Source organism: Paramisgurnus dabryanus, chromosome 2, assembly GCF_030506205.2.
Source record: "Paramisgurnus dabryanus chromosome 2, PD_genome_1.1, whole genome shotgun sequence".
Taxonomy (NCBI): domain Eukaryota; kingdom Metazoa; phylum Chordata; class Actinopteri; order Cypriniformes; family Cobitidae; genus Paramisgurnus; species Paramisgurnus dabryanus.
In genome coordinates, this window is record NC_133338.1 from 29,826,009 (window position 1) to 29,895,974 (window position 69,966).

A 69,966-nucleotide genomic window follows, 5' to 3' on the forward strand; every position below is an offset into this window, starting at 1 on the left:
TAAGTATATCTAAAAAAAATGGTTTGTGCTTTTAACTGTTGTGCAATTACAGTTTAGAAATGTCAATCGCCCCTATTGAGACTCTGAGGCCTTCAGGATGGATGGGATTGGTGGAGGAAAGGATGAAGTAGGATGATAGGGATTAAAAATCGGGAAGGGAGGAGATGGATTTGTCTGGCGTGAAGAATGATACGTGCTGAGGGGTTTATTTATGATTACTTAACTGCTTACTGTTGATCAGGGCCAGACAGACTGTGAAAAAAATAGTCAGAGAGAGAGAGAGAGAGAGAGAGAGAGAGAGAGAGAGAGAGAGAGAGAGAGAGAGAGAGAGAGAGTGATTATGGGATGAGAAGCTTCATGACCAGACATGCATACAAATCTCACTCTCATCCGTGTAAGTGCATGCGTGCTTTTGTTTTTCTTTTCTGTTTTTTACATTTTCCTGTAAAGATGCAAAGGTGCGGTTGGTTTGACCTATAAATCATCATATTTGTAGAACAATAAGCAACTACCAACACATCAATAATAAAGGAAAGTATGTTGGCTATGCTTAAAATACTTGATGTTAAGTACTAGACTTTGTAAATTGTAGCATTCTTGCCACTGTGTTGAGCCACACTCATGTGGTCACTGGATGTGGGTTTGTGTCTTGTGTGGTTGACTCTCATTATGGGCGGTACACAGCCTGTGATCAGTAACACATGGGAGTACTTTGAACCAATCACAAATTCTGTATGATTTGTAGTTACTTCTGATGGGCAGAGCATGTAGTGGTTTGTGGTTTGGTGTGGTTGATGCCCAGACAGTTTGAGAATGGGGTTGCTTGTATTGGTGTAAGCTCTGCTTTCGGAGGATCTGGGTTTCTGGCAAAGTAATTAGTCATTAGTAATGTAGGGGTTGGATTTGTGGAGTAATTGTGGTTTCTTGTACATACAATTATGAAAGTACGGATCAGGAAAATATGCTGTGCAAAGCTAGGTGATGATGTTTAATGTTCAGACAGAAAAGGGGCTTTAAACGTGGGAGAAGGGGGCTTTTGCACTGTTGTGCCCTAATAACAAATGGTAAGTAAATTATTTACCCGATAAAGTTTACATTCAGTGCACTCTCTGAATAAATACTGTTAACCACTAAGCGTCAGTGTTTCCACCTTTGCTGCACTTAGATTTTTAATGCATCTCCATAGTCTCAGTATGCACGTCTATATTTTGCCAGCAGATGGAGGTAAACGACCGCTTTATAATCTGTCATTGTCTATTGCATGCATATCTTTTTTAATTAACACTGCTAACGTTTGTAGGGCAAGGAAGGACATATCAAAAAAGCTAATATGTAATAAAGCTTTAATGTTATATGGAATAGATTATAATATACAGTATGTCCACAGCTACACATTTAAAGTAAATGTGATCTTTTTGCCACACAACAGTTGCTGGCACAGAAACTTTGCTTGTAACATCACAGTAAGTAGGTACTACAGATCTTTCTCTGTTTTTTCCTGCTGTGAAGCCTCTTTTATATTTATATTCATCAGTCTTTCTATAAATAAAACATATTTCTATTTCTATAGTATTTGTATTCTAAAGAAAAAAAATGCCTATGTGGTGCTTTGCTAAATTGCATGGTGTGCACCCCCCCTTGGGTGCATCCCTCTGTGCCCCCATCCCCCCGACGACAATTCATGATATAAAACAATCGCAAACTTAAAATTTGACTTAAACTAAACACTTTATGAAACAATGTGGTGTTGTTGATTAGCCTTATTTTGCTGATGATTAATTACACTGAATATATGATAAATGAATGAATTTTATACAACTTATAGCCCCCTTGGCACAATCTCTCTCCCACCAAAGGGGCCCAACACCAGAGGCGGACACTACTTGAGTATTTTAAATACATTTTCCAAGCATCTGTGCTTCATCAGAGTGTTTGTCTTGGGAAAAAATTACTTTACTGTACTAAAAAATGTTCACTACATTCTAAAGCATAGAATCATACTGTGTATTCCTTTTTATATTGCATATTAAAATTGATTTAATGCCTAATTACATAAAAATTGTGAACTTTTACTTTGCTTGAGTAAAAGTACAAAAGTACTTTTTACTTAAGTAAAAGTAAAAAAATATTAGATGTTTAATGTACTTAAATATTAAATATAAACCAAAAACTTATGATAATATGCTTTGGATTGTATGTTTTTCAAAGAAAAACACTGATAAAATACAAATACTTAAAAATTTACTTTTACGTAGAAAGTAAAAATACTTAAGTAGTGTCCGCCTCTGCCTAACACCCAGTTTGCAAATCCCTGGGGTAAATGGTCAGTACAGAACTTTGCGGGAGCTAGTCACAACATACAAATGACAATTCATTTATTAAAAAAATGTAAAATGTTGCAAAATGTAGTAATTAATAAGGGCTTTCTTATTGTCTGCTACTGTGTCTCCATCTATGTAGTAATTTTATATAGGCCTATAATTACGCAAAATCAGGTTTCTTTTGTCGTCAAAAATCTGTAACCATAAACAAATCATAAACAGAGTGTGAATAATTAATCCAGATACAGCAATTGATCTTTAGTGTAACTTTTGCGCCAGCATATGTCTGTATCTCCCTGCTTGACAACTTTGATAACCCTGTTTTGATAGTCACTGTCTATTTGAGGGGGATCTTGATATGTGCCATTCAAATGTGCTCTCACCCATGTCATTTCCTCTTAAGGCCATCTATCATAACAAGTTGCACAAGTGGATTTTTTACTGCTTAGTTGCCACTGTTGCTAATTCAAATTTTATTTGCATAAAAACTCATTGCCTTGTGGGCTCTTCCTGCTCCTGGGAAAAAAAGCTGCCATATGTCCCAAGATTAAGTTTGAAGCCATGTGAAAGAATGACAATATTAATCTCTCTGTAGAATTGATCTTGTGCAAAGAATAGGCCATCAATTACCCTTTGCATATTTTCACAGACAATCAATACAGCAAAATGATGACAAGTTTTGACCTTGTTGCTGCTGAAGTTCTGATACTTAAACTTGATAGTGTCTACTGACGTACAGAGCATATCAATTCAACAGGCCTTAACATTTTTTTCAACATATCTCAAGTAGTTACTCAGAACATATATGCAGATAACCCAGATGATATAAATAAATTGCAGCGGTTCATAATATATGTGTTGATGTTGACAATATGGAAAGATTTCATTTTATCTTGAGATTCACTTTTAGCTCTTCAATTCAATGATTGTTAAGGATGAAACAAATTTCCTGTAAACAACTGGTAAAGAGATCTTACGTTTGTCAATTCCTCCGTTTTATCACACATGCTGAAAAGCAACTTCCAACTTTTCCTTTAGACATAATGGCCATTATAGAAAAAGTAATAAAACTCTGCAGAATAACATAGTCAGTTGTAAAACAATGACCATGGTGTGAGGCGTTTGGCAGATAAGCTAATGAGCTGCAGTCTCGACAAATATCGGCTTATAAAAGCAAAGCTTTAGTGATTTTAGATAAACTTGACGTCAGTGGACTTGAGCATGAATTACAAGGGGGTAACATGGAAGAATTTACAAAACACAAACACTCTGGCCAAGACATGAAACTGTTTATGCCTCTTTTTACCCATTGAGTTTATGAGTCAGTGCCATGCAATCCCATGGGTGGTACTGCAATGTTTGTAACAGTAGACATTTATGAAAGTTTTATTATGGTGTATAAACCTGAGTGGAACAGGAGGAATTGCAGGCAACCTTTCTTTTATGTTATCACAGATCGTTTGGCTCAGTTTCCAGAAAAAATAGGGTATATTGTATATAGTATTCAACTGGTTTTTGTTTTTTTACGACTTACATTACAAATTTTGGATGACACAAAGCAGAAAATATCAAATATTTGCAAATCATGGTTTTACAACACCTTGCAAAAGTAGATAAACTGTACAAACATTATAAATCCAGATCTCTTATTATTCAATATGCAAACTAGATATCACCTATAGGACATTTTCCCCCACTTTGTAACTGGTTGTAACTTTTTTAGCAACATCTTTACATGCTTCACATTTTCTAGAGATATCTGCTGCATCTGCTGGACTTGCATTATTCAATGCTCTCAGTATTTACACTCACTCTAAAAAAAATCTGTTGCCACTGATTAATTTAATGCACTGGTGCAAGTTAATTTTTTTTAAATTTTTGAAACATTTTAAGTTGCAAAGGTTTTTATAGAGTTATCCAGACCAGACATAATAATGTTGATAATTACATCAACTTAATATTGTGTGTAAGTTCCAATTAATTATCTGTGGAAGTTTGTTTAAAACATTATTTAAGTTGTATTAACTTTGGACTTGATAACTTATTTTTTTTAAGTTCAAGTTTCAGGTTCCAGCATGCTTTGCATGGGACTTGATAGTGACAGTAAATGTTGAAATATGATGTTATTTTATGAATTTTAATCAAGATGAAAACACGAGAAGACTTATTGATGTTTAATGTTCTGTACTTTTGGTATTTTAAGGAGTTTCTGTTATGTTATTGATTTGGTTATGCTAAAGATTGAAGATTAAAGAATAGAGCATTTACTTAATTTGAGAAAAGACTTACTGAGCATTATCTTACATGCTGTTTCAATCAGAAGGCATTTCGCTTAAAATGCTAAGACTGGTTGTCTTATGCAGCCTGACAAGTGTTGTTAAATAAACAAAGTTAGAATATTTTTAGTAGTTTTGTGGAAATCAGTGCCCACGATTGAATCAAATTTAAAATAATGTGGAAAAAAACAAGTTAGAACAACATAAATTTTATGAGTAGGCTATTCAACTAGTTTTAACACAATTTTCTAAGTAGCCTACATCCAACTCAATATACCTAATTTCAGAAGTAGTTGTCTTAACTAAAAAAAATATGCAACTTTAATAATAACTTTTGTATTTTTTGTTTTGTTTTTTGTTTAAGCAATATTTTTTAGAGTGCTCTTACAAATTAAAGTGAAAAATTGCACTTCACAGCAATGCCATATAAAAATAAATCTTGGTTTTCAAAAAAAAAAAGGTTCTGTGGAGGTTAGATGTTTTTTATGAAATAATATGTCCCAACAACGGGCCTTCCAGGAACCTTAATTGTTTAAAAGTGTACTTTTTTCTAATCTATGTAGTGTAGCTGCATCACATGAGTCGTTACAATAGGCTATTTTCTCAGCTGTGTTTTTATTATTTTATGTAATTTCATTTTCTAACTGCAATTTCGTGTTTGAAAGTGTTTTAAGTGCAAAAAAAGATGTACAGTATTATCATGCTATTATTTCAACCTGTTTCTCGTTGGCATGCTATTAAATCAAGCTTTAAAAACCTAGTTGTTAGTCGAGTAGTCTACCACAACAATTACACGGCTGACGTCGAGAAATCATTAATATGTAGGTTTGTATTAACATATTCAACACCTCACTGCCTGTCCTGCAGTGAAAGAGAGAGGGAGAAAGAGGGAGAGAGAGAGGAAACGTGAGGCTCGACGGAGAGCTAACCGTGTTTTTCTACAGGAAACAAATCAGAAAGAGAGAGAGTGAGTGAGTGAAAATATTGTTGTAATCGCCGTGTTTCGTCAGGGTTTTAAAAGTGTTTCCTGAACGCGGGGGCTTCACAATCACGCCAGTGTGGAGCCTGGTTTGTTTAGACCCGGGGATCTGAGCTCACGGGGTTTTGTTTGCGTGTTTTTGGAGGCTCGAGACTCCGCGCAGAATGACCGTTGACTGGCCCGATCTGCTCATCGTTCGCGGGCATTAGGTAAGAGCTCTTATTCACCAGCACTGTAGCAGAAAGAAAAGCAGCTTTTACATATATATATTTTTGGGGCAACCACAAACAAAGGGAACATATTGTTGCTTAATTTCTATCCCGTTAAGTCGCCCGCATCAGGTCGAGGAGCCTAGCGAATACAAAGTCTCCAGAGATTCTGATATTGTACTTGTTTTAAGGTTAAACGAACGATCGCTACCACCGTGTAACTGCCGAAGGAAACCACTTCGAGGGTCTTTTGGGTGGAAAGGACGCGTATAATGGCACAGCTGGCCGTTCGGATGCTCGTGCTGGGGTTGTGGATAGGAGGGCGAGCAGCCGCTGCGGGAGAGGGACAGTCCACTCCGGCCACATGCGCTCCGCTGTGCCGCTGTGATGAGGACGGAGGAGCGGACTGCTCTGGACGAGGACTGACCGCCGTCCCCGCCGGCCTCAGCGCTTTCACTTATTACCTGTGAGTAACATTTAACATCGTAGATACAATCAAGTCCATGTACACATTGGTATCAGTTGCATGTGTCTGTCTGGTAGCATTGCTACACTTCTCATTCTAACTATATAACACTGTGGTCCACCAATAATTATGTTATTATGAAAAAGTGCAATATCTCGAACACTACCGTAAGTCTACAAAATAAATGCACGTGCTTGTAATTAAATAGAATACACAAACTATGGGAAGCTGATTTCAATTTTAATCACTCTCACATGTGATTTTATGATGTCAACAATTCAGTGTTTTTAATGTGGAAAGTCTGTAACCATTCTCAAAGTTTGAGCAAGATGTTAAGTGATAATTTAATATCAAACTCTGATAAACTGTTCTCTGAAACACACCTGTATACACTCACATTTATTCACACCATAGTCGTAGGATTGGTATGTTCTTACTCAGAATCAAACAGAGTTCACTTATATAATTGTAAGTCTGGTGATTGTTTTTCACATTTAAATTTCACTTTGTAGCTCAAAGTTCATCTTGGGCAGCTTTTGGGTACTCTTGAGGTGTAACTGACTTGATGCCGTTTTACCCATTTGGGCCATATAGAGAAGGCAGCTCATTTATTATTAAATACATACAAGCTTTAAAAACCTTACCAGTGAGCTTTTAAAGTTGTGTTTGTGCAGGTGTTTTAAGGTGAGCTGTGAGGTGTGCTTTTTCTATAAATAGAGTTTCTAGTGTTATTTTCACCACTTTAATGAATATAAGTTTGACTATTATTCATCATCATTTAGAAATCTTTAATTCTGACTCTTTTATTCTCTATCAATGGAGTACATTCATTAGCTGTGCTGTATGTTGATTCTGAGAACTATTTGCCCCTCGCAGGAGGTTTCTCCCCCTTAATACGGAAGACTTGCTGGGTTGAGCCAGAGCCCACTGTGGCACGTGTAAATAATGTCCCTCACCTCATTAGACTCTACAGGCATTTATTGCGTTTTCACTTTGTTGTGATTAAGTGCGGTGCTTATGCCAAAGGGTCTTTGAAGCGCGTCTAGAGGCGAGTGTTTATTCTGAAGCTCTCTCCTGGAGCCTGTACATTTTGAAAACAGCTTGACCGGGCTCTCGAAATATCTCTGCCAAGCAGCAGCTTGTAACTCAACCCCAGGCTTAGTCCAGCCTGGAGAAGCGATAAAGCCAGAAATAAAGCCACCGAGTTAACACTAACGGTGACAGTGGCCATCTTAGGTATCAGTGAATGATATGCAAAAAGGGAGGCTGCACGTTGAGGGCATTCTACAGTACCTGTGCAACATTTTGGGTTAAATTAATGATTCGTGATTTACAGAGCACACATAGGCTTGGTAAAGAATTTACATGTTTAATAACACAATAATTACTCTGCATTAAAAAATTATAAAATACATATTTTTATGTGTTTATTAAACAACAAGGACAAATCCAGGGCACATTGTTAGGCTACATATATAAAAGCTTTTTATAGTGCTGTTTTTTGAATAAAACACATGATCAATCCACAAGCGATGCTGAGCTGATGACAGGACATCTGTCAGACAGTCTGTGCAGTAATAGTTATCATAGAGTTTGTTATTGGCTGAAAAATGCCACCCATTTAGTCGCATTGCTGCATCCGGCTGCATTGGCCTGTTGCACGCCTTGCTGCATTTCTGGTATTTATTTATGTAATTGATAATAGTAGGGCAGTTCTCTCTCCCCGTCCTCTCAGTTGCTTTTTAGCTGTCGCCACACTGTCTCTCCCTGCAGTGAAGGGCACAAGTGAAGAATAAGAAGGGGACAATAGAAACGAAGACAGCAGAACTTTCAAAACTGCGAATGGTTAGTTTATTCAGTGGAAGAAATCAAACTGGTCAAAGCTTGAGTTTATATTATGCACTGCATTTCAAAACTAGCTGTAATTTTGAAGGGGAAAGTGTCTCCAAAATCAAAAATCTCTGCATTTATTATGACCACATATTTTCCTAGGAGTTTGACACGTAGTCTTGAGACAGTCTTCCAAGTTATCCTTTTTCACCATTAGGATAGTAACCTAGCTAGCTACGGTTTCCTTAGCTGACACGTGCGATTGTTAATTGAGAATGTCATGTCCAAACCACACCCATGATTAGTATAAAATCAATCATCAACGCTCTTTGGCTAGCTGAGTTCTCCCAGGTCAAGAATTTCATGTGCAAACAGGAGAAATAGCACAAAACAAAAACTTCACTTCATTGCGTCACAATTCTTTGGCGACCCACATAATCCAGTACATGCCAATAAGTAGAAATGAACGTCAGGCAAAGGAAAATACAATTTGTTGGAGAATATTAGTGAATTGGTGGGTTACTGGGAAGGAGGGAAAAGAGACTGAAACGTTTAAGAGAAAGAGTGAGGGTGACACAGTCTGGTTGATCATTATGCCCCTAGTGCCGATAGCAGCCCTCAGTCCTGTGGGTTTAATAAAGTTTGCTCACTTCACAACGGGTAGTTGCGCAACACTTTAAGTTAATCATACTCCGATTAGGCGGAGTATTGGAGCAGGACGAGTGAGAGACTTAGCACCGGCTTAAGGAACAAATATGCCCCACACCAGAAAAACTTTGACCTTGACTGTACTCAATGGGCGGATGTAACTATATACTTAACTCCCAACAAAAGTGCTTTATTGCTTATTATGCTGTGGTTTAGATCTTTTAACAAGCTTCTCATAAAAAAATTGTCTGGTACTTTGTTGATAAGCTTTGTTTACAGCCTTTCCCCCTCCCACTTGACTTGTCCTTTGTTTAATGCATTTATAGAAAGTCTTTTTTAAGATATAATAACACATAACATTCATACAGAGGTGCATTGGCGCATTACTGCAAATCTTTATTTCTGCCCCCCCCTCACTTTTGAATCTACGTTGCCCTTTTATTGTGTCCCCTCACTGGCGAAAAGAATTTCCCCTTGTGCGTATATACACACTGTATGTGTGTGTGCATGCTAGCTGAGTGCAGAGGGGATATCCCCCCTTAATCGTCTGTCCTCACGCCATTAGCCCACTCTTGCCTCAGCCTCTGTAAAGGAGCCCTTCAGCATTGAGGAGCTGGAATGTGTCTTTGTGTCCCATTAACAAAACAGAGACGCCATGTTCTTTTCCATCTAAAAGGCTGTGGGTCGGGCTGCACGTCTCCAGCCTCAGTCAGATGGAACCGGTAGCGCTATTTTTCCACACCTTTCCCTTATTGAATGTATAGAGTGATTAGTGACATTCAGTGTTGAAGACAATCTATCTTTGCAGTAAGGAGGTGCAAGGAGTAAGGTACTTTTAACAGTGCTCAGAGGTAAATTTTGATTTGAAAGTTGAGCTTTGCACAGTGAAAAAGTGCATATGGACGGCTGTTACCTGTAGAAATGAAAATCCTTTAAATACACTTTTTTTTGGTGCAGGGCAATTATATTTGTATGGCATTAAGTAATTCTGTCTTGTACAAAACCTATTAATTCAGATAATATCACCCAAAACACATTTCTTAGGTTACATGGCAACTTTTTTTTGTCCATTGTCTCTGTCTTAAACAGACCACCGGAGAGACTTGTACAGTTTCCTTTAATCTGTCAGGTAAAATTACTAGGGTGTTAATTATGGATTACTTGAACCATTGACCCGAAGGCATTTTCGTATGGTTCACTGCTTCACCAATAATTTACAGCTCTGACTGTGATGATATAAGGTGAATTGAGAGAGTTCAGAATAAAGGTTGGTTTATGTACATGAACACAGGCACTCTTTAGTCATACCTACGCGTGCGCGCGTGCGCACACTTACACACACACACACAGGTCATGAGAAGAGCTTTGGAGGAAAAGGGCCCTCTGTGTTCAGTGGTCTGGCAAGGGCTCTCTCTGCCAATGAAGGGTGAAACCACATGCCTCACATCTTTAAATGCATTTTATCAAGAACATTAAGTATCTTCCTCAAGCCCCTTTATTGTATAATGAAACATTAAACTCTATGAAACAAAAATGTTATGACTACCTCTGACAAGCTGGATGAGACTGGCTAATGTTGGTTAAGTGCTGATGCATAACTAATGCATAACTTTTGTTAAATTTTGTCATTTAGCATTTTATTTCTATTGAAGCCGGTTTGGCACAGATGTACCACTGGTTAGTTGATTCTTTAGAATCTTGGTTAGGACACCAGCATATAAGCAACTCATGTTGGTGACTACGATGCTGGTCTTTTCAACCTGGTGCTTTTCTTCTTTCCCTTTTTTACTTTACTATTTTGGATGAGCATGAATGAAGGCTTATGATGATTAGAGAGACATGTAAGAGCTTTTCTCTCACTCAGAACTGGTGGGTGTGGGACAGAAAGAGAGAGAGAGAGAGACTGTGAGGCTGCCAAGATGTCTTTTACCATTGCGAGTGTTTACACATGCTGTTCTCATACCTGGCCCTTCTATCATAGTTTTCGTCCCATGTGGATAAAATACCCACCAAGTGTCCGTTCTGCTGGAAAGAACTGTGAGGACCGGATTAGTGTTTAGCAGGTTTGGCTCGCTGAAGGCCCAGACAAGTAGTCCCCAGTAGGAGTCCAACCGGAGATGAGCTCTAATCCAAGGTTTGTGTGTTTGGTGTACTGCGGTGGATAGGCTCCTTGAGAAGTGTCCAGCAGCTAAAGAAACACGGATGCCTTCACTGCCCGACTCTTCCAGTAAGCAGTGTTTAACGTGGCACCTCTCCCCCATGGCGCTAGTTTGGACGCGTGCTTGTGTGTGGTCCAGCACCATGCCACTTGGCTGGCACCTTCTCTCTCTTTGCCCGCCGCGCACGACCCCCTGTGACCCGGAGTCTGGGGGTTTGTCATCACTCCACACTCGTCCTGTGGAACACACACTTCCTGACCTGGAGATGAACCCAGGGTCTCTCGCATCTGTCCGCACACCATCCCTGCCAACAATGTATGTGTGTTTATGAGCGTTAGAGAGGCAGAAAGTCCGAAAGTGTTGAATTTATTTAAACTGAGCTGATGATACATTATGTCTACAGGGTAGTAAAATAAACAGTTATTCTCAGTTCATCATTTTCTTCCTCATTTCAGAAACCTCTGCTGTCTTCATGTCTGCGTCTATGTGGCATTTTAGCCAGTCATGCTTCATTTTAATTGGCTATTTTTAAGAGTTTGCAATATTTTGTGTGTGTCATGTCAGGAGTTCTGGGTTTAGCAGACAAATTAGACTGTAAAAAGTTTAAGGAACATCCCATTGACTGCATTATGCCGTAACAATATTTTTCTTTTTAGTGTTTTCAAGGTTTTTTAAAAAACGATTTAAAACAATGTAGAGACAGATGAAAGTTAAGGTGGGAGAGAGATTCAGACCTGGATTCCTATATGCTATCAGCTATTATATTTTTAATGAGCAAATGCTGTACCTTCTGCACCAAACCTTTGTCACATTAGGTTTTTTTATTAATATTAAAAATATTTTTAATACAAAAAATTACAATTGCATTCATGGTAATCTACCCTGTGCAAAATGCGTTTACAGAGATTGTAACCGATATGCACTAAATAGCCAACTTCATGTTGCGACTATAGTAGTGTGTAAACCTACAGTACTAGCAACCAACAGTGTGACGACTTGTGACATGCAGCAATTCATTTGTCACTGTGTTATAATCTTTATATTTGGAAGTGTTTAGACTTGAAGTAAAGAGTTTGTATGGGCCTGCAAGACAGTACTGATGTACTTAAGTGGCCCATTTTTTATTTGTTAGTGTGCTGAATTCAAGTCAAGGCCCGTTTGAATCATTATATTTGGTCTAAACCAAATATACAGAGTCATTAGGACAGCAGGACACTTCCTCCAATTCTCTCCCTTCGCACACTATAGCTCCTCAATATCGTCTCCGTCCCGGGGAAGCAAAAGGTTGCGGACGTTCGCAGACATGACCGTGTGATTATTTAGAGATTGTCTTTGGTAAATGATGTCGTCAAGACCCAAGCAGGTTGCCTTGGCAGTTAATGAGTTTGTTTAATGTGAGCTTCCTGATGGAGCTGTGAAGAAGGCCAGCTGGTGCATTAGAAACGCCTGTCCCCCATCACATCTTCTTTTTCTAATGGACACCAGACAAATGACAGGATGAGGGTCTGAGATCAGTGGAAAGGAATGAAGGGGATGGAGGGAGAGAGAAACAGAGTGAGAGAGAGATGCGCTGAATGATAAACAGAAGGGTAAATTGTGTGAGAAAGCTTCAGGTCAGATACACGCACATTTTCTTACTCTTTCACTCTGGACGTGTTTTAATGTTTAAGTAAATAGGTGCAGCCACAGACAGGTCTGTACACACACTGTTACTGGAAGGTGGGAAGCCTCTCTGGTCTCACTGGAATGTGAAATGACTTCCCAGAAAACTGGCTTTATTTGGGTTTCGTTCCCCATGTCAAACTTCCGTCCAGCTCTGCTCACCTCTCCAGAGTAAAAGAGAGAGAAAGAGAGAGAGACCATGGATGAGCCAAGAATGTCATTTTCCATCAAAATGTGTATGGTTTTTGTAGATTCAAATTTGTTCAAATGAGTCTCTGTGGATAAGAATTTCCTGACTGATCTGTGGGATTTTATGTCCGATTTAGATATTAGACACCAATTCATTTAAAATAAGATTCATTTAAAAAAATTACTGAATATGTTGATAACATTCCTTAAGGAATAACTTTTCTTCATTAAATTAAGGTGATACCGTTGAAGACATCTGGAGAACACCCGTGTTTGAAAGTTTGCAGGCAGGCAAGCTAAAATGTGACCTTGCTGATACTGTATTAAATCACTTGTTATTTTCTGCTCCCCAGATATCAGCCTTATTGCTGTTTCAATGATGAAAGAATGTGTGCTGCTCATTACAGCAGAATGACGTTTTTTCCTTCATATGAAAAGCTAGATTTATGTAGCCTGCTATAGTATAATATGAGCACATTGAAATGGGGGGTTTATTATTTATAATGCAATTTTTATTTTGCTTACACCCTCGCAGGCATTTATAGATTAGCCATTTATAGTGAAAGCTCAAGTAGTTTACATAACTAATAATTATTATATTTAATGAGAAGAGAATGGTTTTCTGAGTTCTCAGATATGTTTCAATTAAAATCAACTTCTAATGTATGAATAAAATAAATCTTATAGGAAATTTGGTTACATACCTTAAATGGTACAGAGCTAAACATTAAAGAGCACCTATGGTCCAATTCATGATTTTACATTTCCTTTGGTGTGTAAGGGTGTTTTCACACATGTTGGTGCGCACCGTGGTACGGCCTCGGAGCGTACAAAAAATTACATTGTAAAAAAGTTTGTGCGGTCCGTGTTCACATATGTTGTTTTTACCATACTCAAAACGCCGCACCGTACACTATGTGACAACGGTCAGTGCTGTCATTGGTCTCTGACAGCTCTTACCATCTCATGACCACCCCCCATGTTTCCACAACAACCAGCATGACAGGAAGAGCGAAACTATCAAGATATGGAGATAAATGATGCATTTTTTTGCAAAGTTTCTTTGCTTTAACGCAACATTGCGCAACTGTTCTATCAAAAGCCCTTCTCACGGAGCTTCACTATTTTTGTGTGTGGAGGACAGCTATGCATTTATAAAATCATCAGCTCAAACGTCCAGGAGACAGCGAATCTCTGCAACGGACCAAGATTGCCTTGTTTGTTGTTAACCCACAATATAACATTGTTTGATGTTAACCCTTATGTCACGACGGAAGCCCAGTGGCTCAAACATGTGAAGAACTTCCTGTATTTGGTTCAGTCCGAGGTCGAACATTGTTCACACTACAGATGGGTCGCACCAGAGTTTGGTGACAGACGCTCCAAGACCACCTGTGTAGAGCGTTTTACACCTGTTTACAAACACAGGGATTGTAGGCAACAGTTTACTTCCTGGGATTGGTGATGTAGTAAAGGCCGACATTATCATAATTCCTCCCGCTTCTGACTCACAGCCTGTAAATTAACTCCTGTTTGCATTGCATTGTGCGCAAAACTTTTCAAACATGGTAAGGAGCGTCACATTTCCGGCTGATGTCAGAGGTATTCAGGCCAAATTACAACGTACAGATTAGCTGGCCAATCAGGGACACAGAGCTTTTCAAATCAATGAGTTTTGTACAAAATCAGTGCGTTTCAGAAAGAGAGAGATAGAGAGAAAGAGAGAGCTCCGAAAATGTACGGTATGTGGAAAATATTGTTTTTTTAACCGTAAACCACGTGAACACATTTTATTATACCAAATACACAAAATAATGTTGTTTTTTAGCAATGAAATAGGCGCACTTTAACAGTATGTGGAGGATATAGCATAGGATATTTCATTCGTATTATAATCTCTGAAATATCTGCACATATTGTGTCTGTGGAAATCTGAGCAGATAAATCATTCCTCAGTAATTTTATGTAAGACTTTTTTATTCTTATATAAACCTTATTTGTTATAGTAACTATTTCCTATTCATTTTGCTTTAAATGAATGAAAGATTATATAAGGATAGGAAGTGAGAATAGTCTGAATGTGAGTGTTGCCCTTGAATAGTTTGCTCTTGGCACTTGTGCAGTCCAACTCCAATGTATGTTGTTTGTGTCGATTGGTGGTTTGTTCAGCCTTGTTCATATCTCATTACAGATAGGCTATCAGCATAGCCCAAAGACACAGTGTGCTTACAAACATTGTGCTCCTGTGGAATTAAGGGGCTTAATAAACTTCCTTTCTCGCGTTTCCGTCTTCTTTATCCATCTGTAAATCCCTAGCATTTCTCTGCCTCTCAGAATTTCAGTCTTAGAATTTTTTTATTTTTTTTTACTTTACATGTTTGCTCTCAAAGTTGAGTGTTTGCGTTAGCTCTCACGTGAGGGAATAGGCTTCTTGCTCTGTGACTTCAGAACTGTAGCTCTTCTTTGACCGAACATAACGCTGCCTGTATGTTTGTGTGACTTGGTGAACATTTTATATTTTCATAATGCATTTGCATTTCATGCGCCTGTGTGTGGTCCCCCATGTCTCAGTATCGGGCAAGTCTGTTGAATTTAGTTCTCATGTCTCAGGTAGTTTAGTTCCAAGAGGGTTTAGATTAAAACCCATTAATCGTTTAAAAAATAAAGTTCTGTCTGTATTGGATGGCAATCTTTGACAAACAGTATAAGTAAAACACTTTAAGTGCTGTCTTTCAAAACATTTCAAGTACCAACTGTTATGTTGAAATTCTTGTACATAATCCCAGTTATGAGGGATATTCAGGCCATTGTTTGTCAATGAAAATAGGCGTCTTGCTCTACGGCAAGACCAAAACCAATGTGTTTACTTTTCCTTTTACCTTTTGTCATTTTGCGGTTTCGCAGACATACATCATGCCTTCTGAATGGTGTGACAGTGTGCTGGTGTATAAATATGACTCAGTCTTTTAACTTGTGTACCGAAGGAGAGGAATTTGGCAGGCATGACATCACCCAACATGCTGATAGACTTTCAGTGTTTAGTGTTCATTCTCTGCTGTATTTAACACTGAAGGAAAAGTAAAATCATCAGCTTTCTGCTTGTCCGAAGAACCTCATGTGCCTCAAAATTAGGGTGGAGGTCCCACTTGCAATAACAAATCCTAAGAGCCAGTGCCGGATTGAAGGTGTTGTATTGAGCCCAACTTTCATTCCTGTAAGCTCCGTATTCGTAATGAGAGAAATTCCTGCGCAGATTTATTCTTTATAACATATATGTGAAGTGTAGTAAATCAATTTGCACAAATATAAAAATTTTAATTATCTTTGTGTACTCATCAGCAGCTCACTGGATGCTTTGTTTAATGTGTTTGAATGCACAGTATGTGCTAGTATTATTAACAGGCCTTGTCACATATGTCACCTTTAGTTACCCCAGACCTGTCAGTTTCCAATAAGTCTATTTTTGTGGGACTGTCAATCAAAATAGAGCTGGCATAAAAACGTCCCGCCCTTCTTTGGCCGAGAGCCAGCCCGTGAACGAGACCCACCCATACCCCAAGACACACACACACACACACCACATCTACAAGCCTTATCATGGGGCAGGCTGTGGCTGGGCTGCTTTAGGGCTTGGCAGGGCTGTGAGCGGGCTGGCCCGACTGTGATGTGGGGATCTGTGGGTAGATGCGGCCACAGAAAGTCCTGCTGCGGTACTGCTGTGGTTTGCCAACGTGCGGATGCCGAAACGTAAAAGTTGATGTTTAGGATGAGAGCAGTCCTTGTGCAAGCTGTAGAGTGAATTACTTCAAACACTGAGTATTTCTAGAACACAAAGCCTCTTTAAATTTCCTATATGAATAAAAATAAAATAAAATTTGTAAGTCAAAGCAAAGGGTATACAGTAGAGGTCGACCCGTAGTGGTTTTTACAGATGCTCATAACTAAGTTGGTCCCTACTTGCCGATAACCCATTAATTGACAGATAGTTTTTAAAATAAATACTGGATAAAAACAAACAAACAAACATAACACTCAAAGTGAAACAGTTCTGAAATGTTTTTACAAAAATAATAAAACAACAGTACTGAACCATGAAAATGTGCTAAATAAAATACATGTATAAATAAAAATATATCAATTATGTTATTAAGTATTGAAGTAAATACTTCTCTGAGATACTCACCAAATTACATAAATGTGTATTATATGTGTAGTCTTGTACTTATTTTTTTTTCTGTTTTAACATTTATTGATTATCTAATCAAAATAACTACAGATGCATTGCAGTGATGATAATGCTGTTGTTTCTTTGCTAATGCAGCATATATTCAGCAAATTAATTACTTCATAATGATATGAAGAAATGGACGCACTTGGAAAAACTATCTGCACGGATTTTTTGCCGATAGTCGATTGTTCCACAAATGAACTATCGGTGCTGATTAATTTGTCTACCTCTAGGATGCAGGACAGATTTCTTTCATACTTCTGATTTTATTTGGTTCTGTTAGTCTTACTGTTAGTCTGCAGTGCTCTGTTGAGACTTGACATTTGCCTGCGTTCTCCAAATATAATGCTTTCCTTCTTCCTTCCATGTCTGTAGTATGTATTTTTCATTCAGTCACACTCCATCTGTAGCGCTTAGGGTGGTCCTTATTTGTGTTTCTGGGGTTAGCAATGTAATGACAATGCTGTATTGTATCCGCCATACAAACTGAAATCTTTAACTGTTTGAGCATGTTGCAGGATTTCTTCTTGCTAATCCTTGATAGGGGCTTTTTAGTAATTTCACTAATGCAGTTTTATTTTTCCACAGACAGATTAGGTTTTGTGTTGATCTTATGGAACGTTTTATAAGATGACCTACACATGCTTTGTGTGCAAAGCACTTTTAAATGTGTTTCTAGCAGAAAATAAGTCGCCAGTGTGTGTGCAGAAACATACTGTTAATATACAAATCCATCTATACTTCTTTGTGTAATCTCTTTTAAACAGCAACATTCAACAAACAGGCTGTTGGGGATCTCCTAACAATGTGATGTCACATTGATTACGCCCCAACCATAACTGCTCACAGACTCCGCCTTGAGGTCGTAGTTCAATCTTTGGCCAGAGACACATGTTTTGATAAAGTCCAAAGCACATGTATAAGTGCTTTACCCGCTACTTTGCATTTAACTTTTCGGCACACGCCTCCCCTACCCCTTGTGTAGAGTGCATTCAATAGACTGTAAAAATATGGACGTAGTGTCTGTGACGTCACCCATAGGTTTGTGAAGAGCATTTTTCAAGCTAAAAGTAGGCGGTGCTTTCTGCCGTCGCCATCTTGGCCGTGCGTCACAGCGCATCACTCGCGGATAATCAAAAATGGATAAAGAGGCGGGACATGGGTGAAGCTGAGGTGGCTGGTTGCTGAAATTACATCTGCTTAGCTCGATTCAGGCAAAAATTAGCTATATAGACCAAAAACACTTTTTGTACCAGACTGTAAACATTATTTTCCACAGTAAAGTTGATCATTTTAACATGGAGGTCTATGGGAATTGACTCCCTTTTGGAGCCAGCATCTAGCGGCCAGTCAATGAATGGCAGTTTAAATCACTTCCGTATTGGCTTCATCAGAGATTTTGGAAAGTTGCCCCTCGTGCATTCCTTTTGCCCCCCCCCCCCCAAAAAAATGAATGACTATTTTAAAACTTTTTGAATTTAACAAGACATAAAGTCTTTGTAAAGTCAATCTTGAAAATAGTTTCTAAACGCTGAAACATGCCAAAAAGTACTGAATTTCAGAGTTAGTTCGTTAAACAGTTTTTTACCATTACTGTGTTCAGGATTATTTGGGTTTGGTTAATGGACTTGAGCCACAAGCGCATGGCCCCAGCATAACACAGTCGCAAGCATCCATTCAGGTTGTAGCTGTATTTAAAAGTTAAGAGAGACGGCAGCTTTCCCGTGAGTAGGCGTGGTTTCACCACTGACAGAGGACACGCCCCCAGCGATTGTGAGCAGAGAAAGCTACCTATTTTTCTACTATTTTGCTTACTTATTTTATTTACTTGGCGTTTTTCCATTTTTCAAATTTGGTTGGGTGGTTAGTAACACATTTTTCTCTGGTGTAACAACGTCAGAACACACTTAATATCTGACTTGACATGGACTTTAAATAATAAAATGTAGTGCTGTTGGTAAGTTCACTCTAAAAAAATTGTGCTAAACAGCTCGTAATCATAGGGGAACCATTTTTAGTGCTAAGGAGCACATATAAGGCACCTCAGTAGAACCATAGGTAGTGCTAAAGCATGACTATAGCACCACTTAAGGAATAACATAGCACAATATGGTTCTTCACAGGTGCTACATAGGTGATGTTTAGCACAAAAATGGTTCCCATATGATTACCAGTCAGTGAGCTACTTTTAGTGCTATTTAGCACCAGTGTAGCTTTTTCTGAGGTTTAATTGCAAAGAATTTATGATAAATGAATGTATTTAAAAAAATAGTTTATAAAATACTGGGGCCACCTTGGCACCATTCCCCCAGTTTGAGAACCATTGGGTTAACCCAACATGATTTCTTTTAATTTAATGTAATAAAAAACAAGAATGTTTTATGTGACTCATTACTGAATCTTCCTTGTGGAGGAGCCATAAAATTGTTGAGGTGTGTCACAACAGGCATGGTTTATCTTATTTCCACAAATGAGATTACAGTTGCTCACTGTCATATAATGCCCTACACTTTATTTTCTATGCTTTATTGTGTCCTTTTAGAAATGGCACCCATTGGAAAGTTCCACATTTATAGTGCAATTATACACTTTACCTCCAAGAGCCAAATGCATACAGTTAATAATTATGCTTTATTCAAACATAAATGTGGTAGAACTGGTCTTGTGACACACACACACACACACACACACACACACACACACACACACACATTCTGGTTTCCATGTTTTGTGGGGACATTCCATAGACGTAATGCATTTTATACCATACAAACTGTATATTCTATTCCCCTTACCTACCCCATTCCCTAACCCCAACCATCACAAAAACCTTTCAGCTACTTCACATTTTCAAGAAACATCATTCTGTTTGATTTATAAGCTTGTTTCCTCATGGGGACATCAAAATGTCCCCACAAGGTCACAAAAACACTGGTATTCCTATCTTTGTGGGGACAATTGGTCCCCACAATGTGATAATTACCAGGTACATGCACACACACACACACACACACACACACACACACACACACACACACACACACACACACACACACACACACGTTATCAGCCCTATACTATTGAGTTTCCTACAGCAATGGCTTCAGTAGGCCTCTGTCTCCGTCCCCGTCTTTGTCACTGCAGTTTGGCCCCTAATGAGAAAACCTTCTACTGAAGGATAGAGATCACATTCACAGACCCGAACCCCCCCCCCACACACACACACACATAATCTTCCTCTCTCTCATCCTGCACCTCAGCCAAAACACTGAGAGAGTTTGCAGTAGGGCGAAAGACTGCGGGCGTAGAGGACTGAATGTGTATGTACGGGGAAACAGGACTGTCAGCAATACATAATGTATCCAGCGGACCACCGGGGCCGCTGCACAAATAGGGGCCCAGGGGCGCTCCGCAGAGAGAGGGAGGAGGGGAAGAGAGAGAATGATAAGGAATGAGATGAGAATAAGTAAGTGCACTTCTAGTCGATGGGCCATTCAAATCAGCCTAAAGGGAAATTGGATAGGGCAGGTAACCTGTGGATCAAAAAAAGAGATAGCACAGTGATGGAAGGTCATAGCTGCAAGGGGGATAAGGAGACCCCTTTCAGTGGTCATATGTGTGTGATGGGGTAATCTGATACACAGCACGGCCAGAGGCCCTCATGCTCAGATATACGCTTTCAAAACCGATGCAGTGAAATCCAAGATGTCGGCCTCTGGTTTTCCTCTTTTTTGAGGGGGTGGGGACCTGCCTCATTAGCTATTGTCACATGTTTGTTGGGCTCTGTCAGACCCCGTCATCACGTCTACTGTGTGCGGCCCGGCTTTTGAAGCCACACAAAATGGATTCCTAATCAAGATCTCGGGCCCAGCCGAAAACCCTGCCCGGCTTTAGTCAGTCTCTTCCAGAACAAAGATAGAACACACACAATGCTGGCTGGAATACGGCTGAATAAATAAACAACACTAAAACGTATAACAAGTATGTAATATGATAACACATTTATTGTGATTTACATGCACAGTTGCTCACTTCCTCTCTGGGAGTGTGTTGTGTCGTTTTTAACAGCGGGTGTTTTGGTCTGTTCTGACCTCTTTCGATACATATCTACCATTTGCTTTTCTGGCTGCCCACACACTTCACCTTTTAGCCCAAATGAGAAAATAGAGACAGAGGAAAACATTTTGTGTACTGCCTGCATTTTTGTCATGCTGCTACATGCTATCCCTCTGTCTCCTTGACAGCCCCCCTTTCGCTTTCTCTCTTTCTCTGCTTAGAGCTTAGAAGCCTTAGGGATACTGTAGAAGTCGGGACAGGGATGATTTAATACAAATATGATAGGAAAGGGAGAATAAAAAAAACTTGTAGTTCTAAGTATGGAGAATTGTACTGTAGTGACATTTCATTTCATCAGATGTTGGTATCGCCACTAAAGCTATGGTGCTTGAGGACAAAATGAGAAAGTTAGGCCTGTTTCATGCTGTGTGTTTATTTTGGCACTCACATTAGGTTGCAACATTCAGACTGTGCTCTTAAAGGTAAAGTTTCTCATTTCATTGTGTGGCACCGAACAGAGTTGTGTTGCCTTTCATTTGCAATTTAGCATTTGGCCTAAGATTTGCTGGGATTTACTCCAGCACTTCCAGTGACCCTACAGTACATAAACTAGAACAAGCAGCAGCACAGAGGTTAGATTGATGAATTTAGATAATTTAAGCTGTTTTATTGCTGCTATGTTTGTGTAGTAAACATAAGTAAATGCATTAACTAATATAAAAAACTATGAAAACATTTTCAGCATATATTAATGTATTAGTAAATGCCAAAATTAAAATGAACAAAGATTAATAAATGCTGTATAAGTATTGTCCTGTCTGAGTTCATGGTAGCTCATGCATGGGGGGGGGGCGTGGTATTTCATGCATTCTGACTTATTAACACAGTTTAAGAGTTGGATTCCTCATGCTTAACATAGGCAAAGTGTCAAAAAAGCAGTTGGACGTGTTACAGAGTAATTCTGTGCCAAATGCACTTCGCCAGGGTTCATACAAGTTTTTTTTTAGAACATAGGTACATCTTACCTAGCATGGGTAGACCTTACGTATAATTTCTTTAATGGGCACTTCCCCCTAAAAGCACGGCCACAAATCAATCAGCGGGAGAGGCGAGAACCGAGGACGCTAGAAGTCACATGCATTACTTCACACGACAGCTTTGTTTTATATTAAAACTCAACAATGGCACGAAAGAAGAAGTGTGTTTTTGGATGTAAGGAGAATTAAGCCAGCATTATGGAAACAATGAATATAGTTTGTTTATCCGGGGTAGCAGCGTAGTTTTGCGTATGTGTTTGTTTACTGCTGGATTCCGTTGGAAAGTCCCAACCGGTTCATGAGTTGCAGGGGGTAAGTCAGACTTTTGTGTTATGTTGGAAATTGGTGCGTAAGTGCATATAATGTAAATGGCACAAACATGTAATGAATCATAAGTTATCCAGTGTTGTATCGAGTCTTGCTTGCTTGTGACTCCTCCTCCCGAATATTTCCGTGCTTTTTAGGAAACAATCGATATAGCTCAGCTGTCTTTTATAACTCAGATCAAACTAAACTCTTCGGAGATATAAAATATTGAATACTACTGCATATGTACTCAAGATTAACAACAGATATGCAGAAACATTGTGTGTTATGAGAGATTTAAATAATTAACAAATACATCCTTATTTTTGCCTTTTTTTAATTCAAAATTGTACTTGCTTATTTGCCTTTCTTGAATCTAGACCTACTTAACCATTTACTGCAGTGTTTAGACTGCAAATTTTGTATCATGTTGATTCTATGATTCTCAATAGTAAATCTTTGATATGTGACCCTGCCTGTAAAATCCAGGCTAAAGTCTCATAATCTTATTATGGGATTAAGAGCATCAACTTTTGATTTTCAAACATTAATTCCACATTTATTTGAATCTATGTCTTACTCAGTCAATATTAAATATATCAAGGTAACATTTTTAAAGAATGTTCTTTACATTATGTAGGATGATTTTATGTACAAAATAATAAATCACAAAACAATGACATTAGCTGGATTTTCACAAGCATAGTACTGTTAAAATAGTAATTCTGGGGATAATGCAAAGCAGGAGAGATTTCAGAGGATGATTGGAAATGAGAATTTAAATGCGTAAGATAGCTGTTGGTTGAAATGTTGTTTATCGTGAGACTCTTGTTTGCTAGTATATTTTTACAGACTCTCATCTCTCAAGTAAACATTTGTAAACCCCTGATGTCATTCTTGCATGACAACAGAGGTACATCATCATTGTGTGCTATCATATAGCAGCACTGATTAGGTTAGATCAAATACACTTTCATTTAGACTGGCTTTCTATTATTGTTTCATGCAGCTAGATCTCACTAAGTGATCTGGATTCAGACCTTATCAGTTGTCTCAGACACACAGATCTCTGTTTGAACTTGTAAAGCATGAACATCAGCTGTGGTAGGTGGATTGAGATCCCATTCAAATTCCCTCATGTCAAGATTTTGAGGTACATTTCTTTATCAACTCTTTCTTTTTGGTCTTGGGGAGGGGCACGGTCTGAGATTTTGTTTTTTAACAAAACTTTTGTTATTAAGTCAGATCACACTCACAGCCGACTGAATCAAACTGTGTTAAACTCCTTTATCTCTGCCATACAAGTTGGTATGACCCTCATTACATGTGACTGTGCATGCATATGTTGTTAACCTATAGAGCAGTGTTTCTCAAACTTTTTTCAGCACAAGGACCACTTTATCTTCCAATTTTTTTTTGAGGACCACCTAACAGAATCCCTTTTTAACACGCCCCCCAAAAACAACAAAATAGGAAGGATAAGCTAAATTTAAGTTTAATATGCAACTGTTTCAAGTCAAATTAGCTCCACTAATTTTTATAAACACAAATGCAATGCTATGTTCAGAAATTATTATATGAATTTTAGTTCATTTGAAAAAGTAAATGTGAAATGTGCAATTAAACTATAACAGCCTAGGTCCCACTTAATGTCATTCCAAAGAGCCATTAGTTTAAAACTGAGGTGGTGGGTATATGAAGTGAAGTCTATTCCTGTAACTATGGTAACAATAAAATGCTGAAAAAAATATTTCCCCTTAATGTCCAAAATCACTGAAATTACAGGGATTTTACACATGAAACAAAAACTAGTAAATTACAAAACTAATAGATCTGTGGATTTTAGCTGCTTTCAGTTGACGCTTGATCTTTTCTTTTGACTTCTCTTTGGTTTAGCCACCAATCCATTTTAAGTTATTAAAACAGAATGGCAAGAACTGATATCACAGTTTCCCAAGTGCATTAAAAATCTACTTAAATAAGTGACGATTGTATAAACACTTGCCTAGTTTAGGTCATCTTTTGGTGGACCACTGGGGGGGTTTGGTGGACCACTAGTGGTCCGCGGACCACACTTTAAGAATTACTGCTATAGAGAATGGTGCTAAACCACTGACTTTGACTGTGTTTTTTTTGTTTCCATAGAGACCTCAGTATGAACAACATCACTGAACTGCCTGCAAATGTCTTCAGAAACCTGCCCTATCTGGAAGAACTGTGAGGATGATTTCTCTTCTTCCTTTTTCCATTTTTCTCTAATGCTCTTTTTTCTCTTCTGAATGCATTATTCTGAGTTTGTTTTTTAAATAAACCCCCGTGAGGAGAGCCTCTCCATGATTATTTGAAAAAATACATCTGTGCTTGCTCGGCCAATTCGTTTTGTTTAATACTTTAAAAAAAAATGCTTTTAGCCATGGCCCATAAATTCAATAATCAATTAAATTGGTGCAGGTCTCCATGATGATCGACTGATATGGGTTTTTAGAAGCTGATATTGAGAAAGCAGTGTGGTCGATTGGCTAATATGAGGCTGTTATGTAAGGAATAATTGACGACGGGCCATTGAATTATAAGAAAATAATGCACTTTGCGTCGTGCCGTTACACCGCAGGTGTGCATTATTTTCAAATAATTCAAAGGACCGGAGTCAATTATTCCGCTTATACCACGGTTACCACAAACATTGCTCTGGTGCCTATTTTTAAGACATTTGACAAGTTAGGTTTGCAGTTTACAGAAAAATAATCAACACCCATAGAACATTTCTCAGCCAATCAGAATGCAGCATTCAACGGACCCGTGGTATAAGTATAAATAATATTTGGTGTTTTACACAAATGTAATTACAATAAATGAGAGACAAACAGAAAATTGGTTAAACTACATGAACATTTATCGTGCATTATATACAGGATATAAAAACATATCCTTTAAAGTACTAGAAAAATTATGAGCTAATTAAGCAGTATGTCACATACAGATAAAAAAATTATGTAATGCACTGTAATTTGCTTTGGATAAAAGCATCTGCCAAATGCGTACATTTATATGTATATATATGATGTTTTATTAACGTAGTTCGGGAGTAACACATCAAATAAACTACTCAAGTGCCTTCAGCTGTCTACAATCAGTAATCGACAAATCCTCTAGTATCACCAGCTGTCTACAATCAGTAATCAACATATCTACCCTATCAGCATGAAGGCAAGCCCATGTATAATCACAGTCAAACTCACCAAAGGATTCTCTACAGTCTTCAGAATCCCCCCACCACCCCATCTCCTCTCACTCACCAGGTTACTTCCTAAACCTTGCGGGGGATACTCTGCGTTTGGGCTCATTTCCGAACTCAGAGCCCTCTTCACGGACAGCATGCCAAATACGTTTACAACTTAATCTATCAGACTTATTTGTAAGTGTGAATTTGTGAAATTGCCCATCGTAATAAGTTGCTGTCAGTCTCTGGTTGGTGTTCATTCTGCCACTGTTATTAGAAGATCACAGCTTCATTGTATTAGCTTTTATTGGGAGATTCGCCATTGCTTTACTGCATGTTTGTGTATAGTAAAATCAACTTTATTGCATCACCAACAGTTGGTCTGCTGTCTTGAACAATAATCACTTCCACATTATTGTTGCATTTAGGCTAACATGACTGATTGGACCCAAAAAGTGATTCAATGTCCCCTGGACAATTCTGGCAATACCAGAATTTGAATTTCACGTAGTACTAAATACTGAAAGCTGTTTTATGAACATGCAGTATACTCAACAAAGTATGTCTGCTAGAGGATGAGAGACATTCTGAGCCCTTCATCATGGGTGTCTAATCTTTCTCTATGTATTTGTCTTCCCTGTTTCACTTGTCCCGCGTCTGCCCTTCTGCGGGAAGGACAGATAACATCTGTCTAAGTGATATCAGGTACCAGTGCTTACAGACTGATGACCAGCTTTCAAAGTCGGCTGCTCTTGTTGTTCACTTGTTCCTGCTTTTTTACCTTTTTATTCATTTGATTGCAGCGTGCTTTTTTATTCATGTCTGTCTTTCATCCAATCCAGTCTCCTTAGCGCTCGTTCCCAAACAGTCCTCTAGCGCTTTGTCAAAGACCAATTTGCTTTTCAACGCATTGTGAGAAGGAATGCATGGCAGGAAGAAGGAAGGCAAAACAATGGTTTCCGTGACAACTGGAGTTTTCAGAAACGTGTTGTATCTGGGATTGGGAGGGTGGGGGACTCTGGGACCTGTGCAGGACTGTATTGTGCCAGATGCTCTTTGTCAGGTTGCACATGGTTCAGTGATCACAATGGGTGTGGTCAATCTGAGGGTCAGGAGTTCAGTCTCTGAGCTGAGGTTTGCTATTAAACACATTCAGCAATCACTCATCGGCAAACATAATTTAATACTTTAGCTAACCCATATCCAAGCATTACAGAGATAACAAAACATACAAACAACAGGGTTACTGAAACCTTCAACAATAAGTCTTAATCTTGCCAACGAAAAATTATTAATAATGCTCTCACAAATTTATACTTATTTCAATGTTTTTAGAGATCTTTCTTAAATAAAAAACCCGAAATATTTTCTAAAACAGAGTGATCTTAATCTTAAAAGTGATACGTTCAGTTCAGCACACGTAGCCTCATTTTATTATAATGTGTTAAATATATTTTCTTTAACTACTCCATTAATCCCACTGAGTGTGTTTACATGCACAAAATAAGATGATATCTGTTGAAAATCTGCTTATAGAAATCTGTTTTCGTGTGTTTACATGCAAATTAATAAACTGGCTATGCCAAAAACATGGTATTTTGAGATTCATCAGGTTTCGCAGGCAGTGATGTCGCCACCTATATTCTGCCTACTGTAGTTATTCAAAATGCCGGCGGGAAATCTGTCAAAAGCTACACTGTTGTATCTGTTCTCATGTCTACAGAACCTGTAAATGCAACAATGGATTTTAAAGGTGCAGTGTGTAATTTTTAGAAGGATCTCTTGACAGAAATGCAAAATAATATACAAAACTATATTATCAGCGGTGTATAAAGACCTTTTTATAATAAACCGTTATGTGTTTATTACCTTAGAACGAGACCTTTTTATCTACATACACTGAGGGTCCCCTTACATGGAAGTCGCCATTTTGTGTCGCCATTTTTCTACAGAAGTTGCTAAGTTACTAAGTTGTCTCCGGCGATGACATGTTTTTCCGGTGGCAGCTACCGTAGCTTCTTTATGTGTTTCAAAATCGAGGGGTGAGCAGTGGACTAAGCCATTGGTTGCAATTCGCAACCTCACCACTAGATGCCGCTAAAATTTACACACTGCACCTTTAATGTAGCAGATTTTGCACAAGCCGGTTATGACGTTTTCCTGATAAAAGAACTATTTTACGCGTTATAAACGTTATCAGCTTAAGGATAATCAGAGTAACAATATTCCCAATAGATGAACTATTAGCTCCATAATTAAAGAAAGGGGATCTTTTCCATGTTAATCAGTTTTTGTCCTAACCAGAAGCGATGCAATCCGGCGATGAGTGACAGCAGGGCCGTGCACAGACCTTTTGAGGGGCATGTGCTGAAACTGAAAAAGGGCACCCCCTCCAAATAAATATCACTTATTAATCATCTTAATAGCTTTATATTTATTCACTATTAATGATTGAAAAAAATCACTATTAATGAATGAAAAATGACATTTTATGATAGCTTGGCATTATACAGTGCAAACGATATCTGCCCTTTTAAGTTGGCTTTAACAATTTACATCCTGGGTGTTTGTCTGTATTAGGCCTATTTGTAGTCATGTGTTTGTGAAGTGCTCTTGTGAACTTGCTCTTATTTAATTGTAGAATATATAAATTTTAATTTTTTCCTCTGCTTACATAAAGTTACATTAAAATATGTTTGAAGAAAAAAAAGGTATTCTGTTTGTTTTATAAGCTCATTTTTATTATTTGGTTAACATGTTTGTGTGATTGATATGTGATTGAGAAGAGGGGAAATAGGAGATTAAAGATCAAAATAGGAGATTATACTATACTATAGCCATACCGTTAGCATATTCAACATGTATCTCTGCCTACCTGGCAAAAACTGTGCTGAGGACCAGGAACCTTGGTCTTTTGAAGGTGCAAATAACTGCATTACTAATAAATATACTAAATACTAAGTAGACTTAACTCTATGCAGTTGATTTCAGAATAAAAAGTTATGAACCAAATAATCATACAACAATCATACAACTCCCTTGACTAATTCAATGCATAAGATACATGCATATACAATAAATTATATCCAGATTGCATACTATAATGAGTGACAGGCAATATAGTGTACATACTTGTATCCTTTACACGTTTTTCGTCTCTATCCAGTTTTCCCAACTGGGCATCTGATGTCTAAGACCTTTCTAATCTGATATGTTTTTGGTGTTAATGTAGGCTAGACATTTTAACGATTTTAACGATTGAGACGCGTCATGCAAAAAAAGCGGTAAAAACCCGACCGTGCATTCCGTATTGTTTTCACGGGTGCCCTTCACATGGGTGAACACTTGTTTAAAAACTGCTCGCGCTTTGTCAAAAACTCAATTTGGTCGCAGTTTGGAGCTCTTAGTGCCCCCTGATTGCCCACTCGACCAATCCCGTCTATGGATAATTCGGCTCTGCTCAAATTTATAAAACATGCGCCGTTATATACATACTAGTGTTTCTTTCGTAATGAGACAGCATTGTACTCAAACAACAAGATACTTATTTACCGTTGCAAGACGTTCAGCTGCCTCTGACTGCTGTGGAACTTCAGCTCGCTGCACTCAGGGGTCGGAGTTAAGATGTTTGACAGACAGTTTGAGCGGATCCAAAAATATTTAGTTTTTTAATAATTTTACTTGATAAATATATTTGTAAAACACACAGACAGAGGTAAATGTTTAACAATAGCATTAATTTATATATATAAAATAATAATAATAAAACACCTCCAAAAAAGGGCACTTCAGAGTGTAAGGACAAAAAGGGCATGTGTTCTGCACAGGTTGAGCCCTATCTGTGCACGTGCCTGAGTGACAGCGATGAGTGACAGTGGACTGTGTTGTCTTGGCTGACAGCTCTGAAAGTTCTGTGTATTATAAATATTAATCTTCAAAACGAAGTAAAGTGATTAGATGTTAAAAGCAGAAATATATAACAACTCCCTCAAGTTGCATAAGAAAAGCAATAAAAATAGGAGGTATGCCTCTCTGTTTGTGTGTGCAGTCTTCAGAAAAACTGTACTGATTGGCTTTGTTTTGTTATTGATTGTGTCGCACTATGACGCTTTTTCGTGTTGAACACTATGAACAGACAAATTGCCTATTGCTGAAATCATATTGCATTGTGTCTAGTTAGGACGCAGTGTAAAACTGCATGTAAACACACTCACTGACCTTAGAAAAACCTAGTAATTAATATATTCTTAGATCATATTTGAGCATGTAAACCTGATCCTTAATATAAAGCCCATTAATCATGCAAGAAAAGACATTAACTTTTCTTTTTTTTTTAAATTTGTATAAATGAATCACATATATAGCATTTAGGTTTTTAGGTGTGTACTTGACCTAGACCTGGGAGTGCTGTTTAGGCGGCAACGGAAGAGTAATGCAGTCTTCTGTCTTAACCACACACCTCTCTCTTCAAACATATCCTCCCATTGCCAGATATAGAGCTGTCAAATATTAATCTACTCTGCCTTTGTGTGTCTCAGGCCTGATAAGTAGTGTGTGTGTGTGTGTGTGTGTGTGTGTGTGTGTGTGTGTGTGTGTATGTGTGTACCTGGTATGTTGCAGGGACCAATTGTCCCCACAAAGATAGGAATACCAGTATTTTTGTGACCTTGTGGGGACATTTTGAGGTCCCCATGAGGAATCAAGCTTATAAATCAAACAAAATGATGTTACTTGAAAATGTGAAGTAGCAAAAAGTTTTCTGTGATAGTTGGGGTTAGGAAGGGGGAATAGAATATACAGTTTGTACGGTGTAAAATGCATTACATGTCCCCACATAACATGGAAACCAGAATGTGTGTGTGTACCTACTATATTTTGTGGACCCATTTTTACCTAAAAGTGAGCAAAACCTCCATTTGTGGATGTTCTAATTTGTAAAAAAAAATCATCATATTTGTAAAAATGCAATTTTTTTCATTTAGAGTGTGGGTTAGGGTTTGGTTATGGTATTTATAACTATGTCTTCATTTATATAGATAAAAAACGTGTTTGCGTGTACATGCAAGAGATTATGAATGTGTCTGATAATGTTTTCATTGAAAGATGCACTTTTTATCACTTTCTGTCTATCTGTCATCATCAGATTTCATCAGAACGACTTTTAGTGAATGTTTTTCCACTCTAGTTCCTCTGGTTGTTTGTCTTTGGATCTGGTTTTGTCTAAACTGTTGCTAAATACCTTAAAATGGCTCTATGTAGGAGAACAATTAAGTAACAAAACTGCAATTATTTTAACAACGCATTCGCTTAATGCAATTATGATCTAAATATAACTGCATTTCCAAATAGATTTCAGCTCACAGTTGGGAAAAAAAGAGAATTGCGTCCTGCAAGCGTTGGCTGACACATTCAGAAGGTCGCATGACAGTGGCCGTGTTACTCACTAAAGCAATACGCTGACCGCAGAATGAGACTAAGATTAGTTCCAGACAAATAAAGAGCAGGGGTGACATCTTCCCGCTTAGTAGATCTGACAGCTGACTAGTACGAGCGTGCATGTGTTTTTTAAAAGCTACCCATGGAAGCCTGGCCAGATCTAGTGGCTTTGAGATGTGGCCAAACCAGAGCTATGAAGAGAGAAGGACACAGAGCAAGGGAACGTCTCTCTCTCACCCACAGCCCAGCCCAACCGCAGTGGTGCGCCACAACAAATGTGTTGATGTAAACAAGCGTGCAGTTGTTGGTGTGTTTTGTGGATAGGATGGTGGCTGGAGAGGGTCAGGTCTTCTGTCGAAGAGCGTGTGTTTATGCTCGCCTCTTTTTATTTTTGATATCCCAGCATTCTTTGTGGAGGTTTTTTTCCCCTCTCTTGGTGTGTGGTAATGTTTCAACACTTAAAAGCTGAGCCCCTATGATCTTGTGGACTGATATGTCAGCCCGTCATCTCCTCAGCATACTGTACTAATTCAAGCTGTATTATCCCCTATTTTTCCCTCTTTGTTTTCTTTATGTTTGTGGGGCCTCTGAATGAATCATTAAAACAATTATATGCTACAAGATAATTACCCGCAGACTTATACTTTTGCACTAGTATTTAAGGTTGTACTAGAGAAAGAGAGGGAGAGAGAGACATGACCTAAACCAATACTCTAAGACCTATCAATCTAAGAAATAGGGCTTTAGGCACAAGTTTAAACGATTTAAATTTACTTTGCACTGGATAACTACGTTAACTGTATACATATGCATTAAGTAAAGAAAATAATAGCCTCTTTTAAACAGTATTTTCGAATAACAACAGTTTCCATCACCATGATTTTATGCGCATTTTGAAGTATCGCATCAAAAGAAGTAATGGAAACGCCAAATTTAGATTAAAAATCAATTAATTCGCAAAAAAAGTTTTTACGCTCACTTGAGGTGGTTTTTGATTTATGCGAAAAAGAGTAAATGCAAAAAATGGGAGATGAATATGCATCTGCCGAATTAATTCTGACGTAGCGAACATTAAACCCACGGGACTGACCGTCTAGCTCAGGGGTGGGAACGTCGGTCCTGGAGAGCCACAGTCCCGCAGAGTTTAGCTCCAACTCTAATCAAACAAACCTGAAGAGGCTAATCAAGGTCTAAAGAGTTACTAGAAAGCTACAGGGTTGGAAAAAATAGAGTTGGAGCTAAACTTTGCTGGACTGCGGCTCTCCAGGGGCCTCATTTATAAAGCGTGCGTAAAGTTTGCGTATGCAAAAATCCACGGCAAAGTGCATATTTATAAAAGCTGTCTTTGACGTGGAAAAGTGCTAAGCGCCACATCAGGGTCTGAGCAGACGTACGCACTTATGCTTGTCTGATTGCTGCAGGTTTTTGGAAATATAAGCCAATCTTGCTGCTCGAAATTTGGTTTAAACATTGAGAAGTGCTCTTTTATATGTCTGTGACATTGATTAGGCATCGTTTAAAGGCGGAGATCTGAAACTGCTCGGCTGCGCACAAGTTCAAGTTCATTTGCGATTTATAGATTTGAAAGGGGTACGCGCATTTTTTGCGCGTACGTTCGGTTTATGAATCACACGTACGCATTTTTGATAAATGATCGTAAGATCAAATGTAGGATGGTTTTTACGCAGCATTTTATAAATGAGGCCCCTGGACCGACGTTCGCCTCCCCTGGTCTAGCTGTTTCTGCTGGAGTTGTCTTTACCATATATGGGGCTCGACGTCGTCGCAATGTCCTTGCTGCTAGTGCCTTCATAAAAAGTCTGCATTTCTTCTTCTGTGCACAGCTTCAGTTTGGCAATTTCTTTGTTTTTCTTTATTCGCCAATTTTAAAAAGACTCGCTTCACGTTTGGATGGAAACCCAGTTATGACCAGGCCAAAACAGAATCAGCGCCTGAAGATGTCCATGGTACCTCTGCAGAATTGAATGCCTGTCATTGACAGACACACTTACTCCTCCCTTGTGTGTGTTTGTAAGCAGTAGCCATCATTGACAAGTACACATATCCCGCGCGTGCACTGTTTGTAAACCATCATTGACAAGCACACCAATCCTACGCCTGCACATGTTTGTGAGCCATCATTGACAAGCAGCACACAAACCCTATGCGTGTTTGTGAGCAGTAACCTGCTGTTTACTGTGACTATTTTAAATGACAGAAAGCATAAACCTTTTGAAATGTTAGATGAAATAAAACTTACCCCGGAGTTAAGGAGATCTTACTTGAATATGTGATGTGACATTCAGCACAATCATTTCAAATCCGTTCTCAAAACGAAAAAGACTTGGGCAATTTGGCAAATACAAGGTAAATTGTTTTTAAACAACTCTGGTGAAGTGATTTGGCCAATTCATCACTTGACGTGTGTTGAAGCAGCATGTGGAGAGAAACTTCCATAAATGGCATGGGAGGCAAACATGTCATCTATGTCAGAATATTGTGATTGGCATAAAGTTGTGAGCACATTTTGCCGTTGTCCGTCCTCATACTATTAATCCTATTCTTTGTTCACACATAGCATCAGACCAGTAAATTACTTGTAATCTTACAACTGATAAATTGGAAGACTGATGTTTCCACATGATCTCTTAACTGCAATTTACCAGTAATTTACCAGTACAGTAAGTGTAAAAGGGACTGATGTCAATAATATTCAGTAAAACCTTACTGTTAAGAAACCCAGTTGTTTACATTTGTGCATTAAGCAGAGGCTTTTATCCAAAGCAACTTACAGTGCATTCAGCCTATAAATGTTTTTATTATGTGTGTTATGGGATCAAACTTATAACATGTGTGTCCCTAATGCAATGCTACAGGAAAGCCATTGCAAATATCATGTGGGTAAAATTTGGGTAACACTTTGGGTAACACCTTATAATACGTATTTATTAGTAAACATTTTTTCAAAATAGGCTCATTTTCAGGCTTCCCTTGAGTTAAACATTGATTTTTACAGTTTTGGAATCCATTCTGCCGATATCCGGGTCTGGCGGTACCACTTTTAGCATAGCTTAGCACAATCTATTGAATCTGATTAGACAATTAAGCATTATGCTCAAAAATAACCAAAGGGTTTCTATATTTTTCCTATTTAAAACTTGACTCTTTTGTAGTTACATTGTGTACTAAGACCGACGGAAAATAAAAAGTTCCAATTTCCTAGGCAGATATGGCTAGGAACTATACTCTCATTCTGGCATAATAATCAAAGACTTTGCTGCCGTACCATGGTATATAATGATATATAATGTTAAGTGTATAAGTGCTCGAAAACGGTCCCCTGCTATTGAAAGTTACCAACTTTTAATTTTCCGTCGATCTTAATACATGATGGAACTACAGAAGAGTCAAGTTTTAAGTAGGAAAAATATAGAAACTTTGGTTATTTTTAGCACAATGCTAATGGTCTAATCAGATTCAATGGATTATGCTAAGCTATGCTAAAAGTGATACCGCATACCCGGAAATCAGTTGAATGGATTCAAAAACTGTAGAAATCGAATGTTTACAGTAGGGGAGGTGGAAAATTGGCATATTCCATAATACAAATACAACCAATGTTGAACCTTATTGTACATATCTGTTTTTCAGTGGTAGATTGGAAAGACAACATGGATTAAACATTTACGTGGTTATACAGTACATAACTAAAATGTAACTGGTGAAAATAAATCTTTCTTTTTTAAATTGTACCTCCTTAAACCTTTACGTCAAGGAGATTCAAGTTTTATGATGTCAAGATAATAAAACATGCTTGTAACTTAATTTAAAAAAATCACCTACGTACATATTTTTATGTTACTAAGACAATGATACATTTATCAAACGCAAGCACTTTGAAGTGTTGTTGTGCTGTTGACACAACTGTAAACTTTAGAGATAGATAACAATCAGGTATCTGCCTCCATATATCAATAAAAGTGCTAAAGTTCAGCCCACCCACTACCCCCAATTTAATGTTAACATAAGGCTGAAAGACAGATTCAGCTTTAGTGGGGATGGACATTTCACATGCTCACAATTATAGCCGTTTTAATATTATATTTGCATATTATTCATGTATCCTGGGGCCACCAAGAGACAGTTAATTCACCCTGAAGCTATAAACGTCTCAGTTGTAGAGGAAGATCTTAGATAAACGCACTCAGTGCACGACTTCCTGTATTGTGAAGGAACGGGAGGCTTTCTCTTACCTTGCAGCAATGTGGCCTGCTGCTGCTGCTGCTTCTGGCAGACGTGAGCCAGAACGCAAACAGGAGATGATAAGAGAGTTAAAAGAGTGTCAGAGACTCCAGTTTCAGAGGGTGATAAATCTGGTGTTAATCTCTCAGGCCTGATTTGGTGAAGTTATGTGGACTCTCTGCCTGCCTTACCATACACACCTTAACATACACAAGTCCTCACTGTACTCCAGTCACAGCACATTGAATAATACATGTCATGTACCCAGCATTGACCAGGACCCAGACAAGAGCAAAGAAGCTTTGTATGGTTTTTGGTGATAATGACCGACTGACTGTAAATTATGCATGGCTCACCAAATATATAGACATGAAACATAGAGTTGAAAGTGTCAGAAAGTGGTAATATATGGTCTTTAAGCTTAATTGAGCATTGCGCTAGCAGATTATGGGTTAGTTTCCCAGGAAACACTCATACTAGTAATATAGAATGAGTAATTGTAATGCCTTGTAAATGTATACCTTGAATGCACCATAAAGACTGTTTGGATAAAAGCGTCTGCCAAATGCATAAATGTAAATGTAAGGCAGTTTAGCAGTCATTATTTATAGATATTTGGTTGCAGAATGCTGTGATTGACCAATAAGAATCAAGTATTTCATGAAGATGTGTGTAATAAGCACTTGTAATGTGTCCTTGACACTCTGTGAATAGAAGGTGTTGTGGGTGTTGTCCAGCCTAAAATTAAGATTATGTCTGTATAATCAACTTGACAATGAAGCCAACACATTCTGACACTTTTGAGGTATTTGTGCTGGCCAATAAGACAGAGAGCCTGCAGAGACGAGTTATCATAATGCTTATCGTCCACACTACTGTCAGCACGGCACATATCAGCTACTGTACAGTACATATTGTACTATCAGACTGCGAACAGGCACCATTAAAAACGCTAATTTTCAAAATATACACTTAAAGTGTAACTAAACCCCTGGTCAGAGCCTGACTCCACCCACAGGCAATATTTGAAAAATGCAAGAAAAGTTGGCAGATCCGAACGGAGATAGAGGGGACGAACTGAGCTTGTACCAAGAGTGTGGTAAGATCGTAACAAGGGCGTGGTGAGCTTGAACCTGCTTACATAGGGTCGTACCGCTTACGTCACGCAGTACCACAACATCCAATAGAAAAACTCAACTGCAGTAGCCATGGTTCAACCTGAAGAGGGCAGTACTCAGACGTTTTTACACCATATAGTCTAGCATTGAAACACTTTATACCCAAATGTCAAAAAAGTTACTCAAATCAATGAACAGCACTAGTAATAAAGCCCCATTCTTACAGATCATTAACTAAAAAAAGTTGTTTTAGGGTTTACTCTTTAAAGCAAAAATCCTAAGCCTGCAAATAGCTCATGGTTTGGGATGTATATTGTTTTTTAAAAGCAACAGCAGTTATAAAAGACACAATTTTTTATTAAATTAAGTAGTTATATGTATAAACAATAATGTAAAAAAATTTGACCGCAACAATCTTAAACATGATGCAATTAATCCAAGCGCGTCATCGATGGCGCACTGTAAATAACTTGCATGCCAGTAAACGAACAACTCACTCACTGGTTTTAAACCCCTGCGTGCATAACCATTTCTCTAGCGCGCTTTATAAGCTCAGGTGCAAGGAAACATCAGAGCGCAAGCCCATTACAAGCTCACTCAAGTAATGGTGTCGCAAGTGCAGGTTATGCAGGAGTGTTAATGTGAAACTATGATGATAATAATTATTATAGCATAATCAAACAAGATAGTTGGCAAACAAGCCACCGCTATTGGCGATATGCCTGATTGTCGCCACAATCCTAGTAGGTTGTGAAAAGTTTTCAGGCTGATGCATTGCTGTACTGTGAGGTGTGTGGTCATAAAAGTGTGAATATTGGGATTTTGCAATGGCTCCAAATGCTCATTGAATCCAAATTTGATGTCAGAAGTGTCTCTTTCACAATGTTTTTTGAGATGCTTTCCACTCAAAGCTTTTCAATCCTCTTTTCCCAGCTCCCCATCACAATACATCAAGGCTTTTTGCAACCTAACTGAATTTAGGTAACTCTCTTTTTCTTTCTTTGTAGACGTTTAGCTGGTAATGACCTTGCTTTTATCCACCCAGAGGCTCTGTCTGGCCTCCATCAGCTTAAAGTCCTGTAAGTACTACAAACACACACAAACACAAACACACGCACACACAACCACCTCTATTTTAAACAGGCTTAATTATTTACCTAGTGAGGAATTCTTGTCAATCGCAGGGAGAGAGCAGTAGATCCTGCTGCGCATTTTGTTGAGTTTTGACGTGGTGTGTTGTGTAACTAACAAAAATTTGGCTGCTACTGGATCTACAAGTCTGTCAGAGTCTGATGGAGCACTTTTTATTATGATGTATTATTCTCTCTCTCTCTCTCTCTCTCTCTCTCTCTCTCTCTCTCTCTCTCTCTCTCTCTCTCTCTCTCTCTCTCTCTCTCTCTCTCTCTCTCTCTCTCTCTCTCTCTCTCTCTCTCTCTCTCTCTCCTGTGACTCGGGTTAAGGTCTTCAGGTGTTTGTGAGCCAATTCAAATGCAGCTTATCAGCTGTCTGGTCCCTTCAGCCACGTTTTACATAAAGCTTATATTCCCTCTTCCTGTCCTCGTCCCCGTGGCGCTCTTACACAGGCTCATCCAGAGATCGTCTGTGAGGTTGGGAATAAGTTAGGGAAACTGAGTTTGGACTAAAGGCCAAGGGCTTTCGAAGTGAAGATGCTGGAGATGATTTGGGAGTTTTAATTTACTGTGGCCATGTGTTTGTCAATGTCTTTTGGCTGAGTTTGTTTGTATGTGACTATACTGGTTTTCAGAAACGTGTTTGTGTGCGTGTGTGTGTGTAGTTGTAAATGCTGTGGCCTGGCACGGAGCAAGAAAAATTGCCCTCGCGGCCTGTGCCATTTGAGTGACGCCAAAGAGAGCTGATAGTGTAGAGAGGAAGCAAGATATGTACTCAGATTAGTTTCAAAAAGACACACACACACTCAAATACACACAGAGACATATTCTATCAATATTAAAGCGTATTATGGGATTTTTTTGGGAGCTTGTGAGGAATAAAGATGATGTATATGCTATGTAATGTGCTAACACACAGGTGCATGCTGGAGAAGTAAACACAGTGGTTTTGAAGACTGCATACTCTAACATTACATGTATATATATTTTTTTCAGGATGCTTCAGAATAATCAGTTGAAGACTGTTCCCAGTGCAGCACTCAAGAATCTTCATGCCCTGCAGTCTTTGTGAGTATTATTTTTTTTTTCATATTAAGTTAATTCATTCATGAACATATTAATTAATTTCTATTCATATTTTAATGTACTTATATTCATTTATTTAAATGTATACATTTATTTATTTTACAATTTTGCATTTTTTCAAAGCAGCTTTGCATGAAACAAAAAAAAACCCCAGAGAACAGGAAAATGATTTGATATATTTAATACATATAGCATAGAATACAAGGTATTAATGCAAATCCTCATATAAAGATTGTTGTAATCTAATAAAATGTTATACTTTCTGACACTGTAAGGCATTTAGTTATTTATTTTAGTTAGTTTTAATATGATAGATGACAGGTATCATTTTAAACCAGACATGTCTTTCCATCTCACATGAAAATGGCCGTTAAAAGAAGAGAAAATTGTACAAGAACATGAGTATAACTTAGATAGGAAATTTGCAGAAATACAGAAGTGAAACATCCTTAAAAATTTGCATTAATAGTACCATGGATTGTAGCATAATTATTTAACAAAAATGAAACACAAGTTTAGTTAGGGAGGTTTGGTCTTTTTGTGTGCTTTTTGTTTAACTCTTTCCCTGCCAGTGTTTAAAAAAAAATTGCCATCCAGAGCCAGCATTTTTTATGATTTTCACAAAAGTTTAATACGTTCCTTAAAATATATAAACATACAATTCAAAAATACCAAATCTTGAGCAAAAAGCTGAGATAAATGCATTTTTATGAAGGACTTTTGATAGAGATCAGATTCAGAGCGATCCTCAAAACATACACGGAGTTTGAACTGTTTTCCCTGAGGGAAAACTTCCAGGTTTTATACTGTAAGTTGGGTAAAAGCACCACCTGATGAATAATAGTGGAAATATGGATTGCCGGAAAAACTTGTCTTAAGTAGGGAAGCGTTTTTTTCTTAATTGATGAGTTAACTCGTCAATGGCAAAGAAAGAGTTAAAGTTATCGTTTGTTTGAAATAATTATTTGTAAATATGTGGCGGTGGGGTTTGCCCAGGGCACCACAAAGGCTAGAACCGCCACTGATGATCCTATGCGTGTGCTGTGTCCTTTGTTGCATCTCAATAACCTTTTTCACACAGTAAGTTGATCCCAGAAAAGTCCCATAAAATTGTGTCCCTTCTGTGTGACCTGGAACACATCCCATTATTGTTTCTGGCATTGCCCCTGTAAAGCGGAGCTGGTAACTTTGCCATATAATTTACAGAACGTGTCCTGTGTGAACTAAAGGCAAAAACATTGCCGTAGTGGGGATTCATGTGTCATCGCAACAAGAACTTATCGTTCATCTCTTTGACACAGGGGTTTTAACTGCAGATCAACATTCAAAACAAAAAAATTCTGCAAACTGGAATGAAGCACAGATCAGGAAGCTCTATCCACTATCCACGCTTAAGCTAAGATCGTTTGCTAGCATAATATAACAGCACGTCATGCACTATAGTTCATGAAAATAAATGCAAAGAAATTGCAGATAATAAGCAAACTTAAGACCCTGCGGACAAAATCCACCAAGAACACGATTACAAATACAATACACATCAGGTATACACATGAAATACAATACACTTGTCTTTACAGGATATGTGTGAAAGCATGCACAGATTCAGAAGAATCATTGACAGTGTGAATGAACCAAAATCAAATGATGATCAAATGATTTACAGTGTTTTTTTTCCAGAGTCTTTGTGTTGATAAGTCTTTGACCAGTTGCTGTTCCTGCTGTGGGACAATGCATGTTTAAAAAAGCAGCTCTCAACCATTATCACCTATCCAGATCTCTCTCTTTCTCTCTCCCCTCCTCATGTCGTGTGTTTTTCCTTTCTATTTCCCTGTGGTGCTGAAGTAATGTGTTTTGGCCAAGTCCACCTGCTTTTGGATAAAGCCTCAGAGAATGACCTGTCAATCAACTTGCCTTCTGCCCCTCAACATAGATGATGAGAGAAAGAGTGAGATATAGTCAGAATAGAAGCCTTGGATGAAAGAAAAGGAAGAGAAAAAGGATAGGGAGACATGAAGTAAGCAAGCCTAAGAGAGAGAGGGAGAGAGGGCATTCCTCTGGGAAAGTGTTCACTCCACAGGCTCCCTGCACAGGTTCCTCTGCTGTGTTAATCAGGCTCCCAAAAAAAACTCCACTTCCTAATTACAGTGACATTTCTGCAGAGGGAAAGAATGAGACAAAGCCTGTAGAAAACACTAGACCTTCTTAGCACAAATGCTTGATGGCCTCTTTAGGAGTTAAGGGTTTGGTTAAAGAGTTTGTTGATACTTCGGATCCACACTGGAAATATGCCTGCATCTTAGAGTAGTATATCCAAAACCACAATTTTAATCTTATGTTCAGCTATAATTTTAAGTAGCCACCTTTGTGACATAATATGCAATGATCTGGTTAAAAATCTGTGACTTCTAACCTCAAAGTCAATTCTGTGGTTTGCCAGTTAAGAGACCAGAGAGCCATTATTTATCATCAACAGTAATCTTTCAGTCTTCCTTGAGAGTTAAAGCTATTATTTGGTTTGTTTTATAATTTGCTTATAAAGTAATAAATCTTAACATACTCTGAGCTGCTAATGCGTTTAACATTACAGCGGCCCTCATGGCCAAGTTTTGCATCTAAAATTTATATCTTTTTAAGAGTCTCTCTCTCTCTCTCTCTCTCTCTCCCTGTCTTCTGTGCCACCCAAGCATTTGTCATTTGAATGTCAGTCTCTGCCTGCACTATATGATCTATATGTCTTTGGAAGTGTGAGCTCAACTTTGGCAGTGGCTGATGTGGGCATGCCCAGATCTGCACACTGAAAACAAGCGGCACGCACAGATCATATCTCCCTAGATCAGAGCCACCTGAGTCGACTCCTGAATAGAGTCAATTCACAATTTCCTCCCTTTTTGAATAAAACTCTATGAAACTGCGAGCGCCATGTCATGTCATTCAGTCTTTTCATTCAGTAAAGTTGACTTCTCCTTCACTGTCCCCACGTCATACCTATTGTGTGAGGTTGATGTTTGTGTAGACTGCTCCGTGTCTAGCTGGAAATTAGACGTTCCGAGTCGTTCCAAAGCCGCAAGTGAGCCAGAGTTCATTTCCAAAGCACACGTCACTTCAGATGATCTCTCAGTTTAGTTCACAAATGCCTCGCAGTGCTGAAGTTCTCCTGAAGAATCGCACAAAAACAGGAGAACTGTATACACATGCAGAAAACTTGTTTTCACTCGCTATTGGTGCGTTAGAGAATTTGCGGTCTTCAGTTCTCCTTTCCCATAAAGCGTTAGGAGAACAGGTTGGTTAAAGTTTATTTAAAAAGTGAGGCTAAGCTCAAAGTAAACTTTATATATACTCTCCCAGGCAGGTCTATTGTGAACAAATATGAGCTGTGTTTATATTTTCATTTGCTAGAGCCATATCGTTTCATTACACAGGCATGCATAAGCTCCCTGCCTTGTTGTTTCAGTGTGTGTTACTGTTCCTAAACCTAGCAAGCTGCCTACAATATATAGACATCATAAGGGTGGTCCTGTAATTACATTTTTTTAATTTTTAATGGATAAAGTCAATCCCATAATTCATTGTGGCAAAGTCAGTGCAAAAAAAAGATGACAAAGTGAGTACTATAAAAAGAGTTTGCTTTCAAAACGCAATAAATCCATTTTGACTATTTTCGGTAAAAATGTGTTTTCTATACCAAGAAAGTTGAAAACCACTATTTTCTGTTACAAACTTTCACATAGCATCTCTAGGTTATAAAAACATTACAAATTCAAATCCTTAATTAGATTTTCAAAGATTTATTATAAAAAAAAATATATATTTTTTTCAAAATGCTATAAATCTATTGAATCAATATATAAATGTGAATTCATCTTTGCCATGTTATATTCATTTAGTTGACTAGTGGTATACACTGATAAAAAAATAAACATTAATGGCATTAATCAAAACACTTACTTTGTCATATTAAGAACACTGTCATCACTGTTGTCATCCTTGGGATGTCGTCAATGAACTTTTTTACAGTGATCATCAGCTGTAAAATGTTTTGGTTCTGCTCGATTTTCATTGACTTCGAGTAAAAAAAGGGAAAGTATTTCATAAGATCCCCTGGGCATAACAGAAGCTTGATGCTGTCGTGTGAAAACAAACAACTGACGGCATTTTTCCATCTCCCGAGTGCCTCTCACATAAATTGTTTGATTTTGATGGCTTCCCCACCACCACAGGTTTATCAATGCCATCAAAATTATTATTTGGTTTTTGTTTGTTGATCATGAAGTACAGAGTAGATGAGGAAAACTAAACGTGTGTATTCAAAGCACCGCTATTGTTCTTTACAATGTGTGGTATGGTGCGCTGTGATTGGTTGAGCGGATTTATTGCATTCTGCAGAGAGGGAGGACTGGCGTTTATTGCGTTTTGGGAAACTAGGGAGAAAAGATGACGGAATAACACGGCGGATATCAGATTTTGCGTAAAATAAAGAATTTACTTATTAATACTGACCTGATACAATACTGATTTATTTTATTTTTAAAAATGGTGTTTATTGAGTTTTGGAACCAAACTCTTCAAATATTCTGTTTTACACAATATGTGTGTGTGTGTGTTATGGATTTGTGCTTTTGATAGCAAAAATGTATCATCAGTTTGTAGCAACATTATTCACAAATTGTAATTGCGTATGAGGCTCCTATGAAGTTAGTAGACCGCAATACAGTTCACTAGATTTTGGAACATAGTCTGTGTATGTTTTTGCCCACTTTATTTTTTTGTTTTTAATTGTATAATTTTCTGGGGAAGGGGAGAGGAGAATAGCCTGTCAGCCATTCATAAACAGGAAGTCACCACCCCACCATTATTACCCATCAAACCCTTCCTCCTTCTGATTGGCTCCTGTTGTAAGAAATCAGTGTCTCATTTTAGATCTCAGTGTCTTAACTCTATTAAAAAGAATAACAGATGCCATTTATTTATGCTTACATCTTTACAAACTTGTTAGAAACTCTTCTGTCAAACATAAAAAGTTTTTATTGCTTTTTTTACATACAACAATCAGACTGTCAAGCTCCAGAAATGTACAAGTAGCCCATACAGCATATATGTTATGCTATAGTCTTTTGACCTATAGGAACTGACCAAACTAAAAATCTTTGTTAAAGTGATAAAAAAATTCTGTCATCATTTACTCACCCTCAACCTGAATGAGTTTCTTTATTGTGTTGAACACACAATAAGATAATAATAAATAATGGTAAGCACACACTTGACAGGACCCATTAACTATTATAGTAGGATAAACAAATACTATGTCAACTGTTTGCTAACCATCAATGATTAAAATATCATCTTTTGTGTTCAACAGAATAAAAAAACTCACATGAGGGTGAGTACATAATAACATAATTTTTGGGTGACCTATCCCTTTACCTCCCTTGGTTTATCATCACGTGTCTCTCTCAGACAAACACCCATTGGTTGAGAAATATATAGATACTGAGTCAGATCTCTGAAGCATCTACAGTATTTGACACAGCACTGTTTGCCTCGGTCACGAGCCCTCCGGGGGCCTGCAAAGTGTAGTCCCATTTTCTCCTAATCCCAGTGAAGGGGCCCCTGAGTGAATCCAGGGCTCCCACCTGGGCTGTTTGAAAAGAGAGGCCAGTGTAGTGAGATCATGGAAAATGCTTGTGTTTCTTTACCAGCACTGTGCTTGGAGTCTGAGTGCTAACTGATGTTTTAGCGCCTACTTGACACCCCACTATTATGCGCTCACTTCCTCGTGGCGTGCATGTTGAAGGTTGTGTTTTGATAAGGAAAAGCGTTTTCAGTTCAATCTCTCACTTGTCTGTCTACGCTCTGTAACACGTCATCATGCAGCTCACGCATGTTTAGTCAATCTCGTCCTATTTTCTCCGCAGGCGCTTGGACGCTAACCACATTACGTCTGTGCCTGAGGACAGTTTTGAGGGTCTCCAACAGCTCAGGCATCTTTGGCTGGATGACAACAGCCTGACCGAGGTCCCCGTCGGCCCCCTGCAGCACCAGAGCAACCTGCAGGCCCTGACGCTGGCCCTCAACCGGATCGCACGGATACCAGACAACGCCTTCGCCAACCTCTCCAGCTTGGTCGTGTTGTGAGTGCCATACCGGACAAGTTTTATAGCAAAATTCCGTGCTGTTCCGAACTCGAGTAAATGAGGTTACACACACTAGAGGAATTCATCACTGATAAACGTACCCCACCCTGTTGCTTTTTACCACACATCAGTTAAATCGATCAATGCGCTACACTAACTGCGGTCCTTGCGTGCTCATAAAACCGTCATGCATATAAACTTGCACATGGTTAAGTACACACACAGGTAAACAGTGGTGTGGATGGAGGATTTTGGAGAAGGAAAACGGGAAGCAAAATAGACCCTTGTGTCTTGCAAAGTCACACAGAGGCTATAAGCCTCTCTTTTGGAAGCTTCTCCGTGGGTCTGATTTACCAATTACATTCCTGCTGCTGGAAAATATTTGTTTAAGGAGTAGAGGCCAATTAATCTGTTAAGTAGGCTGAACAAACACACAAACCTGTGCGGCAAAGTGCTCATGCGGGCGGCTGATGAGTTATCCGTTCAGAGATACAAACTGTTTGCATTGGTGTTCTGCCGTTGAAGTGCATCTTTCAGTGACTGGAACATTTCGGAAAAATAGACATCCTGTGTCATCTTAAAAGTAATGCATTGGTCGGATTAGTTCTGAATAGATTGTGATCGTCGGATGTATTCACTGTAATCCACAATTGTATTGTTGTTGCATGTAGTCATGAACTCACTCAAAAGCTAGCCAAAACATTCAGATGGATCACAAATGCATGCTATCTTTTTGCTTATTAAAATGATTATATTTGCACATGCAAGAACAGCATGCATGATTTTATTTAAAGTGATATGTATTCGTATTTCTCCATGTCATTCAGGCATCTACACAATAATCGGATCCAGGATATCGGGAAGAACTGCTTTAATGGGCTCGACAATCTAGAGACATTGTGAGTTTTCCTTCACACGTATACACATGTAAAATCACACTTCCTGTCATTAAACAGAATGTAACGGTACATTTACAACTGATGCAGTGGATCTAACATCAATAGCATGAGTCTTGCATTTGTTTTAGCAATCTTTAGCTCATTTCATGCCTGTTAAATAGTAAATTACGAGATAATGTGGAAACTTTCCTACTCTGAATCAATTCTTTGTGGGCACAAGTACAGTGGTGATTCTGTGCACAGTGTTTGATGTGCTGCACTAGCGCCCCCTTCTGCAAGTCCTAGGAGCACTGTAATGTATTTAAAAACTGGTACAGTATAAAACATAAAATTGCACACTTCAACTAAAAATTTGCATGGGCAAAAGACCCCCAAAGTTTTGATGTTTAATCCCAGAACTGGAATGTCTGTCTTATTTTGCTCCATTTTCAACCGTGATGTTTTTCCAGAGCCGTTAGAGTATCACAGTTAGCTCTATATAAACTCGACTCAGTCCCTCTTTGACACAGTTGTTTAAAGTTAATGGATTGAATGTCTGTACTATTAAGGTTTATTGGATTCAGGCACTGATACACCATATGCTTTAAGTATTATAATTCGAGTAGGGATCAGCCTTTATTGAGTCAGGCAACTGTAATGGGTCATTACCGATTCGCTTGAACTCAGTTAATCAGCATTTACAGTATACCGATAACGAACAAAGAGTCTTTTTAGGACCCTTGGCTTTACCTTATTGCCTTCATTCTCTCTCTCCACTTACCACAGTTCGTTTAGCAAGCATCCACCGCGTCAGGGAGGAAGAGACGAGGGGAAGGGGAAGGCAGATAGCCATCACTGACTCTACTTTATTTACTTACTCCGACCATAATTAGGACAGGATGAGGGCACGCCAACGTCCTGTGCCCCTGGGGAGGAGAGCGGGACAGGGGCATTTGGGTAGAGGGGTATTATAATGCCAATCTGTATCGTGTGGCGGTTGAGGCAAACAATAAACCAGCAAATCAGCTGTCCTTCCTGAGATTTCTAAATAGATTTAATGATTATGGTTAACAGATTTAAAATAGTTTGATTTGGCAAAACAGTTTTTGTTTAAAAGTGGAGTTATAAAACAGAGATGGGCCCCTTAGGAATGAAACTTTATTCTGGTATAAAGAAATAACCAAGGACAATAACATTTTGTTGTATTAAGGGAAGTAAAGTGGTTTTGCTCGGGTGTAGCTAAGCTCACACAAGGGACGTTTTAGCCTAATATGAATACATTTTGTCTACTCTGTGTCCTTTTAGGGATCTAAACTTTAACAATCTGAAGACCTTCCCAGAGGCCATTCAGAACCTTCCAAAGCTGAAAGAACTGTGAGTAGCTACTAACACGCACATGCGCTCATTTATAGTCACTGCAACAGTTTCCCCTTCGGCCATTTATTTTGGGGTTAGTTATTGATGTGAATCATTGTTTTAAAATGGGAATTTCTAAACATGCAAGTTACAAACTGATTTGGAGTCTTTCTACAAGTCACTAACAGGTATGGGTCCTTTTCTCACCATTGTGTCTTGTAATCCAGACACAGAGCTTTTCCATTCATATGCAGTGAATTTAAAATTTTCACTTGTACCAAGAGGCCATCTAGTGTTGAGATGTAGAACTGTTTGATGTGACCAGTAATGTAAGCCAGCGTTAAAACCTGAGGGAGAATACTTCAGGTTGCTTATCTCACCGAGCTACTTAATGATTTTTAGCTTGCCGATTTCCAAATAATTTTCTTTCCTCCCTGTTTGCCAGTGGATTTCACAGCAATAACATTGGATCCATACCCGAGGGAGCCTTTCGTAGGAATCCACTGCTACGTACAATGTAGGCAAACGTTGACCCTCCCTCATCATTGAACACACACACATGAATATCTTGGAATTTTCTATTGGCTAACAACATCCGATCTATTGTTTCTGTGTCTCCACAGCCATCTATTCGACAACCCACTCTCCTTCGTGGGAACTACTGCTTTCCAAAACCTGTCAGACCTGCACTCTTTGTAAGCAAAACCATTATGTTCTTGAACTAAGCTAATTACTGAGCTTTAATATGTCAGTCACTTACAGTGCTGTGTTTACCTCCAGCATGTTATTACACCTTAAAGGAATAGTTCAGCTAAAATTGAACGTTTTTTATTGTTTTCCATACAATGTAAGATAATGGGGACAAAGGACGGCATTAAATGCATTAAAGCTCTGAAAGTATCATAAACGTTGTTAATATGTCTTATGAACTCCATTCTGAGCCTTAAAAACCATATGCTCGTATTCAGATTTAAATATAGCATTGCTATAGGTTTGACATCATTCATGCTTAACACCATTAATGTGTCAATCAAATGTGCCATGCCCTATTTAAATATGCTGATTAGGAGATGTACGAGAAAACAGAGATTATCAGCGATTATCAGCGAATATCATACATTTTAACGGTATGTATTACACAGTGACCTTCCCACAGGTCATGGAATTTCTGGAATATCATGGAATTTTATTTTAAAAGGTCTATTCCAGACATTGAAAGTCAGGGAAATTTATATTTACATCATGGAATTTATCAAAATGTAATTTTTCTATAAAAATATTTTATTGGGTTGTTTTACACGCTTTGTGTATTGTGATAGCGTACCGCAGGGATGACATATTTTTGTAGGCCAACCTGAACGTTTGCTTGACATAAAGTTGCTTTAAGTGATTGCTGGTTGATGAGCGGGAAGGGACTAAAATGAGTGCCACAGGGATGACGTTTTTTTGTAGGCAAACCCCGGAAGCGAGTTAGCATTCTAGCACTTCCGTTTCCATGGTCCCAAGTCAATGTTTTTTTATGGGTTTTGCTTAAACTCAAGATCTTGGGTTAACATAAGCCCAGTGTATTTTTATGTGTTATTCTATTACATACAACACACTGTGACTTCTTAGAGCCTAAATGGGTCTTTAAATGGGCAGTTGGTACATGGGACCACAGACTTTGTCGGAGACTTTAACCCTTGTATTGTGTTCGATTTTTGTGACGATTTTGATGGAGCGGGTCAAATTGACCCGCATTGGATTCAATGCAATTCCGTAAATATCACATTATGAAAAACAAGAAGGGATTAGGTATGAACAGAACCATTTTAGTATCAGTCTTTGTCACACATTATAAACACTTTAAATTAAAAAGTAAGATTTAAAAAAATGCATTTAACCACAATTTTTAAAATGTTTGTTTTAACAAATGTTGCACAAAAACTGTTGCAACATTTAACATTTTAAATTTTAATTCAACATGTTTTTTTTAACATATCTGTGTTTAAGACATCCTAAATGAACAATTTAATATTGCTGTGAAATGAGATTAAGCTTTTCTTTTTCTAAACAGGCTCATCTTTTGTTCTTGAGGCTCATTGTACAAATTCAAGAAATCACTGTTTAGATGATGTGCACACATCAAGCATGTGCTTTCTGACCTCTTCCATTTTACACAAATTATGCTTATTTTGGTGTCATGTTTTGTGGGGCACAGCTGGCATCACCTGTATTCACATCTGGATTTACTGTGGGTCTGAATTCATCTGCTTTACATAGTATTTCATATACATTGAAAATAGAAATGATAGTTCACATTTACTTTTCTGTGTCTGAGGAAGTCTTTATCAGTACTGAAAATAGTGAGGAAAAGCTCACTTTTCCCTTTCCAGGGTAGTAAAACACCAAATTATACGCAATAAATGTATTTCATTTGTGTTTATACAGTTGCCTTGGAACAAACAAATATGGGTCAAATTGACCCGCGAACATCAAAATCGTACCAAAAATCATTATTTGTGCTAAAAAAAACTTTAAAACACATCAGTGTATCCTAACTTTGCAATGCATGTTCATGGCCCTAAATGAGAAAAAGTGACAAAATTTCTGGAAGAAAACTGAAACTTAAGTAGTATTTCATATACATTGTAAATAGAAATTATAGCTCACTTTTACCATCTGTGTCTGTAAAAGTCTTTTTCAGTACTCAAAATAGTGAGGAGAAGCATTTTTACCCCCATTTCAGGATAGTAAAACACCAATATAACAACAAACACTAAAAATATATATTTAATTTAGGTCTATGCAGTTGCTTTGGAGCAAAACAAAATGCGGGTCAAATTGACCCGCGAACCTCAAAATCGTTACAAAATTATTTTGGTACACTTCAAAAAATATCAGCATGTCTAAACTTTGCATGCATGTTCATGGCCATAAATGAGAAAAAGTCAGAAAATTTCAAGAATAAAATCACAGGTTAACTGGTTTATCCGACAGCTGAAAAATCAAAACGGGTCAAATTGCCCCGGAACATAATATAAGGGTGTCATCACGCATGAAGATAAAAAAGCACCATGAGCACAATTCCCAACAAGCATTCATCCAGAGAGTATTTCCTTATCAGGAAACATGTTATTTTCTTTATTTTTAAGAGTCATAAGGAAAGAGTATAACATTACAACTTATGTTTTTCTTTTGGGAAATGAGTTGTCCTGCTTTCATAGACAACTTTGCTTTTTTGTCTTTTTCTGGCTGACTGGCCACTGGCAAATTAACAAATTTTTGATATAAGTAATATGCTGCTATAACCGTTTGTTATCTCACTGGAATCATGACATTGCGCTGGGTCACCGCTGTTGAGGTCTCTCAATGTTTACGGTGCAGCGCGCCTGCAGTGCTTGATGGGACTTGTAGTGCAATGCTGTGCATTCCGAATAGAAGCGGGCGAAGATAAAAAAAAAACCATTGCGATGATGTCGAGACCTATATATGGTAAAAACAATGACAGAGTAAACAGCTAGTCAGTCCCATGGGTTTAATGTTCGCTAAGTCGGCAAATTAATTTGGTGAATGCGTTTCCATCTCCCATTATTTGCATTTACTCCTTTTCGCATAAATCAAAAACCACCTCAAGTAAGCTTAAAAACTTTGTTGTGAATTTTTAATTGAAATTTGGGGTTTCCATCACTTGTTTTTGATGTGATAATTGAATAAAATCATGGTGATGGAAACATGGCTACTCTTCCTTAAATTCTAGGTCATGGAAATTCAGCTTTTTAGTCAGTAAAAGTCAAAGGAAAAGTCATGGAATTTGACATCTGGTTTAGAATGGAAACCCTGGTATTATAAACAAAATGCTATTTTGTAGCTTGAGTGTCCCCATTGTATGAAAGCTCATTCTGTTAAACTATTAAAAGATAAAAGTGAAGTTGGTCAAGGAAATGATGACAGAGATTTGTGTTATGTCATGTATTTCAGAATGCTGCGTGGTGCCAGTATGATGCAGAATTTCCCCAGCCTGACTGGAACAGTAAATCTAGAGAGCCTGTGAGTTCACATACAGCATGAACACAAAGTACAGTGTCAGTTATAATCAAATCATAAATCAATCATTGATGAACAGTTTGTGAAACAACAGCACATCCTGAAATTACAGTCAATTGCAAAATAGCTTATATATAAAATTGACACTTTGTGATATTTTTCCAGGACTTTAACAGGAACTAAAATCAGGAGCATACCAGCAGACCTGTGTGAGGACCTGACGGTATTACGTACACTGTAAGTTACACCTCAACGTAAAAACAACATTAAACCCTTACAATACAGTTCCACTTATGTCTACTACAGTCAGAATTTACTTAACCAAGCGCTACTTTGTAATCACACACAAACCTATCAAACGGTGACATAATAGTTCCCAACACATGTCAGTCACATGGCCATGAGCACCCAGTGATGTGCCAGCCTCAAGCTGTCCGTAATTAAACATCAGTCACAAGTCCCTAAACACACAAAGGTTAGCTGTCACTCAGAACGCTCACACGGTCACAGAAAAGCCTTCAAGGCTGAGCTGTCAGTCAGGCTACAAACATACACTTGACATGTCAGTCACAACCAAACAGTTTCCTTTCGCTTCGTGCACACCATCACGCGCAAACACAGGGTGTGTCAGTCAGACATCATCCACATCGCAGGCCCGTGGCCCAACAGAGGCACAGCTGCGGGGGGAAGTTTTAAAGTGATGTCTAATGACCTCCCAAAGGAGAGCGCGACAGAAGACTGACTGCTTTAACACATCACAGATCCTCTAGTTCCTGTCTAAACTTCATCTGTTCCTCATAAGCTTTGTTCCTCAGCATGTTCTGTGTTCTCCAACAGAGATCTGTCCTATAATGAAATCCAAGACTTGCCATCCTTCCAGGGCTGCATTAGACTGCAAGACATGTGAGTTGCAGGGCCATGCGATCTTTTTTTGATGTTCAGACATGATTCAGTTCGAATGTATTGTGCGTAGGTTGATAATTGTTTTTGTTTATTATGTGCTTTTGCAGAAGTCTTCAGCATAACCAGATTGAGCAGATAGACAGAGGCACCTTTCAGGGCATGACCAGCCTTAGAGTGCTGTAAGTATCACATTTACATTTAGTCACTGTCATAGACAGCCAGTCATAATCATAAAATAAACCTAGACCGAATGGTTTTGTATGACCTTGAAAGTAATTTTTGTTAAATATTGACCACATTAATGTACGTTAGCCTGCTTAATACAAAACGCTTATTACAGCACTTACTAAATAAATTATTAGTCATGAAATATTGATGTGAGAATATTTTATTAGGTGAAAAGTAAAAGCCAGAATGGAGAATGATTTGAAACGAAAATGTCTATTGACATTGGTTGCCTTAAGGACATTTATACAGTTTTGTTTTTGTATGCAATCATTTTTTGTCAAATAATATAAACAAATGATACTTCTAAAAATCATTTACAAAGTATTTTTAGAATAATTGCTTTTTGAAAAAGTTTTCGAAAGGTGTTTTAGATGTTTTATACAAGCCATAAGCTAAGGCAATTGTAATGGTTAAGAAGGTTTTAAAGGAATAGTTCACATAAAAATGAAAATTTTGTCGTAATTTTCTCATCTTCATCTTGTTCTAAACCTGTATGAATCTCTTTTTTGTGATGATCACAAAAGAAGATATTTTGATTAGGGATGCACCGAATGTTCGGCAACCAAACAAGTGAAATGGCAGAATATATTTTACCGCACAATGATGACGCGAACAAATTAACCACTGCAGAGTGAGATATGCGCAAATGCAGCAAACATATTGGTAAAAGCATTTTAAAGTGTCTGAGAAAGATGCAAAAACATACAACACTACTGGTTTCATTTATCATTTAAAATCAAGACATCCTGAACAACATGCAGCGTATGAGGAAGACACGGTGGCGGAAATAGGTATTTTTCTGCTGAATGCACAAGCACAAAGAACAAGAGACTTTAGCTCTTCATCTCATGTCATAGAACAACAAAGAGCGTCAGCAGTATGTAATAAAAACTTCATTAAAAACATGTCCTACAATGACAAACACGCTTATATTAAACGAGAAATAAAACGTTTATTAACAATAGACCGCTTTGTCATCTCCTGTCAATATTGCTGCCGTCTCTCTCTCTCCCTTTGCTCGTGCTTGACCGTGCACACAGGCGCACATCCACCGCTCAATATTCAGTGCTATAAAAGCATTGTTGCAAGTTTCTTAAGGCATAGTAATAAATAGGTTATTTGCATTTTGCCTGAGAAAAGAAGATCTTATTAATATACCTTTAGCTAAGCCTCATGTGGTCGAATGTAAATGGAACCGTTTTAACAATTCGGATAAATATGAAGTGACCAGATGTAAAAAGGCCCTATAATGATTGCTGTAAATTTCACTGTTAAATAATGTGAAATAAATATAGTAAAAAGGACATTCTAAAAATGTAACTTGTGCAATGGTGAGAAAACTGGCAAAATAATTAGGTAAATGAAAAATATCTTTTTTTTTAACTTTATTCGGCTTCGGCCAAGAATTTTCCTTTCGGTGCATCCCTTATTTTGAAAAATGATGGTAAGCAAACAGCTTTTCATTTTTGGGTGAACTATCCCTTTAAGGGCACAGCAACACCCCTTACCCATGGTCAAATCACTGTAATTCACTGTTCCATACAGTAATACATTATATGCCATGTTTTCCTGTTCTCTCCATGGTTTAAAGCTGTTGCACTCATCTGAGACTTGCCCTAAATTGTGCATCTTTACCCAGAGCCATCTGTACAGTATACAGTATGTTTAGCCTGTCTATGTGTTTGTTTTACCAATCTACAGAGACCTGAGCAGAAACCAGATCAAGTTCATCCACAGAGATGCATTTCTTTCACTCAGCGCTCTCACCAACCTGTGAGTCTTCAGTCTAACAACACTGTAGCGCATGCATCAAATACATGAATTAACATCCATTTAGAAAAATACGTATATATTTGAATGTGATTGCATGTGTTTAAACTCATACATAGTTATTTGCTGTTTAATCGCGTTTAAATTAATGAAGTATTTAGGTGCAGTTTGAGCACCTCATATGAGACAACAAAGCCATACGGGGCTTGCTTGCTTGCTTGTGTGTGTGTATGTGCATATAATTGGCTTTTTTCCATTGTGTCATTAGAGATCTAAGTCTGAACTCCCTAGCCAGCGTTCCCACAGCAGGACTGAGTGCACTGAACCAGCTCAAACTGAATGGAAACGTGGAACTGAGGAACGGCCTGATGGCTAAGAGTCTGCCTAAGCTCAGGTATGGCTCTTCACAGCTTTACTTATGAGCCGTGACTGATTATGGGTCCTTGCGGTTGCTCTCGTGTCCCAGTTTAGTTTGTATGAATAATGGCATGACCCCCCCTCCTTCACACTTAAATTGTTCTCAAGAAATTCGAGAGACCTTGGCGTGTTCTCTGATGGAAACCTTCATAAATAACCATTTTTAATAACTCAATCAAGTAAGACTTGCTTTCCTGTATCGCTATCTGTTTCGATTCAGTCATTTTGACTCTGTTTCCGCAGGTCTATAACGGTTCCCTATGCCTACCAGTGTTGTGCTTTTGTAGCGTGTGACAGTGTAATCAACCCTGCTGAGGATGATGAGAGGAGAAAAGCATTCGGTATGACTTTGCTCAGTAATTTTTACTGTGATGAGCTCAGCATGCTTCCTGACTAGGCACAACACAACAAAGTGGCAAGCGATAAATGCTTAGCGTCTGGCCTAACCAGCTGTAACAACCACCAACCCTATGTATTCTCGCTTGTGTGGTTTCTATTTCGGCATTGTCTCCTTCACATAGTGAGATCTCATCAGACCAAAACCCTGCTCCTAGTGTGCATTAAACATCAAACATGGATGAGCCAAAGAGAGATTGATTATGAAAGTTGAGAACTTTTAATATTTCATAATCTTTCAAGTTACTCAAGGTTATCAAAAAGAAAATAAATCTAATTATTACGGAATTGGTATAGATACAAACCACTAGATGTGTTGTTTGTTAACATTTAGAATAGCTGCACAGCTGATGAGCGTAAAATGGAGAACTTGGCCACGCTTTGAATTGATTGGCTGTGGTTTTGATGCATCATGCAGCCGTTTTGCTTTTACTGTGTGCAGAAAAATAGCTCGTCGCTTGATGTTGATGTGTTGTGTCTGGTAAGATCGTGTTATGGTGTGGCTGCGTGTGATTGAATGAGGTGGTTTGGCTGTGTGTGCGTGTTTGTGCATGGTGTAATGTTTCACATACAGTAGTTGACATGCATATATATATCTATATGTGTTAGGTGGTGAGGAAGAGATGGAAAGGATTCCTCTGGTTATGCAGTGCTCACCCTCCCCGGGTAAATACAGTCTCATTTGTTTCTGTCTTATTTTGTTTCAGTCAGAGAACATTATGTAATTAGCGTTGTGCCTAAAATATTGAATTAACTTCCTAAGCATTTTTTTCTTGGTTTGTTTTTATCCTTCAGGGGCATTTAAACCCTGTCAACACTTGTTGGGTAGCTGGATGATCAGACTGACCGTGTGGTTTATCTGCCTGGTGGCTCTGCTCTTCAACTGCCTGGTCCTCGTAGCCACCTTTTCTTCACGCACCTCCCGTCTCTCCCCAGCCCACCTCCTGGTTGCTCTCCTGGCCTCTGCGAACTTGCTTACAGGAGTTTATGTGGCATCGCTGACGCTCCTGGATGCTGCCACCTGGGGGTCCTTTGCAGAATACGGGGTGTGGTGGGAAACAGGTGCAGGATGTCAGATGGTGGGCTTCCTCGCTGTGTTTTCCTCCGAGTGGGCCGTGTTGCTGCTGACTTTAGCTGCCGTGGAGCGCTGCTTGGCCGTGAGGACTCTGATGGGGAAGGCGGGGGCTTTGAGGTCCAGCGGTGAGAGGAGGGAAGGACGAAGGAGATTCGGTATCGCCGCGCTCTTGCTGGGATTGGTATCCGTTGCAGCCGCCTGCCTCAGTCTGTATCATGGATCAGCTATGGGCTCTCCCCTCTGCCTACCGTTTTCTGGAGGTCCCGGCCCAGGCCTGGGGTTCACGGTAGCGCTGGTGTTGATGAATACACTTGCCTACTTGCTGAGCGCAGTGGTCTATACACGACTCTACTGCAGGCTTGGTCGGGCCCAGCTGGCTGACCCTGAGCAGGCTGGGTCTGTGCGGCATATAGCCTGGCTCATCTTCACCAACTGCATCTTCTTCTGTCCAGTGGCGGCTTTCTCATTTGCTCCCCTGCTGGCCGGGACCAGTAATGCGGTGGGCGGACCAGAGATGGCCAAATCGGTGACACTTATATTCTTTCCTCTTTCTGCCTGCCTGAACCCGGTGCTGTACGTATGCTTCAGCCCCTCCTTTCGATATGACTGGCTTCGTCTTAGGGGGCGGGGAAGGGGGGGCGGTTGCGTCAGGCGGGTCGGTAAAGGGGTTACCAAAGGAACGGTAGGAGGGGGCTCGGCCGGATCCGACGACGGCGAGGGGTTGTCCGGCGATATGGGTTACGACTGCGGAATGTACACAAATCTCCACGGCGACACCGGGGGAATGTGCGAACACTGTGATGCCGCCCTCCACATCAGAACATCTTCCTCATCTACTTCCTCTTCTTCGTCAGCCTGTAGACATTTAGTGAAGTCTCACAGCTGCCCCGCCCTGATGGCAAACGCACCACAGTGCCTGAGCTCGGAGGGGTACTGGCCTGACACCGGGACGCTTTCCGCCCAGTCAGAATACGGAGACGAAGGCGATTCCTTCGTGTCGGACAGTTCGGAGCAGGTGCAGGCGTGCGGACGGGCCTGTTTCTGTCAGAGCCGCGGCCTGCCTTTAGTACACTACTCTTACAACATGCCCCGCACGACAGACTGAGCATCCAAGCCTCGAACGCTCACACACTCACTTGCTCACAGAGTCCTCCAGGGTGTGGAGTGTCACTGCCTCTGAAAGGACAGAGAACTAGGAGGGGCTGTACACGTGGCTACAGAGCCATGAAGACACAAACAGACCAGTAGCACTTTCTCTCTTTTCACAGTTGTGTGTGCGTGTGGGAGAGTGTGTTTGTGAGTATAGATTGAATCCTTAATCCATGAAAAGGGAATCTGACAATACAGAAAAACGCTCTGAGCCAAATGTTGTCAGCAAACAGCAACACTTGTTTTCGTTTTTCTGTCCCCTTCAGCCAAATTCGGTTGCACTGGCATCCAAGGCTGATTGACAGACGGTGATCTTATCTCCCAGTGCCTGCCTCTTAGTTTGGTAGAGAATAAAATATGTCTGTTGGTCGTTTTGGGACGATAACAATTTTTTTTCTTTTAACATCTGTCCTTTTTATTATAAAGCAGGGATATATGTGACATAAGACTTTATCAATGTTTTTAGGAATGTTGATTGTTATTCCTTCATCATAAATTCAGATTATGGCAGGGGATCCCATTTTATGTAGCAATGTTCCTCATGCTGGAGTTCCAGTATGGCAATGAGAATGTAATCTAGAACCATTTGTGTACACAATGTCTTGTGTTCTCGTTTTAAGTTAATGGTCGCTGTCAGATTTGAAAAACATTCCTTCCTTTTACGTTTATTTTGAAAGCGATCGTAAAATCAGTCCTCTCTTTCAGCTGCCAGACAGAGTAAGTCAGCCATGCCACACCAATACTCTGCTATTAGCTGTTATGGAAAGAAATCACCTTTAATTTATATTCTTCATTGACAATGGATGTTTTGACCAGAGCTCTTTCTTAAATCACAAGTAATTTTCTACTAATTTATTTTTAACACTTTGATGAATGAATGGCAAATTACACTTTTTCTTTTCGCTACTTTTCCTGATCTGAAAAAGCTAGATTATTTTTATATGTATTTTGTACACTGGGTAGAGAGAAAAATTAAGGTTTTTATTTTCGTGGATCAGTGATATAGGATCAGCTGTCTTAAAGGAAAACACCACTGTTTTTCAATATTTTACTATGTTCTTACCTCAACTTAGATGAATTAATACATACCTATACTTTTAATCTTTGTACTGTGCTTCGTGAAAGTGTTAGCATTTAGCCTAGCCCCATTCATTCATATGGCTCCAAACAAAAGTTTTATTTTGTGCCACCATACTTACTAGTGTAACTACTCATGTAACATTCTTTAAATAGGGAAAACATAGAAGTGTTTGGTGGCTTTTAAATTCATCCCTGTTTGGAGCAATAGGAATGAATGGAGCTAGGCTTAATGCTAACACAGATTAAAAGTGCACGCATTGAAAAAAGATAGGTATGTGTTAATTCATCTAAGGTGAGGTAAGAACATAGTAAAATATTTCCTTTAAGAAAAAAACAAAAGCTGATCGAAATCTTAAGCGAAAATCTTAAGCTGTCCTTACGAAAAGCCATTTTTCTCTACACTTTACACCAAACAGTAGCATTCATTTGAATAAATCATCTGTACTCTATGTTAAAGTGAAAAGGAGACCAAAGTGTGTCTTTGTGTTCAGGCATAAAGAGTGACTTTTATCATCACGATTCCTCTTCTACACCTTGGTCCACGTTTGTTCAAGAGTTCAGGTGAAAGGAAATGTGTTTGATTGCCTTTAATACAGAATGTCAACACTTTACTCGAGTCTTCTCGTGTTTGCAAAGTGGATGCCATAATGCCAGTCATACAGTATAAGCTCTGGCATCAACAGACAAGTTTAAAGAAGCCTTGCAGGTCATAGCTAATAGAACTGACAGAATTCCAAATCATTATGTGTCTATGCATGTGTGCGTGTATGTGTGTGCGCTCTGTACTGTACGTGTGTATGACTATTAGACATGTCTGTATGTTGTAAATTATTTTTATAGGACTAATCTAATCAAAAATGGGATGCGTTGTCTAACAGTGGAAGCTACCTCTTCAACCTTAGTGGCTGCCAGTAGTGAGTAGTACATGTGGTCGTCTTTTCATGTTTATTTGTTGGTATGATTGCTTGCGCTGTAAATACATCTAGTTGAGTCACACATTAGTTTATACCGGGAGAAAATGACATACTGTATACAGACATTTTTGTAAACCAAATAAACTGATTCGCTTTAAAGAGAGCAGTGGTCCTTGTTTTTTTTGTGGGGGAGTGGGGTTGCTTGGATGTTTTGCTGTTACCGTACAATATAAAAACCCCTTTTGTTGACTTTAAAGGGATAGTTCACCCAAAAAAATGAAAATTTTGTCAATGTTTATTCACCCTCATATTGTTTCTGTTGAACACAAAACTAGATATTTTGATAATTGATGATAAGCATACGATTATGGCGCACACATTGACTTCCATAGTAGGAAAAACAAATATTATAGTCAATGGGTACTGTCAATTGTGTGCTTCTACTACACCAGTGACGGCTCATGACTGCTCATCTGAGGGGCGCAACAAAATATATGTTCGGAGTGTCATGTGTTTCTTGCGTCGTGAACCTTGTGCATCACGTGTTTTGTCAAAATAAGTGTATACTGCACACACGTCAAAACCATTTATGATAAAACTTGCATTCACAAAATACACACAAGACACTCCCATAACAATAAAACACTGATAACGCATGAGATTATGCGAGTATCTGCAAACGCGAGTGTCTCTGTTATCATAAACCCTTTAGACGCATCTGCAGCAGGCACTTATTTTGACAAGACACGTGATGCACATAGGTTCACTCGACGCGCCAAACACATTTTGAAATTACGAACTTCGCAATCGAGTGCCCTGGAAAAAAGAAGTCACCGGCCGCCACTGTACTACACTCAATAATAATAAAATGCTGGGTTATTTTAAAACCAGCTTTTGGCCAAAAAGTGACAAACCGATCTGTTGGGTTAAGTATTTCCCTGTAAATGTTTATATTTGACCCATCAATAAGTTAAAACAACCCAGCATATAGGTTCATTTAGAGTGTTTAGTCTTAAAATGTCATTTTTATATCACTAATTATCCCTTCAGTGATATTAAATATTAGTAGATATTCTCAATGTTAAAGATATTACAACATTTAATGTGGTGTGCAAATACTATTAACTGTGTGAATGATCTCTTAACCTGTCCAGACACTTTAAATACAACATAGAAATACTGCTTCAATTCATTGAGCAGGGAGAAGACTTTCTACAAATGATATATGCAGCAGTTAATGCAATGCAACCTTATAACCATCCACGCAGCCTCAGGGAATTATGTGCTCCATTACAGTGAAAAACATTACAGTGTTCCAAGCAGTGAGTGCTGTAAAAAACATGGTTTTTCCAATTAGACAGGAGGAGTTGGGAATGTTGAACCATCAGACACTGCCAGAGGGAATAGAGAGAGAGAGTCTTAATAAAGGGCAGTCGATTGCTCCCTTTTTTCTACTTTTAATTTTCTTCTTATCAGACTCTTGATGCTTAACTGGTGGGGAGGAATAAGAAATTTTTTAAGTAGACCTACTGGAGCTCCATGTCTGAGTTAAGACATTTTAACAGGAATCCATTCGAAGGTGGTCTTAATTGCTCCCATACAATACCTTTAGCAGAAGCACTATGTTCAGTATGCCTTATTACAGTCATGATGGGTAATGAATAATAACCTGATGTTCTCAAATCGTATGCGCATTTATTGGTTGTACAGATTTGTGTGTGCCAAACCTTCATGGAAAATCATTAATGTATGTGCTGAATATGTGTATATAAAGTAAATTGATGATTCTGCCGGCTGACACCGTAAGACTTATAGGGCTGTGGTTTACTGATTGAGGAGATCTATGGTGCTCTGAAGACCGCGGTGCATGTGTTAAATGGATATGTTTGATTAGTCAAGAGTGAAAAAAAGAGTTGCCTGCCAGAATTTGTTATTACCTCAACGCTCCCGGTGATAGACCAAAACCATCCAGGCTGAGAAAAGACTCATTACTAAGAGTGATATTGCCCTCAGTACTAAATATATGCTTTCTGACAGGCAATTCACTATGTAATTAGTGGTTCTGACAAGAGGGAGACTTTATATGGTCCCATACATTTTCATCTGCAGGTGGTTGTGGACTGCAGAAGTCTCTAGATGGCAGTGCTGCTCAGCTGGTATACAGTCTAATGCCTTTTCATCTTAATGCTACTCGGCTCTATATTAAACGCAGTAGATTTTCCCCAGCTGTTGAGAACCAATGGTTTTTCCATGTCCTCCCATAACCTTCCTCTTTAGGTACACACTGCATACTGTATGAACCAACTTACCCATGATGAAAGTTACCAGTGAGAACACCTGCTACACTACACTTTTAAAATTAAGGTGTTTCACGATGCCATAGAAGAACCATTTATTGATAAATGGTTCCATAAAGAATCTTTCTGTTTCACAAAAGGTACTTTGTGATTAAATAAGGTTCTTTAGATTGTAAAAAAAAGAAATGGTTCTTTAAAGAACTTTTGACTAAATGTTTCTTTGAGGAACCAAAAATGGTTGTTCTTTGGCATTGGTGTGAAGAGGCCTTTAAGCACCTTTACTTTTATTACGGTACAGTATGACTGAGATTAAAATGTCTACACATCCCTGAATATACCATAAACAGGCTTCAAGATAAATACCTGTAAATGTGCTCCAGATTTACGGCATGTGATTTCTGTGAGTTGTGTATTTCTGTCGCTCTCCTGTATTTATTTTACTTTTTCCAATATCTAGCAGTGCTGAAACAGTCAATCTTCCATATAAAGATGTATGACATAGCCATTTTATAAGTGTGTAGTCTCCAGGAGGGTTGCTATGGTGATACTATGGACTAAAAAGGCTGATATTAACTTACCTGTTTGCTTGGATCCATTTTCAGTTTACATTGTTAAGAGTTACTTACAGTACTGTTACTTTTCGGTTTATTTCTGTGCATTATAAAGTCTTTTTGTATGTAGTTATGTTTATGCAAATACATTTTCATTAGAGAGGATTGATAAAGTGTCTGTCTGTCTTTGTAATGATAAAGTGCTTAAACCCATTTTTGTCAAGATAAACTACAAAAGGGGTCTGACCAGTCATCCTGTCATAGATTTATTACAGAATTTAACTTTATACCACAAGACTAATGAATGCTTTATTCTGATTGGTTGAGAAATGTTTCACAGGTATGCATTATTTTTCGATAAACGCACACCTGGGGACTCATATTATATCTGTGTAGAAACCGGCCTAAATTTGATCTCACGATCATTTTTCAAAAGTGCGTATGTGTGATTCATAATATGAACGTGCACACAGAAAACATGCAAATCAGAGGTGATTCTAGGGTTAGAGCTTTAGGGGTGATGAGCCACCACCCACCCTTTTTTGACACAAAACCCAAAACCCCAAAAGATGTCTATTGTAAAATAACTTAACTTTATCATTTCAACTAACTCCAAAATCCAGAATTTTTTATTTTTTTTTGGAGACCTCTCAGGCATGAAAACGGGTCAGGGGTGAAAAAGGTGATAAGGATATTACCGCTCTAGGGGGGTCCGGGGGCATGGTCCCCCGTAAGAAATTCAATCTGATGAATTTTGAGATGCATTTTTTTGCCAATCTTTTTGCTTCTGATTAATGGTGAGCTAGCACTTTTTTGCCATTAATGCCATATTGAAGTCTCCTGAGGCATATAAAGTTGCCAACTGTCACTATAAAATACAGGACAAAAGGTGGGCTACAGCAGCAGTGCGGGTATGGTTTTATGTGAATATACAGGGTATTTGTCAAAATAACAAATCTCCTAATTTATAACTTTTATGCCTAAAATATATGGTAGGTTTATTAATAGTTTGTAAATTTACAGCTTTTCTTTTAACAGTCCTTTAATTGAATCATTACTTTTACTATATGTCTAAAACAAAACACTTGTGACTCCTGCACTAAGGGTTAAAAACGTTATCCCCTTCATATCAATCTACGTGTGACAAACTAAAACAAATATTTATTTTCTAGTTTTATAGTCAGACACAACTGAAAAATAACATATAAATCTAGGAATGAATAACAATTCATTTAAAAACCACAGTTAGTGATTTTACACTTAAAGGGACACTTCACCCATTTGCATTAAGCTTTGTATAGTTAGAACCCCAGTCATGTTTTTGAATGGTCGTGCATCATTTCCTCAGTTGCCGCTGAGACAGGAGAAATACAGATTTCAGTGTTGCACTTCCTTCTTTCAATGATGTAAAAATCATCATTTTGCATCATTGAAAGAAGGAAGTCCAATGTCTTTGTTGAGGGAGTGAGACTACAAACACCCCTTTTCTCTGTCAAATAGGCACCAAATTCTAAATGTATGTTACATTTCGACTACAAATTTGACACACTTTCAATAAAGATTAATGTTTCTACGGGTGAAATGCTCCTTTAACTTACCCGTACTGGTGGTACACAGTGATATGTTATTTGTTTTCACTCTGGTCCAAACGCCATGTTTCCATGACGACTGACCAGAAAAGACGCACGTGACGTCAAGTTTACATGACTCCCGATTGTTAAAATGAGTCTCAAATTAACCATAAACTTTAACAACAGAGACACGCGTACGCAACTACACACTGGGACGCAGTTTATGTTTCACGCTCTGGTTAATAAACAGAACTGCATGCGTCTTGCGGAAGAACATTGTAAACGGCGCTACTTCTCTCCATTTAAGTCTATGGACGAGTCACCCAGGTACTGTGCTACTTCGCAGCGGCGGCAACCCGCCAGACTAAAATAGTCTGAAAATAAACACTTATTATAGGTGTACCATGGTGATTCATTATAAGACAAAAACACAGCTTGAAAGATTGATTCATGTTGTACTTGTTACTTATAAACATAACGTAAACAGTTTGTAAGGTTTGAAAAAAAAGTTGCATCACAACACTACATAAATAATTTTCGCGCTGGATGACGGTTGGGCTAAGCGATGCAGGTACAGAGAAGTAGAAGAAGAGGATGACACCATTTGCTAAGCGCGGAGGTTTTCATTTTCATCCTTAACATATACATTTTAAACCACAAACTACGGAGTATGTTGTGAACATTATTTAACCGTGTCAAAGACAAACAAAATTTTTTGAAAAACAACATTTCTTACCCCAAGTTTTAGGGGTGCTGAGCCCTTGAGGGGCTAGCCTCGGCCATGGCGCAAATAGATGTGAAATCTATAAATCTATTTTTATCTTTAAAAAGTGCGCAGCTAAATAGTCAAATTGCCTGTCAATGTTTAAATCCTTTACTAACAGCAAGTAAGACTTATATTTTCAAAAACCTGCAGCAAATGGACAAGCAAAAGTGCGTTCGTCTTCTGCTCAGACTTGGGGCCTTATTTATAAAATGCTGCGTAGAAACCATCCTAAATTTGATCTCACGGTCATTTTTCAAAATGCGTATGTGTAAACGCGTGTACCCCTTTCTTTCAGATGTGAAATCTATAAATCGCATATGGTCTTAAACTTCTGCTCAACTGAGCAGTTTCAGATCTTCGCCTTTAAACGATGCCTAATTAATGTCATAAACATATAAATGAGCGCCTGTCAATGTTTAAAACCTTTTTGAGCAGCAAGAATGGCTTATATTTTCAAAAACCTGCAGCACCGGACAAGCAAAAGTTTGTACGTCTGCTCAGACCCTGACGTGGCTGTAAGTACTTTTCCACGTCATAGATAGTTTTAATAAATGTGGACCTTGCCATTGATTTTTTTGTATGCAAACTTAATCAAATCTGTGCGTATGCATGCTTTATAAATGAGGCCCCTGGCCTGTCAAATGTCTTAAAGCATTGTCTTAGCAATGTCTGCGCTAACCGTGGTATAATGAAACACCTATATAACACCGTGAAAATAATGCACACATACGGTGTAATGGCATTCCACATTATTTTCTAATAAAACAACCCATCATCAATTTTTCCTTACAAATTGAACACAGGCTATTTTTTGGATATCAGGCATGCCATGCATACTGAAAACTATTCGAAATATATGGAAATACAGTGCCAAACCAGAGCAGTCAGTGCTGCAATGTAGTGAACTAGAACTTTCTTAAGCCTGTAAATGATGCTTCCTTCATCATGTGCAGAACTGTACAAGGTTTCATTAAAAAGAGTCATTAGCACATATATTCATTCAAAGCACAATACCGACGGAGCGGCACAGCCGCAAATCTCTCTCTGTGCAGTTTTTTGGACAAAGGATAGACTGGGAGCAAAAGACGTTGGAATGGAATCACAGAAAAGAGAAAAACAAACCTACTGGATTTCACACTGTTGACTTTTCTGGCATGAAATGAAGAAGCAGAGGTATCAGTGGAACTGTCCATCTGGAGCTTGAAAAAACAACACTGTCTGAGTTTGCCAAGACACTTTTTGGAAACTTTAACGCTGTTAAAAATACCCCCCTTCAGTCTGTCAACTACGAACTCAGTCAGCTGTGGCACACAGAGGAAAATCTCACACGTCAAATATAGTCCCTTACCTTTCTACAACCTCTAACCTACTAACACTGAATCAATGTAAAGTCATATATATTTAAATACAAATGGTTATATGCATATTCATATAGGGAAAAAATAAAAGTAAATGCAAATCATACCAATAAATGACTACCATCATCAGAACATATGAAGCTGTATATTTTAACAAACCAGGGCTTTATTACAAGACACACAGAAACCAGTTACGCTGTTAGAAATAATGATCAAAATATGTTCCCCAGTTGTCACTGGTGCAGTACCCTTTTAAAAGGTCCTAATATGCCCTCTTTGACACCAGTATGTACCTCTGAGGTATAAATATGAACTCTTTTGGTGCAAAGGTGTAAATTTTGAAAGGGTGACAGCTGGGGTACATGTTTTGACCATTTTATTTTGACAGTGTAATGATACTGATGTGTCTCCCTCTGTTGCCATGGATACGTGACACATCAACTGTTAAATAAGCTCAGCATCTTAAACACTTTCTTTCACAAATGTATCATTGGACTTCAGAAGACATATATTAACCCACTAGAGTCATTTCCGTTAATTTAATGATAAATGTACAGTATGTGATTTTGGGATCTTTGCCATGTTGAGGCCCATATAAGAAGAAAATATGACAACATTTTAATCTTAAATATTTTTTGTGTGTTTACTGTAGCTGAAGAAAGGAAATGATAATTATCTGAAATGTATTTTCATATTTGGGTAAACTATTCCTTTAAGCCAAGTGTGTTTACTGCTATGAAGCCCACAAGTATATTTCCAAGTTAGTTATCAGTGTAAAGTTAGCAGGATGTAAATACACTGTTAATAGCACAGTTCCTCTCGCCTGTGGCCTTGTCTGTGGTATCTCTGACAATGTACTCTGCTCATATCAGCAGACATCATTTGATAAAGTGAGCAAAGGGCATAAATGTGCTGAGGGATTAGCGTTCGCTAACATTACAAGGTAATTCACAGTGGCACATCTGCCATCTTGATTGTTTGTAGAGAAAGCACACACCTAATCACACTGAGTTGCCCGTTTCCATCTCCCCCAGGCCTTCCTCTCTCATCGGCTGAAGGTGATCACCGCCTCATTGGGGACTGGCTTCGGCTTAGCCACATCCTGCTTATGCAAGCTTATCTCTCACTGTCAAACATCTCATGCAGATGCAGCACGGTGAGACTCATTTTTAAGTCTGTTTGTTAATCAAGAGAGCTTATTTAAGAGTAAAAGGTGAAGCTTTGTTGTTGCTACCTAGCCTGTCAGGTATATTTTTTAGTCTGGGATGTTGCTGGGAATAAGATTTGTAGTTTTGAACAACAGAACGTAAAAATATCATGAAAGCTTATGTAAGCAATACGGTACGAGAGACTGCTGTATCGTGGAAAAGTTGTTGTTAAAAGGGTGTTGCTATACCAATAGTCAATGTAACCCTCAGCTGTGACTTATTCACGATAGACTTGAGTACTTTATTGCTTTCACAAACCCACATCACACAATACACATTTTGAAGCTATAAAAATGTGTATCAATAGAAGTTTCATGAAGTAAAATCACTAAAAGCATTCTTTTTACTGGAAAAAAATAGTCCTTGACCGAATGTGAACAGCAAGAGAGACTGTTGCCAAAAGCTTAGCCAGCTGACTTGTTGCCTCGCTGCCTCATGAGGCAATGACTTCAGAGGCAGCACTGTGCATAAAGGCAGCTCCAGGAAACAAATTTGTATACAGCCTTCATACACTCTCAGAAATAAATGTACAAAAGTTGTCACCGGGACAGTAGCCTTTCAAAAAGGTACACCTTTGTACCCAAAGATTGCATATTAGTACTTCAAAGATACATATTTGTACCTAAATGGTACATAATAGGACCTTTTATAAAGGGTACTGCCCCTGTGACAGCTTTGTACCTTTATTTTTGACAGTTTAGGCAATTTCTCAAATATAAACGGACAGCACCTTTGTGATAACTAATCAAATATTTAAAAACTACAATACCAATTTTTAGCTAGAAATGCAAACAAACGTTGTAAAAGTTAAAATATAACCTCATTTTACACAAAAACCGTTGCTCCAGCAGCTTTCTTGACTCCCATTTTATTTTTTCAGAACTCGACCAGGCTCTAACAGTCCCACTCCCTGTGCATGCACATGCATAGCATTGTGAGACATAATTGAAAGCAGTGAAGGAAACATTTATGCTGCCTTGAAAAATCAACCTGATGAAGGTATGTTAGGAGACGTAAGGAAGTAAAGCAAGCATTGGTTTTAGACGTGCCTCCGAAGGCAGGATTTTAGAGTCTGTTGTTAGTATATACACACTGCAACCTACTATTTTAAGTTTTGGCTTAAAAAAGTTGTCATAACTTATAAAATTCAAGTTGAAATTGTTTAACTTAATTTTTTAAGTTAAAGTAACATAACATCGCTGTCCGATGAAAACCACGTATGTCCATTTTGCCGATTTTGAGATTTTTCGACGTATTGAATGTCCAGGTTAATTTCCGTATGCTTCACATATCTAAATTGCCAATGAAAAGTTGTGAAATCATGTAATCTGATTTTCACGTATATACATTTGGTGTCAAAGCTGTCAATCACACCGCGTATCTCCCGCCATGTGGAAGCATCTTGCCGGTCTTGTGAAGTTTCATCGAAGCTCAGCCCTGGATAGCCGAATAAACATAGTGTCACAGGCCGGGGCGGACCCAAGGATAACTAAACAAGGTCACGCCCCTTCCTAGTTTCCACCTCGAGGAGGTTCCCAAGACCACCCCAATGACCAGACAGACAAGTATACTACTATTAAAATGACACTTTATTAAATATTTAAAAGGAAAGGGGAAAGGGGGAAGGGCAATTTAAAAGCAACTCTTCTTCTGGTCTCCATGACCACTTCAAGTGCAGCGGGGGCTGGAACTCCTTTTCCCAGAGGGACCCTGCTATCCGTGGCGCCCTCCGCTTCTCCTGGAGGCAAAACAGGAAAGTCTAATTAGTGTTGCGTTTGAAGTGTTCGTTGATACCTGTTCCTGTCACCGGTCGGAGGTATTTGTGTCCTTCTCTGCCCCTTAAGGTTCCTGGCGTCCTCTTCGGGCCGTGCCGGAGGAACCAGATAGATGAAGTCCACAGGCAAGGTGATCCAGACAGGGGTAAAGAGGTTTGTCTCACTGGAACCTTTGTGCTCCTCTTCGTAGCGTGCTGGGGATACACTGGGTCTTGGACGTTCCTCTTCACAGCGGGCTGGAAGACACAGGTAAGCTGCGCCACACAGGTAAGGTATTTCACACACAGGTAAGAGGCTTAATACACTGGGTCTTTTACGCTCCTCTTCACAGCGGCCTAAAAGGCAGAGGTAAGTTGCACCACACAGGTAAGGGTTTGCACACAAAGGTAAGAAGCTTACTACACTGGGTCTTGTATGTTCCTCTTCACAGCGGGCTGGGAGACAGGAGTAAGCTGCACCACACAGGTAAGGTATTGCACACAACGGTAAGAGGGTTAATACACTGGGTCTTGTACGTTCCTTTTCGCAGCGAGCTAGAAGACGGAGGTAAGCTGCACCACACAGGTAAGATATTGCACACAAAGGTAAGAGAGTTAACACTGGGTCTTGTACGTTCCTCTTCACGGCGGCCTTAAAGGCAGAGGTAAGTTGCACCACACAGGTAAGGTATTTCACACACAGGTAAGAGGCTTAATACCCTGGGTCTTTTACGCTCCTCTTCACAGCGGCCTAAAAGGCAGAGGTAAGTTGCACCACACAGGTAAGGTATTGCACACAACGGTAAGAGGGTTAATACACTGGGTCTTGTACGTTCCTTTTCACAGCGAGCTAGAAGACAGAGGTAGGCTGCATCACACAGATAAGGTGTTTCACACAAAGGTAAGAGAGTTAATACACTGGGTCTTGTACGTTCCTTTTCACAGCAGCCTAAGAGGCAGAGGTAAGCTGCATCACACACAGGTAAGGTAATAAATGGTCGTCTTTCCCAACACGTGTCCCGGGGGAAGTGGATCCACAAGGCGCCGGCTACACACAAGGGGGCGCCGGGTATGATGCGTACGGCATGAACGCTTCCCTAGTTCCTTCCCCTCCACTCTGGTCCTGGGGGTACTGACTGGGGCGAACTCTCGACGAGGCTCCGTACGGAGATGATGGACACGTGTGCACTTGCACTACGGGATGACCCCCAGCCCCACGCAGCAGGTGTCGTGCGTTTCTTTTACTCACACGGCCGCCCGCTAGGATTCCCTACTGCCCACGCTCGGGATGAGTGTAGATCACGGCTGACGCACCGGAGGTCCCACCTTACAGATTGATTCTCCTTCTACTGGGGTGACCACAACGCGCTGGTGTCCTCCCAAGGATACTCCTGGACTGAGGGCGGCACCTGGTTCTACCAACACAGCACACACAGCAATTCTTAGTGCACACACCCACAAAGTAAAGTCCAGACTCACCCACAGCAATTTTCACACGTTACGTGACTCCAAACAGGTGCTCAGCTCGACCAAGGTCC

The 69,966-nt window shown here is 38.8% G+C and overlaps 1 protein-coding gene across 1 annotated transcript; it reads left to right on the plus strand.

Moving 5' to 3' along the window:
• Positions 1-5,347: 5,347 nt before the first annotated feature.
• lgr4 (leucine-rich repeat containing G protein-coupled receptor 4) lies at positions 5,348-59,087 on the plus strand. Its single transcript, XM_065267857.2, has 19 exons — positions 5,348-5,785; positions 5,977-6,251; positions 24,512-24,583; positions 37,390-37,461; positions 38,509-38,580; positions 44,514-44,729; positions 45,560-45,631; positions 46,916-46,984; positions 47,412-47,483; positions 47,590-47,661; positions 50,927-50,995; positions 51,158-51,229; positions 51,830-51,895; positions 52,003-52,074; positions 53,825-53,896; positions 54,162-54,287; positions 54,554-54,651; positions 55,316-55,372; positions 55,502-59,087. Exons 2-19 carry the CDS (start codon positions 6,058-6,060, stop codon positions 56,884-56,886), a joined length of 2,928 nt encoding a protein of 975 aa, XP_065123929.1. The 5' UTR covers positions 5,348-5,785; positions 5,977-6,057; the 3' UTR covers positions 56,887-59,087.
• The last annotated feature ends 10,879 nt before the right edge of the window (positions 59,088-69,966 follow it).

Bases quoted from the DNA above. Each gene is read 5' to 3' on its own strand.
- lgr4 (XM_065267857.2), top strand. From the start codon at position 6,058: ATGGCACAGCTGGCCGTTCGGATGCTCGTGCTGGGGTTGTGGATAGGA. The intron at 24,584-37,389 runs GTGAGGATGATT...CTTTCTTTGTAG, and splicing joins CTGCCCTATCTGGAAGAACT to ACGTTTAGCTGGTAATGACC. The intron at 47,662-50,926 runs GTAAGCAAAACC...CATGTATTTCAG, and splicing joins CTGTCAGACCTGCACTCTTT to AATGCTGCGTGGTGCCAGTA.